Source organism: Carex rostrata, chromosome 1 (assembly GCF_964058835.1).
Source record: "Carex rostrata chromosome 1, lpCarRost1.2, whole genome shotgun sequence".
NCBI lineage: Eukaryota > Viridiplantae > Streptophyta > Magnoliopsida > Poales > Cyperaceae > Carex > Carex rostrata.
In genome coordinates this window covers 12,224,825-12,296,913 of record NC_135918.1, presented here as the reverse complement: position 1 = coordinate 12,296,913, position 72,089 = coordinate 12,224,825, and the positions used below count along the sequence as shown (strand labels likewise).

General features: G+C 33.2%; 5 protein-coding genes across 5 annotated transcripts; 3 read left to right on the top strand and 2 right to left on the bottom strand.

The window, feature by feature from the left end:
* Nucleotides 1-21,561: 21,561 nt before the first annotated feature.
* On the bottom strand, nt 21,562-22,596 carry LOC144566451 (ethylene-responsive transcription factor ERF071-like). The gene is made up of 2 exons (XM_078316474.1): nt 22,393-22,596; nt 21,562-22,154 (listed from the first exon to the last, which is right to left on the bottom strand). The coding sequence occupies exons 1-2, from the start codon at nt 22,505-22,507 to the stop codon at nt 21,661-21,663; spliced, it is 609 nt and encodes a 202-aa protein (XP_078172600.1). The 5' UTR covers nt 22,508-22,596; the 3' UTR covers nt 21,562-21,660.
* An 18,053-nt stretch (nt 22,597-40,649) lies between these two features.
* On the top strand, nt 40,650-42,286 carry LOC144558986 (chloroplast envelope quinone oxidoreductase homolog). The gene is made up of 4 exons (XM_078307875.1): nt 40,650-40,813; nt 40,904-41,042; nt 41,145-41,236; nt 41,469-42,286. Exons 1-4 carry the CDS (start codon nt 40,748-40,750, stop codon nt 42,153-42,155), a joined length of 984 nt encoding a protein of 327 aa, XP_078164001.1. The 5' UTR covers nt 40,650-40,747; the 3' UTR covers nt 42,156-42,286.
* An 8,233-nt stretch (nt 42,287-50,519) lies between these two features.
* On the top strand, nt 50,520-53,059 carry LOC144559812 (riboflavin biosynthesis protein PYRD, chloroplastic-like). Its single transcript, XM_078308977.1, has 3 exons — nt 50,520-50,609; nt 50,710-50,798; nt 52,444-53,059. Exons 1-3 carry the CDS (start codon nt 50,520-50,522, stop codon nt 53,057-53,059), a joined length of 795 nt encoding a protein of 264 aa, XP_078165103.1.
* A 7,168-nt stretch (nt 53,060-60,227) lies between these two features.
* Nucleotides 60,228-62,754, top strand: LOC144559727 (riboflavin biosynthesis protein PYRD, chloroplastic-like). Its single transcript, XM_078308871.1, has 3 exons — nt 60,228-60,317; nt 60,418-60,506; nt 62,139-62,754. Exons 1-3 carry the CDS (start codon nt 60,228-60,230, stop codon nt 62,752-62,754), a joined length of 795 nt encoding a protein of 264 aa, XP_078164997.1.
* Nucleotides 62,755-66,942: 4,188 nt separating this feature from the next.
* LOC144558975 (peroxidase 2-like) lies at nt 66,943-68,189 on the bottom strand. The gene is made up of 2 exons (XM_078307865.1): nt 67,968-68,189; nt 66,943-67,784 (listed from the first exon to the last, which is right to left on the bottom strand). The coding sequence occupies exons 1-2, from the start codon at nt 68,187-68,189 to the stop codon at nt 67,023-67,025; spliced, it is 984 nt and encodes a 327-aa protein (XP_078163991.1). The 3' UTR covers nt 66,943-67,022.
* Nucleotides 68,190-72,089: the final 3,900 nt, after the last annotated feature.

Sequence of the window (72,089 nt, the reverse complement as noted above, 5' to 3'; positions counted from 1 at the left end):
CCTTGCACTGATAATAACACACAATTGGATTATTTGCATGATGATATTCGCCAAGTAAATGAAGGTTCGATTAATGGTATTATATCAGAGGATTGTTTGTGTGACATACCACCATTAGAGACTAATTATCAGATAGCAGGGTTTTCTTCCTACGAAGAGGGGACATTTTACAACAATGCCCCTATGATGATGCTACAAAAGATAGAAGATGAAGCTTGTAACATGGCTATGGTGCCTAGTATAACGCCAAAAATTTCCTTCTCTTCTTCTGCTTCTTCTTTGACCGTGATGGAGGATCGGTTTTTGGGGTTCAGAGAATATGCAGAGAACAAAATGGTTATCAAGACGCTGCGTCGGAATCTCGGTAAGAACAAGAAGAAAACTAACATGGTGAAAGGTCAATGGACACTTGAAGAAGATAGGTATTACATTTAGAGGTTATCATTATATATATTCCTCTCATTTTTATTCTGTTACCTCCTTGCACTCATAAATTTTGGTAGTTGATCAATTATTCAAATTCTCTCCCGTACGGGCAAAAAGTTCCGCTATCACCATTAAAAGGAATGAGTTTGTTAATTATTAATTAAAATTTTGTTGTTTGATATTTCAAATATAGACTTTATACTTAATTTGGTTGTTTCATCTGTTGTTTTCGCTAATAAATATTGAAACATGGAGATGGGGTGGTAGCACAGTTGACTAAAAGCAAAATTCCTAGAACTGTGGTTACCGAAAGGTCCCGAGTTCAAGCCCCTCTCACAATTTCTCACCTGTGCAAAGCTTTACAAAAATATATATTGAAACATGTTGATTATTATGATGCAGCGGTGCTAATTAATGTGCATGGATCTCAATTCTTTTCATTTAATTAGTGTGTGTGTGTGTGTGTTTTTATTTTGTAGACGATTGATAAAATTAGTAGAGAAGCATGGTATAAGGAAATGGTCTCACATTGCTCAAATGCTTCCGGGAAGAATAGGCAAACAATGCAGAGAAAGGTGGCACAACCATCTTAGACCTAATATTAAGGTACAACATTTTTTCTCTCTTTTTTGATCTTTTTTGACCTCCTTGCAAAAAAATTATCAAAAAGAAAATACAAAGCTAGCAATGTTTGCCCTATTTAAGAAGCGCACTAAGTTTCAATTTTTTTTAAGAAAATCACCCTTGAAATATTGAACAATTAATTGTCTCAACCAATAATCACTTAACTAATTATTTTAGACTATTATTGAAGTATTAAACAGTTTAGTTAGTAATTTGTAGTTGTTTTTCTCTAATATATATATATATATTTTTTACCAAAAAGGGGGTTTTAACTCTAAACCCCCAACCCTTGTAACCAAATGCAGTTAATATATAGAAGCATGACGTACGTTCCTATTATTTCCTCAAAAAAAAAAAAGAATCAACTAATTTCCAGAGGCTTGAATTAATTAACAAAGGTATTTCAAAATGCAGAAGGACAACTGGAACGAAGAGGAAGATAAAGTGTTGATCGAGGCACACAAGGAGGTCGGCAACAAATGGGCAGAGATCGCGAAGCGGCTTCCTGGAAGAACCGAGAACTCGCTCAAGAACCATTGGAACACCACCAAACGCCGCCAGTTCGCCCGCCGTCGCACCCGCACCACGAAAAACTCTCAAGGAGCAACAAACAACACAATTCTCCAAGACTACATAAAGAGTCTTGGCATCACAAACAATAATAACATGCCACCTCCAACACCCACCATGCCTATTTCTATAATGCCTCCGGGAAATGGTGATACGTTGAAGTCGGCCAAAATAGAGAAGGTGGAGATGGAAGTAGAGGTTGATATGCTTCCGAGCGGCGATTTGTTTGCTGATATGTATAGCTTGTTGTTTGATGGAAATGACGAGTTGGCGCCTGAGAAATGTGTCAGCAGCTTTGATATTACTGGAAATGTTGTGTTTGATAAGATAGATGAGGTTATGATGGAAATGGTGTGGGATGTCGATGAGTTAGTCTATGATGATACCGGGCTAGTGGTGATGCCGGATAACAATGAGGTCGTTGTGAAAAAAGAAATGGATCTCATGGAGATGATTTTTGAAAACAGCAGCACAAGCAATTGCATTGAATAAATGGATTGACAACAGCAAAGGAAAAAGGAAAATAAAAATAAAAAAGCCAAGCTACTGAATAATTAGTAATAACACACTTTAGATCTAATTAAAGCTACTTTTAGATATATAACCACACGTCCTTAATTCTTAATTTTGTAATTTGAAGTGAAATAATTTGAAATAGTTCGTATTTGACAAGTGTATTTTTTTTTTATTTTATCGTGTTGAATAAATTGGTTTAAAGTTACTTTTAATTTTTTTTTTTTGACAAAAGTGGAAGAACCACTAGTGGAAAAACAGGAATCAGGATCGGCTTATCTGGATCGGGTGTACTAACCAACCGATACTAATACCTACCTGAATCGGTTCTATCACTAAAACCGATACTAAAAGCTAATGAAAGCACAGCACATGCACTATCAGCATCGGTTCTAATCTTAAAACCGATGCAGATAGTATCAGCATCGGTTCTAAGTTTAGAACCGATTCTGATTGTAAAGTATCAGCATCGGTTCTAAGCTTAGAACTGATGCTGATAGTATCAGCATCGGTTTTAAGCTTAGAACCGATGCTGATAGTTCATATTTAGCTTTATCCCGAAGTCTGATTCTTCACAGAATCATTTTTCTTTCTTCTTCCTCCATTGCTTGGCACAGCAGCTATCTTACTGGGCATTGATCAGCTATCTCACTCTTCGTTCTCAGGTTCATTAATTGATTAATCATCTCTTTTCTCAAGTTTGATGTTAGATCTAGCACAATTTAGGTTCTAATTCGGCCCATTTTATAAACCCTAATCTATCTTTTAGGTTTTAATACATTTTTATATTTTAAGCTTTTCTTTATATGTGAAGATGAGCAAATTCATGATATATATGAATTTTTGATATAACTATATTTGCACATGCATGCTATATTTGAGCTTTTGATACCCATATATACCCTAGCATGCATCATATATATGTTATATAGTATTTGGCTAATATGCTATGGGTTGCATAGAGGCCTCCCGTGCTACGGCTCAATATTTGAGTTTTCAAAATACTAACGGTCGATCCGAACCATTCATATTGTTCTCCATATTAATATGTGTTTGGAGACCAAATTTTATATTTTTTGGAAATTGTTTACTATTTTTTTATGGTCCAGATTTGTCTGAAAAACAACGATTTTGAATAAATCTTAAAAAATAGTTAAAAATTTCCAAAAAATGTAAAATTTGGTCTCCAAACACATATTAATACGGAGAACAAGATAAACGGTTCGGATCGACCGTTAGTATTTTGAAAACTCAAATATTGAGCCGTAGCACGGGAGGCCTCTATGCAACCCATATATAGCATCGTAGCCAAGTCCATGTTATATATATATACATCTCTTATTTAGGTTCCGATGGTTTAATTTTGTAGTTTGGCTATTATTGAGAGATTTGGTGCAGCGATCTTCATCTCACTCGGTACGGCATCTAAAAAAGTTGTAAGTACAACATAAAACTCATGTTTAATTAGTTTTGTGCATAAATGTGTATTTCGATAGCTAGACTAAATAGATTTGTAGTAAGTATGTAGCTAGAGTATTGTCTTGAGAGCCAAAACCGCATGATTAATGCCTTTAAGTCATGATACCCGTTCAAAATTAATCCATTAGGGATTAATTTTGAATAGTCCCCGTTTTGGGACTGCTCTTTGAATACTTTGTCTCAATTAGGATGTGACCACTTGTTAGTCGTGTTTTAGTATTTAAGAAAATTTCGGCAGCATTTCTCCTTATTAGTTCCCCGAATACTCGAGGAACTAAGGGGAAATGCTGCCGAAATTTTCTTAAAGACTAAAACACGACTAACAAGTGGTCACTACTGAGACGAAGTATTCAAAGAGTGGGATAGGATGGTAACCAGGCCCCATGTAAGCCTTACTGTGAATATAATTTAGTACCCCAAGCTTGTTCTAAATTAATTGTGTTCTACTATAATTGCAGATGGACCGTAGTTGGATGTAGGAAGCATCACGTCTATCGGATGAATATACGACAGGTGTCGAGGAATTTATCAGAGTTGCTATGGAAGATATGGCGAATAAGGGGAGTACAATGATGTCGTGTCCTTGTCGTGATTGTAACAATGGTCAAAAATTTTCCAACTCGAACCAAGTGCGGAGCCATTTAATCCGTCGTGGATTCAAGCAAGGATATAAGTGTTGGATATGGCATGGTGAGAGTTTTCCAACCGACATAGGTACTGGTACTGAGCATCAGGAATACCATACCGTTGGGGATGAGGGGGACTTACGGGGATTGGAAACCGACGTAGGTACTCGTACTGAGCAACAGGAGTATCATACCGAAGAAAATGATGATATAGTGGTAGATAAATGTGATAATTTTGATCAAATGTTACGTGATATAGAAGAGGATTTTGATAATGATAAGCAGTATTGTTTGTTTGAGAATTTGTACGAAGATTCTAATAAGGAATTGTATCCTGGTTGTTCTAAATTTTCAAAATTGAAAGGTGTATTAAAATTGTATAACCTTAAAGCATCTAACGGTTGGAGTGATAGAAGTTTTACTGAGCTATTACAAACTTTAAAAGAAATGCTTCCGGAAGGAAACGAGATACCACCCAATATTTACGAAGCGAAGAAAATATTGTGCCCAGTTGATTTGGGAGTTCAAAGAATACACGCGTGCCCAAATGATTGTATATTATATCGAAATGAGTATGAAGACCTTCACGAGTGTCCAAAATGTGGTGCATCACGTTACAAACCAAAGCAGATTGCCAGTGATAAAAGTGATGATTGTAAACCGAATAAAGGACCTCCTGCAAAAGCATTGTGGTACCTCCCCGTAAAACCGAGATTCAAACGTTTGTTCTCAAATGCTAAAGATGCAAAATTACTGCGTTGGCATGCCGAAAACCGGAAGAAAGACGGAAAATTACGGCACCCCGCTGATTCTCCCCAGTGGAGGAATATTGACAGAGAGTTTTCTGAATTCGGACGTGACCCTAGAAATCTAAAGCTTGGGCTGAGTGCAGATGGAATAAATCCGCACAGTAGCATGAGCAGCAAGCATAGCAGTTGGCCGGTTCTATTGTGCATTTATAATCTTCCGCCTTGGTTATGTATGAAGCGCAAATACATCATGTTGACCTTGCTCATATCAGGACCCAAACAGCCCGGGAACGACATAGATGTGTATCTAGCGCCATTGATTGAGGATTTAAAAGAATTATGGCAACCCGGAGTGCAAATGTATGATGCATACAGCAAGGAGAAATTCACTTTACGGGCCATGCTTTTCTGCACCATTAATGATTTTCCGGCTTATGGAAATTTGTCGGGTTATAGTGTCAAAGGAGAGAAAGCGTGCCCTGTTTGCCTGGATGATACAGTCGATGTGTGGCTACCCAACTCCTCTAAAAATGTGTACATGGGTCATCGTAGATTTCTTCCTGCCAACCACGCACACCGAAAGAGAAAAAAAGAATTCAATGGAAAGACCGAGAATACCAGAGCAAATTACCCGTTGACCGGTAAGCAAGTTTATTCGCGAGTAAAAGATTTGAAAGTTCAATTGGGTAAATTTAAAAAGAAGGCGGTGAGAAAGAAAGGGGCTCCGAAAATATGTTGGAAGAAGAGGTCAATATTCTGGGATTTACCATACTGGGAGCACTTAGAGGTTCGACACTGTCTCGATGTGATGCATGTGGTTAAAAACGTGTGTGATAGCATAGTTGGAACATTATTGAATATTCCGGGTAAAACTAAGGACGGTATCAATGCTCGGAAAGACATGCAATTCTTGAACATAAGGCCAGATCTACAACCAGCAGAGAAGCAAAGAGAAAAAGGAAAAACTTGTACATATCTAAAACCCGCAATGCATACGCTATCGAAAACAGAGAAAAAAAGCTTACTGGAATGCCTTCATGGTGTCAAAGTTCCATCTGGATATTCTTCGAATTTTAAAAACCTAGTTTCACTGGATGATTTAAAATTGACAGGAATGAAGTCTCACGACTGTCATGTTTTAATGACACAGCTTCTTCCTGTTGCAATTCGGGGCATATTGCCAAAGTGTGTTAGGCAGACCATTACGAAGCTTTGCTTTTTCTTTAACGCCATCTGTTGCAAAGTAAATGATCCTGATACGCTAGATGCTCTGCAGAAGGAGGTTGTTGTCACTCTTTGTCATCTTGAAATGTATTTTCCGCCGTCTTTTTTTGACATCATGGTTCATTTAATCGTTCACCTAATTAGAGAAATTAAGATGTGTGGACCTGTTTTCTTGCGGTACATGTATCCGTTCGAGAGATACATGGGATTGTTAAAGGGATATGTCAGGAACCGATATCGGCCTGAGGGCAGCATCGTAAGAGCTTACACTGCCGAAGAGGTTATTGAGTTTTGTACTAATTATATGGATGATGTCAAAGCCATCGGCATCCCTAAATCTCAGCACGAGGGTAGGCTTCACGGGGTAGGAACAATCGGTGCGAAATTATTCGTGCCTGATAGTACAACAATGTCACTAGCACATTTTCATGTTTTGCAACACCTCACTGACGTTCATCCTTTTTGGGACGAGCATATGACTCTTTTGCGGCAACAGAATCCTAAGAAATCTAATAAGTGGTTAATCGGCGAACACAATAAAACTTTTGAAAGATGGTTTACACGTAGAGTCATGCAAGCTCTGGAGGGAGAAAACATTAAAGAAATTGTCAAATTGTTGGCTCTTGGTCCAGTTCATGTCGTGAGGACCTTCCAAGGATATGACATCAACGGGTACACATTTTACACAAGAAATCAAGATGCAAAGAGTACCGTACAAAACAGTGGAGTGACGTTAGTAGCTGTTTCGAGTGATTTGTCAGATCCTAAAGGTGCCGGACCATCGCATGCATCGATGTCATATTACGGGTTTATTGAAAAAATTTGGGAGCTCGATTACATAAGATTTAATATCCCGTTATTTATGTGTAAATGGGTCGATAACCGTAGGGGGGTTAAAGTCGACGAAGATGGTTTTATTCTGGTGGATTTCAGTAAAGCTGGATATAAGGATGATCCATTTATACTTGCAAGACAAGCCACGCAAGTGTTCTACGTAACTGATCCCGCCGATCGTTCAAGACATGTTGTCCTCTCTGGTAAAAGACGTATAATCGGGATTGATAATGTGGAAGACGAAGAAGCGTACGATCATTTTGATGAGATACCACCGTTTTCTACTGGCATGTCATCTCTACCGGGCGCTGAGGATAATGAAACAGGTCACATGCGCATCGATCATGATGAAGGAGAATGGGTTGAAGAAGTTTCCATTGGCAAGCCATAATATTGGTATGTCATACATTTAATATTGGTATATCAAAAAATATAAAAATGTGAGTTAATAATCTTTAATATTGCTGACAAAAAAGGTACGGGTTTTTTTTTTCAGAATGCATTGAAACACCCGACGATGAGAAGCATGCAAGTTATTCTTCAACACTTCTTGTAGCTTATTTTTTTTCATGTTATATGTAATTTATTGGCTTACTTTTAAATTTTAAAGGTTATTATTTTAGTAGCTTATGTAGTAGCTTATTTAGTAGCTTATTTTATTTTATAAGTAATTTTTAAAATAGCTTATGTACTAAAGTAATTTATAAACTAATAATTATACTAAATAATTTTTCAAAATAATTTTCAAGTTTATTTATAAAATATAAAATAACACATAAAGATCCCTTTTTTATTTTTTAAAATAACATACACATACAAAATATAAAACCTCCACACATTTATCAAAAATATAAACATGTTTTTTTTTATATTTAAAATGACATACACATTCAAAAATATAAAATAACACATAAAAATCCTTTTTTTAAAATTTTAAAATACAAAAATATAAAATAACACATAAACATCTTTTTTTTTAATATTTTAAAATAACATACATATTCAAAAATAAAAAGCACAATTTTAAATAAATAGCACTATCAGCATCGGTTCCTAACTTAAGAACCGATGCTGATAGTAATCCGCATAATTTTAAATATATAATTTTAAATATATAGTACTAGCAGCATCGGTTCCTATCTAAGAACCGATGCTGATAGGCTTAGCCTCTATATTCAAAATTATAAAATAACACATAAAAATCCTTTTTTTAAAATTTAAAATACAAAAATATAAAATAACACATAAACATCATTTTTTTTATATTTAAAATGACATACACATTCAAAAATAAAAAATAAAACATAAAAATCCTTTTTTTAAAATTTTGAAATACAAAAATATAAAATAAAACATAAACATCCTTTTTTTATATTTAAAATGACATACTCATTCAAAAATAAAAAATAACCCTTAAAAATCCTTTTTTTAAAATTTTGAAATACAAAAATATAAAATAACATACACATTAATTTAAATAAAAAAGCACTATCAGCATCGGTTCCTAGCTTAAGAACCGATGCTGATAGTAATCCGCATTATTTTAAATATATATCACTATCAGCATCGGTTCTTAAGCTAGGAACCGAAGCAGATTTGTATTAGCATCGGTTCTTAAGCTAGAAACTGATGCAGATAGTTCTGTACAAACCCCCCCTTCCTTAGCGAAATTCAAATTATTTTCTTAAGCCTCCACCGCGACCTCTTTCTTTCCTACTAAAACCCTTCCGCCGTGACCGTTGCATTCCTCCTCCTCCTCCTCCGTAACCCCTCCTCCTCCTCCTCCGTGATCTTTGGTCTCCTTCTCCTCCGTTGGCTCCGTAACCCCGCCGTGACCTCTGCTCTCCTTCTCCTCTGTTGGCTCCATCTCGTTGGCTTTGTCGGCTCGTTGGCTCCGCCGCCCTCTCCCTCTCAAACCCCTCCCTCTCAAACCCCTCCCTCTCACCTCGAGTAAGATCTCTAAATTCATATTATGGAGTTATTAGAAATTGAATTTGAAGAAATGTGAGAAACGGGGACCAATTCGGGTATTGTTATGGAACTTAATTTTTTTAGAAACCAAATCGAATTAGAAACCAAATCTAATTGAATTTGAGGAAATGTGAGAAACGGGTACCAATTCGGGTATTGTTATGGAACTTAATTTGGGTATTGTTACATAATTGTTTAGAAACCAAATCGAATTAGATATGGAACTTAATTTTTTTAGAAACCAAACCAAACCGAATTAGAAACCAAACCGAATTAGATATGGAACTTAATTTGTGTAAATAATTGGTTTAGATTAATTTGGGTAATTAATTGGTTTAGACACCAAACCAAAGTAATTGTTAGATTAATTTGGGTAAATAATTGGTTTACATATTTGGGTAATTAATTTGGGTAAATAATTGTTGCAAATTTAATTGTTGTGATACTTGTATATGCTTAGATCCCTTTAGATACTTGTATATGCTTAAATAATTGTGAATGTGTGTATCATTATAGATGGTAGTGAGAAATTGTTAGACAAGAAGCATAAAGGTGATAGTTAGTGGATAAAAACCTAAAGGTAATTGGTTTGGTTTTATTTGTTGATTTAATTTGAATTGGTTTGAAGTTGGTTTGGATTTATTTGAACTTGGAACGATAAAGTTACAAGTTAAGGATGGTTTTCTTTGTGAGGATTAGGGACTTGTTTGTAATTTTTGGGGATTTATGGTGAAACTGTTGAAATTGTTAGAAACTATTGAAATCTTTGTGAGGATTAGAAATTGTTAGAAATTGCAAATATAGAATGATACTTGTTATATTGTTAACCTATTTGCAAATTCAGATATGGAAAGCAATAGTCAGACAGCCTCGGCTAAGAAACGAGGAAGAGGGCCTAATGAAATCAAGGAGAAGTTTAACGAGAAAGGGAAAGAGCTGGAACTTGACAAGTTTCACAGGCCGGTTGTTACTACGGATACAACGTCTTTTCCAACGGAATTCGGTATATTGGTGAGAATGAATATTCCTATAAGTTTCGTATTGTGGAAAGATGTTCCAGAAGAGAACAAGCTGAAAATATGGGAAACACTGAAGGTAAATAACGTAGTACTAAGTTCACAAGCTTTCATTTGATATTAACTAACTCTAAATTTTGATTTCTATTTGTTTGGCAGTTGAGATGAGGTATAAAAGAGGACGAAAAAAATGAGGAACTATTATTATCAGAAGATGGCTACTTATCACCGGAGGTGGCGAACCGAGATGACTAAAGTGTGGCGCGCGGGTGAGACTCCCGATTTTGCCAAGCAAAATATGGAAGAAAAAGACTGGGAGGTATTTGTCAAGTATCGAGAGACGGAGGAGTTTGAGGTATGTTTATTTCTGCGGATCACCTACCTTATCTCTAAGTAAGAATTCAAATTCTCTTATAATTAAGGCCTACAATGATTGTCTTGACATATTAATTGTAGACTGCTAGCAAGATTGGAAAGGAGAATCAGGCCAAAACGAGTATCCGCATTTCTTAGGATCTAGAGGTTACATGAGCGAGGGTTTTCGGAGTAGGCTTACAGTGCTATGCAGACGATTGCAGACGAGAAAACATCTAGTGATCCGTCTTCCCAAGGCTCAACAAGTGCATTGAAACTAGAAGAGGTCCTTGATATGTCGATTGAGCATAGGCACGTCACCTGGAGACTAGGAAGACAAAAGCTCGATAAGGAGACCAAGGAACGCTTTTATCCAGAAACATACGTACCGGTCATCGAGAAGATTGTAAGAATTTTAGATATTGTCATTCATTGAAACCTCTACTTTAATTTATTAGTTTATTGTAAGAATTTTAGATATTGTCATTCATTGAAACCTCTACGTTAATTTATTAGTTTATAACATGTTGTCATTCCAGGAAGAACAAGAGGCGGCTCTGAAAAAAGGCTTGTTGGCCGTCGAACGATACGACGATGTTCTCGGAAAATCTCTGCCAAATCCGGAACATCCTGGGAGGGTGAGAGGAGTGGGAGGTTTGGTTCCTATCAGGAAAACATACGAGAAGAGCTCAATAAGGAGGAGACGCGCTCCCTCGAGTTCCGAAGCAAAAATGAGGGAAGAACTGAGGGAAGAAATGGAGGACAAAGTAAGAGAAATAGAGGTGAGACTAGAAGCAAAAATGAGGGAAGAAATGAAGTCTCAACTTGCACTTTTGGTTCAGCAGTCAATGGGCCAACAAGTTCAGACGTTTACCCCAACAGTCCTTCAGAGCAGCAGCCAGTCAGTCAAACCAATTGCAGATCTTTCCGGGTATACTGAGGTAATGCAAATTCAAATTCAATAATATTCAAATTTCACCATTTATTTTCCATTACATGTTGTACTGTTCATACGTTTTAGTTTATTCGAGTAAATACATATATCTGAACAGGAGGCAGAAATAAGCTGCAAACTCCAGGCAGCTGTCAATAGGAACACTGTTACAGTAGCCGTGGGCACAATTCATGTTCCAGTTGCACCCGGTGGAACAATTCACGGCAGACCGATGCCGCTCGACCATGCAAGAGTGATGGTGGATGGTATTTTCGATGCGGACTTCATAAATCACCCATTACCTGTACCAAATGGCGAGCAGGAAACCCTAAAGGATGCCCTCGGCAGTTTCACTGCATGGTCGATGTCCATGATAGCGATAGGTTCAGCTGAGGTATATTATTATTACAAGTTCTTATACTTCCGAATTAGTATCTATGTGATAGAGTTATAGATGATTTTGGATTTTACTTCAATTTATTATGAAATTTTGCAGGAACCACGCAAAGAAATGATTATTCCTGGAGGTCCGAAAGCAACGAGTCACTGCAAGGCATTTGCTGGTATCAATTTTGACAAGCTGGGACGGACATTCGAGAATATTCGTGATCGGTTTTTGGAGCTAGATGGCAGCCCAATCGAAATCGATTCCCCAGCTGATCTTTTATGTTCAGATGACTCCATATGCGTCTATGCAGATGATTATGCGGCCTTGCTTACTCCACGGGAGTGGCTCACTGTACCAGTTGTTCAGATCTGGATGCTGTGAGTTAATATTTGTAATAATTGCAGAATTTTAGTACTTGTAATTCAAATTTCACAAAATTGAGATCACCTTTGTGTCTTTATTTTGTAGGTATTGGTACAAATACCTCAAGGAGGAATATCCCGATGAGCAGGTTGGTTTCATGGACCCCAGTCAAACGAATGCCACCCTGTTGAATGATGACCGAGGACGTGTTCTTCAATACATAGGGAAAGCACTCCGAGAAAATCAGGACAAGAGATTAATCTTCATACCATACCATCAGATGTTAGTGTTACATATATATATTCTAATTTTATTATATTTCTTTCAATTCATATAAATTGAATAATATGACATGCTCAGGCTTCTAAATAGCTAGCTATAGCGGCGCTATAGCTACGCTATAGCTTTTCCGGACCATAAACGCTAAGCTATAAGATAAAATTGCGCTAACTCAGCTACGACCGCTATAGCTATAATAGCTGACCGCTATTACCGCTATATGAGACCCGCTATAGCTACCGCTATGCTACAAGGTTTTTTTTTTGGAATTTATATGGACTTCTGTACTTCTATTTTTATTTCTAATGCTACATGGTCTTCTACGATAAGTATACTAAACCAAACTATATGCTTCTATTTTTATTTGTGATTTATTCTATCATTCTATATTGAGAAATATTCAAATACTAATTCTTCATTTTGATTACTCTTTTTATAGTATTCATTTGTAAAATTATTATCGTTCGTTTCAATTGAAAGCTGGTTTTGATTATTATTATAATTATAAAATGTTTAAATATGTATATTGACTTCATTTACCTTATAAAATTAATTGCTCTTTGTCTATTATAATATGTAATACCATGAAGTATAAACTATTAAATAATGTTACTTTTTAGATTTTTTTTCCTTCTTATTTGTGTAATTGATAAAAAGTATAGACTTAGATTAGTTGTCATTTAATTGTTACATCAATTCTCTAATATTGATTATGTTGATAATTAGTAGAAATATAGAATATAAAGTTTGAAAAGGAAAATCGCTATGTGTGATAGCTTTCGCTATAGCTACGCTATTCGCAATAGCTTTTTTTTTGGTCTCCCCGCTATGCCGCTATAATCGCTATTTAGAACCTTGAACATGCTACAAACCTAACATGCAGAAATCATTGGATATTGGTCGTGCTTATGCCAAGAGAACGTGCATTGTACGTGTACGATTCCGATAAGAAAGGTAAAAGAATGCTGATGATCAGTGCTGCTATCGAGGAGTAAGTGTCTTTCCTAAATTTTACGTTTTTTTAGAATACTAATTGTTTTATTATAATATTATCATTTCAAAAATGTCTCGTAAGTACTGATTGTTCAATGTTTTCATATTTCAACAGCGTCTTCATAAAGGAAATGGGTGCTTCTTTAACGGTTCGTAACGATTGCAAGGTAAAAATTCCTATTGCGATATAATTATAATGAATATACATATAAGTCATTTGTATGCTCGTAATACAAACCTTTTTTTTTTTAAACTTGTTATGTAGTGCGCACAACAACCAGCCGGCTGGGAATGTGCATATTATACCATGTTGCTCATGCAAGACATAATAAACCACTGTCTCGATGTTTTTCCGCAATTGAAGGTATATATGCATTTATAAATTTTTCAAAAATAAGAATTGTTGCTTCAAATATAATAAAATACACAATTTAATTGTATATATATGCTCTTCACAAATTCTAAAAATGCAGGATATTCCCGCTAAATATACGTTACAACGCTTGGCCGACTTTCGCCAAATGTGGGCCAAAGCCTTGCTGAAAGAAATTATGACGAGAGGAAGTTAGGAACATGAATTTTTTGTAATAAGTTAGGATGTGTATGATATATAATTAATTTATGATGTGTTTTATTGATAATTAATTTAGGATGTGTTTTATTGAAAATTAATTTAGAATGTGTTTTATTGATAATTTAGGATTTGTGATAATTTGAAATTTCGGTCAGCTAAATAAATATGGAAGCTGGCCATTTAATAAAAAATATTTTTTAAAAATTCATTCGAGTATCAGCATCGGTTCTTACTTAAGAACCGATGCTGATAGTTATTTTCTGAATTAAAATACAAATCAGTATCGGTTTTTGAGTCAGAACCGATGCTGATACTCTATTTTCTGAATTTAAAAAATATAATTTGAAATATACATCTGTATCGGTTGTACAGTACAACCGATTCTGATAGTTTTTCCTGAATTTTAAAAAATCTAATTTACAAAATAGAACTGCATCGGTTGTTAATTAGAACCGATGCAGATTAGTACCTATCTGCATCGGTTGTAACAACCGATACAGATTTGTTTGGTATCTGTGTCGCCCTCATCAGGATCGGTTGTGAACCGATACTGATATCTGTATATAACCGATACTGATTCTATTTTTTCCAATGGTGAACCCACCAGTTTCATTACGAAACAATAATTGTTCGGTTACAGAATCCGGCAAGAAGATGCCTCAAACATGTAATATCAACAACTAGTCAACATACTAACATAACAGCAGTTAAAGGAAAAAACCATAGTTTTTACAACACATTATTGCTAACAATACTATCATCTAGTACATCATTAGTAGAAAAGCTATAGTCAAATGTGGCAGAATCAGAAGGAGAGACAGATGATTGAGAGAGTAGCCCAGTAGCCCTATCAATCTCATCATAGACCTCCCGATCAGCTAAGTAGTCCTCGAGATCAGACCCTTCTAATCAAGTTACTTTTAATTTTTAATCCTTGTTTATGTATTGAATTTTGGTGATTAGGATTTATGAAGCAACAGATCTAGACATTAGCTCAGCCAGTGTTTTAAAATGCGGTTTTGTTCATGCATGCGGAAGGCCACTGCATACCGCATATGCGGATTTTCATGCGGATTTATATATGCGTATTTTAAAATATAAATTCACGTATATCTCCATTCTTATATTATGCACGTAGTTGTCCTGATCCGCCAACGGTTGAGATTGAAAGATGAATTTTCGAATTGAATATCAACCCTCCAATCACTTAATATGTCTTCTTTTGATTATATACATCTATTTTATGTGTAGAAATTTACATTTAATTAAAAACATGCTTGCCACACAGATTGTTACATGGTTTATCACATTAAAATAGAATAAATCCTTAGCAATTCGTTTCCTTATTTCTTCTTACAACTATCTTATATTATTCCAATTAAATTACTTCCTTATTGGGGGAGCATACCATCCTTGCTTCCTTAAATCCGCCATAAATTATATTATGTGAGAGAGATAACATGTTCAGAGAAATTAAGTATTCTTTGTTCAAATATTTAGTTTATTTAGATAAAAATTGGAATCGAGTCTCTCAATTGAAGATATTTAATTTGATTCGCTAATTGAGTTTCGAAGATATAAACAAACTTTCACACGAAGCGCTATTATAAATGTAAATTATAAATTATGCATGAAGATGTGAATATAGTAATAATGAGGAAGTTAATAATTGAAATTTTTCATAATTTATATCATATGAACTGAAAAATATGGAAAGTGTGAGGGGTTAATATGCAAAAAATCTCAGTTAACAACTTCACATTCTCTTTATGTTGTATTAAATTGTAATGTATTATGTATATACAATATTTATCATCATGATCCTATTATTTAATGCAAAGTGAATACAGTTGTGAAATTTAATCACCAAAAATATCATGTGGAGAATTCGAAAGATGTTTAAAGGAGAAATAAAATAAATTATATATAAAATTTAAAAAGGTTACTGAATCAGAATCAGGGGGAATGACAGTGAACCTTTTATGGGTGGTTTGGTAGAGATTTTGTTTGATCTTTTTTTCTTTTGAGAAAAAAAATGTCTAGAAATTAAGTCATAGACTCATATGGTCATCACCAGAGAGATGCAGAAATAGCAAACAATTATTTATTAATACATAAGAATCGTATAGTAATTAATTTAATTTTACTTATCTCCATTCTTATATTATGTACGTAGTTGTCCTGATCCGTCAATAGCTGAGATTGAAAGATTAATTTTTGAATTGAATATTAACCGTCTAATCACATAATCTACATTCTTTTGATTGAATACATCTATTTTATAGTTTCGATAATGAAAATTGAAACAATCATATATTTTTCAGATTTTGTTTAGGACCATTATATCTTTGTGAATAGATGAATAGCATATTTTGTGCTAATATGAATAATTATATCTTTTCGATCTGCAGAGAAAATGAAGAATATCTAGAACTTTCGTTTAGAGAAATGATATGTAGAGAAATTTTCATTGTTAAAATAATTTCCATCAAGAATATATGTAGAGAAAATCTTTATTTGAATTATTTAATCATATTTTTTTTTAATTTTGTTCAGATCATTTCTCCTCTAAATCGTTTAATGACTTATCTTGCTTGTGGAGAAAATTAGATATTAAATTGCAATGATACTTCAAGATTTGTTTTTTCATGTTATATTTGATTTTTTTAAATTTTTTGTTGTTTTTATCGTTATTTATTATTTGTGTCTTTTATTTTCATTTAAATTTTTAAATTTTTTTTTATGAATGTCAAATAAAAAGGTCTCTTCATATTCTATTTCATTTTATAATATGTCCCGTTGCAACGCACGGGCACAATACTAGTATATATATATTCATATTCATATATTTGAATTTATTTTCACATAATAACATAACTAACAATAATTTTTTGATTTTTTTTAATATAAATTTTAATTAAAATACAATCAAATTATCAAAACCGCATGAAAAAACTGCATGGCCGCATATTTCAGTCCGCATGGCCGCATATTCGGACCCCATGGCCGCATTTTCGAACCGCATATGCGGCCGCATGGACATTCTGAACACGGCTGCTGACCGCATACGCATATGCGGCCCATGCGGCCGCATTTTAAAACACTGAGCTCAGCAAAGGAATTAATTAAAGCCATATGTAGGTTTCGGTCTTGGGCCGGGTATTATTCTATAACGGGTTTGATTTGCGGGTTGAATTTTCTGCACTCGGCCACTAAACACGACCATATCGTCTGCATTAATTCAACTCAGATGTTGGGTTTCAAATCTCAGTCGTTCGATCAGAATCCGAATTAATTCGGCTTACGACTGTTATGCATGGTCTTCTTTAATATCTGTACGTGTCCATATATATGGATCGGATGGTCCAAATTCGTTGTGTTTACTCAAAATTATTTACTCCAGACCATATGAATTCACCTTAATATTTTTTTTTCTCTTCTTTCTTTCTTTCTTTCTTTCTTTTTCCTTTTTATTTTTTTATCGTACTTTTCAGCCCACTAAAATTCCGCAAATTGCTCGAAGTTTCTTTTCTCGGTCGAGGCAGCCAGAGGTACACAATTTTCAGTCTACTCTCTTTTCGGAGGAATCACAAAAGTCCAGCAAAAAATTTACTCTTCTTAAAATTTTAGAGAGCCCTTTAAACTTTTAAACATTGTACCACTGCCAGTATGGATGCAACCACATATATGATATTCAAGCAAAAAAAAAAAAATGTTTGCAATTGTGGTGGGGCCCACAGAAGCATTGTTGCCCGTTCAGGCCACCAACAAGATGTGTGATTTCTCTATGCAGCTTATATACCCTACTATATCTCAAATCATGTCAAATTAAGGGTCAATGTTCTTTCTTTTTCGTTTAAACCCCTCCAACTCCAAGAGCTGAAATGTACGTGCAGACTGATCCGTATTTATGTAGTATGCCTCTACTAATTTTTGGTCGTTGGTTTCAAGGTAATGTGCTAACAAAGGCTATATCAAGGATGATCATGTACATTTTCTCGTCAGAAAAAAAAAAAGGTATGCTATTTTCTATTAAATTTTGTGATATTTCAAACCCAAATTGCAATCTCAATATGTTGCATGTTAATTGTGTCCCTGGGACCAAGAATTGAGTATTGGAGCGACTATATGCAAAATTGAACTTCAATGGAAGATGATTAAGTGTGTTCCATATCTGATCCAGTGTTGTAAATAACGATATGCAGTTATCGAACGGACAGAGTACTGTCAAACGATTAATCGGGAATAATCCGGAATAATTGGCCATAATCAGAAATGATCGGCCGATTAATCGGGAAAATTCATGACGGTTTGCCTACCGCCAACGGCTAATCGGCCTAAACTGATGATTTTTACAACACTGAACTGATCAAATCTATTCTCTTTCTTAGGTTAGTCTATCGGATGAAGGAGATATGTACCAGTAAGTAACTGATACTTTTTTCAAGTTGTTCTCTTATGCTGATAATTTCGTAATAAATTCAAATCATCTTAATTTTTTTTTTCCTCCACTTCAGAAAATCTGACAAAATAATTACGAAATATTTTTTCGTAAAGTATATGATACATATACATTTCATTACGGAACTAATTAAAGAACCTGATTTAGCATGTATATAAAAAAATGGCATCCAGATTTTATGTTTCACTGTTGAATTTGAAACATAATTAGTGTCTTATGATTAATGTGGGGAATATTATTTGTTCAGGATGTGAATCATGGATTTCGATAAGTGCCAATCAACAACTTAAATCGCACGGCACACTAAAATACATTAAAATTCAAACTTATATCTAACTACATTATTTATTTTATTTAATTTTTCCAGATTTTATATCTAACTACAAATTATTCTGTCTGTTTTAAATTTATAGTATATTTGTCGAGACAAATTAAGTCAGACGAAATCTGATTTTTGGATGATTTTTTACAGTCCAAAATGCTAAAGCTCCACTTCCTAGAGGACTTAGTTTGGTTTTAAAATAAAAAAAAAAATCAATTGAGACCAATCGTGATTCATATAATCGAATTTTGCTATAGGTTTTGACAAAAAAAATGTTAATGTAGTTAGTTTAATGGGGCTATATGTTTTCAATTAAATTAAATTTTTAGTACAACCTTTGAATATATTTTTGTTAATAAATTATATTTATTGAGAAATGTTAGATTGAGATCTTTATAATTAAAAAGGTTTTTTTTTTGCTATAATCATATTAATATATTTTTGTAGCTGGCTATTTTTAGTAATGAAAATTTGATCAGAGTGAAGAGGTTAACGGATCTCTGCGGTTTTGGAATTCCAAAACAACAGTTCTAAAAAAAAAAACCGCAAAAAAATTTCAATGACCCATTGCACATAAATTAAGTGCTACAGAAGCACTTGAATAGTATACAATGTCAATAATACAAGTCTTTTTTGTGATCCATTCCGGATATGTTCTTAATATGTTAATATGGAGTATGGCTAATATAACATCAGTGTCATTTCAGACTATATAACATCAACTCCAAAACCTATCAAATTAAGTTCAAATGGTGAATCCAAACCGTTCAAACCGATCTACTTCATTAGTTGTGCATTTACATGTAAAATTTATAAGTTTTTGAGTTTATTTGGTCTCAAGTCAAGTGGTCAAATGTGTGAGTTTTTAAGTTATTTTTAATACATTTTTTTTTTTTTGCCGCTTGATTTGATACTAAAATAAATTGAAAATATAAAAAGTTTGCATGTAAACGCATCACTCATAAAGTAAATTGGTTTGAACGGTTTGGATTCACCATTTGAACTCAATTTGATATGTTTTGGAGTTGGTGTTATATAGACTGAAATAACACTGATGTTATATTAGCCATACTCTTTAATAGAGCAAAACTAGGGTGTGATGTGCTCACCAAGAGGGGTTGGTGAACACACTTCCAAAAGACTATCGGATCAACTTCGAACTATGAACCCAAACCGTTGAAATCCAAGTACTTTGTGAGTGATGCATGTACATGCAAAAATTTTAAAGTTTCGAATTCATTTAGTACATAGTCAAGCGGTCAAAATAATAAACATTTTTTAAGTTATTTTTTTTAATTGTTTTATGTGTTAATTTTTCATTATTTTTTTGATCGTTTGACCATGTACTAAATGAATTCGAAACTTTAAAAATTTTGCATGTACATGCATCACTCACAAAGTACTTGAATTTCAACATTTTGAATTTGTAGTTTGAAATCGATCCAATAATCTTTTAAAGATGTGCTTACCAACCCCTCTTAGTGAGCACATCACATCCTAATTTTGCTCCTCGTTAATATGTTATCCCACAACAGTAGAATAAACAGACAGGATCCAAGAGTATATATGTCTCCAATAAAGTTTGTACTTGTTTGTTGTAGAGATTAGAGAACGGAGAGAAGAGAGAGTAGCAGAAGCCTTTGTGAAAGCTAAAACTCACTTGATGCTGCTGAATAGTATAATATACCCATGTGAAAAGACTTTAAATTTTAAAGAGGTTAACGGAATAGTATAAACTCACTTTATGTAGGTACTTTTTTTTTTTTTTTTTATCACAGCCCTTAGGCACTTTGTGTAGGTACTAGGTAGCACTCTGAATTTAGTACAACCCACGTGAAACACTTTAAAGTTTGAAGAGGTTAACGGATCGGGTAATGAAAATATGCTTCGTTTATATCCGAATAGATACGGATATCCGCTCCGTTTGTACATGGTAAACCGAATCCGAATTCGTATCCGGCTAAACTAACCTTGTCAAGTAATATAAGCGTTATATGAAAATAATCAAAATCAAGGTAACTTGTTAGTACTTGTACCAGGATGAATTAATAATACCAATATTAGAAACTGTGTTATCAAAGTTAAGGATTCGGTGTCTTGCTTTATTTTCATTTATTTTATTAAATAAATTTTGATATTGCTTGATTATCGTTTTCGTTTGGTGACATCTTCTTTTATTTAAATTATATTGTTCATGAACAAAAACCCTTCTTATGAATTGTTTAGCCGTTGATGTTAAGCTTAATATGGACAAACTTACCCTTAATTTTTTGAAATGATAAAATTTACCCTTAATTAAATAAAATAAAATTAACTTGTTCATCGTACATAGGCACATAGTTCCTCAACAATAAGTGCGGATCCAGATAAATTACTACACATTTACAATTACACCCCCATTTATATTATTTAGTTAATCACATCTAGGGATAATTAATAAGCAAGCATGAGTGAGTTAGAGTATGCTCATACTTAGTTCATTAAATAAATGAGTGAGTTTATCAATATATTATAAAGTTTCTCAGTTCTCATAAAGTTTATCCTGAAAAACTAAAATAACATCAATATATTACAAAGTTTCTCACAAAAATAAAATAGAAATCCTAAAAGCCGAGAGAATTTTGGTAAGATTGAGCGTTTTAGGTTTTGCTGGTTTGGTTTGGTCTGCCGACTTTAGCGTATGACACAAGAATTTAATGAGACAGAAATTTAGTTTATTGATTTATTTGAAATTGGATGTGACAAATTTTTAATAAGAGCAAGTTAGAGTATGCTCATGCTTGACTCATTAAATAAATGAGCAAATTTAAACGAGTTGATAATGAGCGAGTTGTTAATGAATTTTTAATGAGCGAGTTATGAACAATTTACTCATCCCTAACCAAATCCTTTGCCCTTTGCGAACAATTTTCCACAAACACCCTCCGACTTTTTATTTACTTGCAAATAAACCAAGGAACTAGTGAGTTCCAAATTTTTCAGGGCTCCCGGACGAAGAGGAGCTATACACTAAACTCAAATCGTCTGATCCGACGTGGCTCTTACCCCAACCGTCGATTTCAAGAAACTCCTCCAATCTCGAGATCTCTGCATCGAAGTTCCAATCCGACTCCACTGAGCTATCCGTGCTATCCATCGGAGCAAGATCCAATAACCCGTTTGGCGACGAGGGTTGGCGGATCTCTGTCGGAGGCGTGTCAGGGAAGTTGAGCTTGGCCTTGTCGCCCCGGATCCGGCGCGCAGCCGCATCGTAGGCTAGCGCCGCCTCCTCAGCAGTGACGAAGGTTCCAAGCCAGACGCGCATGCCTTTGCGCGGGTCCCGGATCTCCGCCGCCCACTTGCCCCACGGGCGCCGCCTGATCCCTCGGTAATTACTCTTTCGCCCTCGAGTTCGTTTAGCAACGGCCGGGTTTGGTTGTAGGTGTTGCGGGGGTTGTTTCGTCTTTTTGTCAGCTGCTAAGAAATTTGCAAATAATTAAATTTACGAGCTGCTGTTGTGGTAAACTGGTAGGTCTTTTGGTTTAAAGTTTACTCTTTTTTTAGTATTTAAACAAAAATAATTTTTGTGTGTTAAATATGAATAATTTCTAAGCATGTCTTTTTTGTTTGTTTCACAAACTAGAAAAATATTGTTGAAACTATTCCACTGATAAAAGATTGAAACATGAATTAGATAATACAAAATACAAACCTAAAGGATGGTGGTGTCCGTCGGAGACGAGTTGGGTTGGCCGGAGATAGCGCGAGGAGAGATCTCGGCCGTTGGTTAAGGCGAGGAAGTCGGATATCAAAGCACCACCACACATCTCCCTTTTGCTTCTCTTCTTCTTCTTTGCAAAGCTTGAATTTGTTTTGGAAAGTGAATGCACAAGAAAATGTTGTGTGTAGTTGTAGGCTTATAGCATACAGCACTTGTATGTTCCCCTTTTTATAGCAATTTTGGAGCTTAGTAGAATTTACAAATTTTATTTTATTTCCTTTTTGAGGTACGGTCCGTTCCGAGTAACGACAAAAATTCAAGGTTTAAAAGCTTTTTATCAACAACTTATCTCTTCAAGATTTTTTTTTTTTAAAAAAAATAAACCCAACTTGTCTGATCTGTTTATTTATCAAAAAAATATATTATCTGTTCTATTTCAGAGGAGAAGCTGACCCATTGTAAAAAATAATAATGCAAATTGTCTTATTGATATCAGACAATGAACAGGTTTCTAATCTTTCCTAATATATAGATTGTCAGAATCATTTGGTGATAATGTAAAAAACAATTATAATATTCTCTAAATGAATGATCAACTGGATGCTATCACTTATCTGAGATTTTTCAATTTAGAAAGTATTTGGCTGAGATCTTTCATCAGTTTAAAGGGGAAAAAAAATGGCTCTTCATTTTTGTTTGTAATTTAGACCATCTATTAAGGGTAAATTTCGCTGGAGGTCACTAAACTTTGTTATTTGTCACGAATTGGTCACTCAAGTTTGATTTGTTCCTTTTAAGTCACTAAACTTTGTTATTTGTCCCAATTAAGTCCCTCTATAATTTTCCATCCAAAAATTTAACGGAATATTCCTATTCCGTCCAAAAAATTAACGGAATATACTCATTCCCTCCAAAATATTAACGGAATTAGCATATTCCATCCAAAATACTAACGGAATTAGCATATTCCGTTAAAATTTTGGATGGAAAAAATAGAGGGACTTGATTGGGACAAATAACAGAGTTGAGTGACTCAAAAGGGACAAATCAAATTTGAGTGACCAATTCGTGACAAATAACAAAGTTTAGTGACCTACAGCGAAATTTACCCATCTATTAATTAGCAAAAAAGTATTTTATTAGCTACTTATTTTTGTCTCTCATGTATGTTGGTTTACATAGAAAATTCAGGTTGATTAATATGATCTTTTTTTATGATTGAGAAAAAAAAATGTATATGATCACTATATTTGTTTATTACTGATCGAACAGACTATATTTAATATATTACTTATAGGTTGGTTGAATTAGAAACATCAAGTTGAACTTATAAAAATTTGGCATGATTTGGTATAATATACAAAATGTCATAACTGACAACATTGAAGATAATATACTTGAATATATTCAATCATTTGTCACATCAATCATTTGCCCATATTCATTTTCTCTTCATTTTTGGTAACAAGAAACAACAACGGACCATCAAGTCATATGTGACAACGACACATGATGACCCACGTGTCAAAAATCTGTCGGCTATTGAGTGATCAGTTTGCAGAAATGATTTTATATATCATATAAATAACTTTGAGTTTGTTTATATTTTACTATGCATATATACCGCATATGTATCCGTATTATGAAAGTATATTTTTATTTTTAAAATTCAAACAGTTAATCAGAAAATATTCAACATGATCTCAGAAAATGCTAAATATGATCTCCATATAAAACTAAAATTTATTATAAATTTTATTCTATGATTTATTTGTTTTTTAACTCTCTCAAATTAACGCAACGTTATCGATTCTACGAGCTTAAAATTTTAATTGATTTTTATCTATATTTAGAAGTTACCTATGAACTTTTAATTCCTTTTTCAATATTATTTAATTGATATAATAACTGTTACAAGAATATCCAATAATATCTCTGATACTAAATACATTACAGTCGAATATATATGTATTTCTTTTCTTTTTTATTAATGGACCCGGAACATTTTTTTTAAATAAAAGGTAGAAGTCTAGCCTACTTAATTTCTTCAAACTCCTATTTATATTATAGAGGATTTTTCTATTTTGTGGAATTCAAACTCATAATCTTTCACATGAGAATCATATATTTTTGTTACTAGACTATAGACTGGTTCTAACCCTATAACATTTTAATATCTTTTAAATGTTTTTCTTAAGAGTTGAAAGATAGACGGAACAATGATGATGATGATGATGATGATGATAATATTATCAGGTACATCAAATCTAGAGATAGAACTTCAAGAAATCAAAATAAAACAATTGTTCTATCTCAACATAAAAATAATAGACTAAATTCCGCGCTTTCACTACAACGAGACATAACAATATAAAATAATTGCATTAGTATTTGCTGAATTAATTATGACTTATTTTAAATAACAATTATATTGTTTTTTTTTTTTTGCAAGTATATATAATAAAAATGATCCAGTGATCAGTCAAGAAAAAATGTTCTCCTAATAACAATACATTTTGCATCATAAAAAATCATCTTTTGGCCGTCAATTTTTTTTATGGGACATTAAATAAAAATTAGAAGACTAAATTTTTATCTTTCTATTAAAAAAAAATTCATTTTGCATCATAAACCATAACATCCATAATAAAGAAACGGAAAAGAATTTGTTGTGTTGTGGTACGGCCAATGAAAAATTGCTTCCGACAAATTGCAATTTGCAAATGGTACAATGCTGCTTTTTATCCAGCCGCTTTCTTTCCCTGAGAAAGGCCAAAATTAGTTCCATTTCCTAGTCTCAATGTCTAAATCACCTCACTTGTCACCTTACTAGAAGACCGATCAAACATCTGATAATTTTAGGCTTTTAGTGATGTATTTGTTTTTTGTACATCTCAGACCGTATGATAGAGATAGATGCTTGTGAGTTTATATTTTACTGTCAGGATATATAAAAAGATTCTGTCTTTTATTTACGTATTATATAATTTATACATGGATTAGTCTTTTGAGGTTTGATGTGATCTAGGCTTTATCACTAATCAGGCGGTGGGATGTCGGCTATAGGAAACGATGCTGCCACGTGGCAGGTCTTAAGTCAATGGACGGTTTGAGCTTTGTCTGTTGTCTCTGATTATAATCTTTTTTTATCTGTAATTAACTAATCAAGGATTAATTAAGGATCCTGCCATTCTTTTGTTTTGCGTTCCTCTTGGTCTTAGGTCAACACTGGAGATTGAATTAGAGACTTGGAGTGTACTTCGGGTTATTAAATTAATAATGCATGGTACAGAGTTTAGTTGAGATGCTCTGCATTCTGTCGAACTGGAGGTGTCCATTGCACTTGATAACTTTTGGTTTTTTTTCTTCTCCTCTTAAGGTCTTTGATCTGAATTTAAATTTTATTAAAAAAAAATTAGAAGAAAAAAAATGAAGATCTAGATCTTTCAAATTTCAATATTTATAAATAAGTTTCATTCAGATGTTACACCTGCGAAACTTGCACGTGCATAATATTGTCCTTTTGCCATTAATCAATTTGTGATATAAATTTAAGTCTTACACGTCTCTAGTCTTTTCACTGGACTTGGATGCTTGTTGACGGTATTTGACTAGAAATAGCATACTTTCAGTGAATAATCAAAAGTTACTGTAGGCTTAAATTTTCAATTTTATCCTTAAAGTTTTAAATATTCTATTTGGTCTTTATAGTTTTCATTATATCAAATTTGTCCTATATTAAATATTCATTAGAAAAATATATTCATCCATTCTAATATCGTTTAGTATTGCTAAGATTGAATGGACGACTTCGATACTACAAATTAATGATAGCGATCTTATCATCATGACTTATTTGATAAAAACTGATGAAATTCTTAAACAAAATGTTATTTCTAAACTTTTAAGAATCAAAATGAAAAATAGTACCATAAAAGGACCATTGGTATTTGGTAGTCTGAATTTAGGCTATTGACCAACGAGCATCTAATTCTAACCTCTCGCTGTCTGATTTTGAACGAAATATTTTGACAGCTTGGTTTCTTAGATATTTTTGGGGAATCCGTATGCTCTGCATTAACTCGAAAGAGAATCTTTTGAGTTAATGAATTCGAATTATCTCATTTTAAACGGAGTCAATCTGTTTCTGAATATAATATAAGATATATTTCAATAATAGTGCGGATTTAGTTTGTACGAATCTTAAAACAGATTGAACAGTTGTGATTTATTAACTCAAAGTTTCCCTTTTGAGTTAATGCAGAGGATACGGATTCATTTTTGGGAAGTTCCAAGTCTTCAAAATTCAAATTAACAACAGTTTGGATGTATAGTAATTCGTCGGTAAAAATGAATTTCTTGGTAGCAATCGTGTATTCGTGTTAGGTTAGATATCACACCAACTTTCTTTGTACGGATAATTGACTATATTACTAGGCTATCTCAATTTTCACCTACATAGCTATTCTTTTTCAAGGAAAAATGCCATAATACTACTTTATGGGATTGAGACTTTTGATCTCAGCTAATAGCAAATTGTGTCCAAATTGTACATGAGTTATAAACGAACCTCATTTTTTTCTCTTATTCTAAATGAAGATGAAAATGAAAATAGTATGGATGGAGGAGTAAAAATTACCTTGTTCGACATCAATGGGCATTACATTATGATGGATCTCATGTGCTAGGCATAATGTCACCTCAACTAAAAGTGTCTAGATTTTTTTTTTTTTTTTTTGCAAAAATCATACATATAGATCAAATATTACACATAATTAAATTATTCTAAATAACATTTACAGAATGGATATCATCAAATTTAAATCATATTAATGTTCCTAATAATATCACCTATAAACTAATGAAAGACCATAAACATAAGTCATGTAAAAGTTCATAAATTTATACTAGTATCGTACCCGTGCGTTGCAACGGAAACATATTATAAAATGAAGAAGATCAAAATTTTGATTTACAATTTGAATTTCAAACTTTGATGTAAATAAAGAGATTTCATAAAAAAAAAGACAAAAAGCTTGTACAAATATATACATCCTATAGGCAAACACCAAAAGAACAACAAATATTTAGTGAAAGTAAATTCATATTAATAAATTAATTGCTCCATGTGACACTAATTATAGTTAATGTTACTAAAATTTCTTCTCAATATATCTTCCCCATATAATTAACAACTAAAATTAAGAATGAACCCAAACATAATAATAAAAAATAATATTTTATCTTATAAAAAATGAAGAAGTAAAATTATAAAAAGATTCAATGTAGTTTAAATTGAGTAATGTATTAAATTTGGAGATATCAAATAATTTGATAAGATATCAAATACTGATAAAATATTTTAAAAAAGTGTCAGCATTTGATATTCTTAAAAATAAATTGATCATCTATCATAATTGGAGATGAGAAATAAGAAAATGAATAAATTGATTTTTCTCTCCAATTTTGTTATCTATTCAATTATAATTGTATAATATCGTGTAGTAGTATGTGTGGCGAGTATGTTTCTAACTAAATTTAGACTTCTACACGTAAAAAAGATGCATTCAATCAAAAGAAGACAGATTATTTAATTGGAGGGCTAATATTAAATTTGAAATTTCATCTTTCAATAATAGAAGTTGACGGATCAAGACATCTACGTGCATAATATAAGAATGGAGATGTGCAAAACTTAATTAGATATGTCGAATATTACACATAACAATCTTCTAAAATGTTTTACAGTACGTTGTATGTGTCTATTTATGTAGTTAATCAATTTATGCCACATTTATATTCCTAATATCAGAAAAAAACTAACTAATCTATATATGTTCTACATGAAGAAATATTTTATAAGAGAAATTGGGGTTGCACTAAAGGCTGTAGCCTGTAGGTGATCATAATTAATTTAATACTATTAGAAGAGAAATACAAAGAAAGCTTTGGAAAAATATAATTCTAAATTAACACGTTTACTTTTATAAGGGGTTACAAAATAAACATTACAACATATACATGATAATGGAAGGAACATAGACCGTTTTCACCCCTACCAGAGTACAATATGATGAAAACTTGGGGTCTTTTTTGTGAACTTTTATGATTTCCTCTTGTAGAGAGATTAATTTGAAAATTATTGTATATCTGGGCTATTGCTGCCTCGGTCATGTGTTTTGTCATATGGAGAGAGATCTAGAAGAATCTTTAAGGAAGAAACAAATTAAGACGGTGCCACTCACACTAACAGAAATAGCTGCAGAATGGAGGAGCTGGTTTTCGCATTTTAGGCGGTGACAAAATCGGAAGGAAGATAGGAGGGCTTAGCAATAATCATAGGATTAAAGCTTTGTTAGTTATTTTACCTGTACTTTTAGGATACTGTTTATTTTTGTTCTTTTGTTTTGTTTCTTTGTTTAAATGCATTTGTAATGCACTGCCTAAGGAAGGCTTGTTTCTTTGTTTTAATTTATTTCTTTACAATTTCGAACTTTTGTAAAATTGATACATTTTGTGTCCTTTTAATGGAATCTAAAAGCAAGACCTTCACATTTTTCTCTTCAAAAAGATATTTTGAGTGATTTGCACAATTTCTAGGGACCTTTCGGGCTCAGGGAAAAAAAAATTGCGAAGAAAAAAAAAAGAAGAATGTAAAATGAGCAAAACTATCGGACTAAATTCAAACTACAAATCCAAACCGTTGAAATCCAAGTACTTCATGAGTGATACATGTACATGCAAAATTTTTAAAATTTTGAATTCATTTAGTACATGATGAAGCGGTCAAAACAATAAATATTTTATAAGTTATTTTTTTTTAATTATTTTATGTATTAATTTCTCATGATTTTTTTGACCGCTTAACCATATAAGAAATGAATTCGAAACTTTAAATTTTTTGTATGTACATGCATCACTCATGAAGTACTTGAATTTTAATGGTTTGGATTTATAATTTGAATTCAATCCGATAGTCTTTTGGATATGTGCTCACCAACCTCTTTTGATGAGAACATCACATCCTAATTTTGATCATGTAAAATTTATAGCAATTAAAAGAAAAGGTGGTTGATCTGTTAGTAATCAGTTTGCCAACCATTTATATCACACACTCTGCATTGGTACGACCAGGGCTAACTACTGTTGGTATAGTTCACAGTAGTGTATTCATGTCAGGCAGGAGCAGGGCGGGCTGGGCATACCCGGGTACGGGCACGGGTAGAGGTCGGACACGGGTATCACGGGTAGACGGATATCTCGGGCCGGGCATCCCGGGTATTTTTTTCAAAAACCGTGCCCTGCCCGTCCTATACCCGTGCCCGTTGTACCCTTGAGGGGCAGGGCAGTCCGGTTCGGTTTTTTTTTCTTTCTTTTTTAACAGTGTTGTATAAATATTATTACGTGTTTATAATTCAACTTTTTAAATCTGAATAGTTCAATATCAAATAATATATATATATATACACACATAAAATTATCAAGTCATATCTTTATAATTCCTAAATAAATAAAATTTGTAACTTATATATAAAAATTATTCTTGCGAAAATTTGTATGTTTATTCGGCTAAGTACAAATGTATTTATTTATTTCTTTACATTAGTCATTTGATTTTATTTTCAAATTCTCATTCTAATTATATAGTTTCATAATTTATTTATATCTCGAAATTTTTAGTTTACATTTTAAATTGATAATATATTTTCTATACGTTCATTTTAAATTGATAATATATTTTATAAATAAAAATATACATATACAAACATATACATATACATGTACAAACATATACATATACATATACATATACATATACATATACATATACATATACATATACATATACATATACATATACATATACATATACATATACATATACATATACATATACATATACATATACATATACATATACATATACATATACATATACATATACATATACATATCCATATACATATCCATAGAGTTAGGCTGAGGTGCTATGGATAGCATAGTGGCCTCCCGTGCTACGGCTCAATATTCGAGTTTTCAAAATCCAAACGGTCGATCCGAACCGTTCATCTTATTCTCCATATTAATATCTGTTTGGAGACCAAATTTTATAATTTTGTGAATTTTTTTACTATTTATTAAGCCACTTTGAAAATCGCTAATCCAACGGTTTTACTGTTTTGTGCAGCCACCGTTGGATCAACAATTTTGTAAAATACTTAATAAATAGTAAAAAAATTCAGAAAAATGTAAAATTTGGTCTCCAAGCAGATATTAATATGGAGAATAAGATGAATGGTTCGGATTGACCGTTTGGATTTTGAAAACTCGAATATTGAGCCGTAGCATAGAGGCCTCTATGCTATCCATAGCACCCCAGCCTAACTCCATATACATATACATATACATATACATATACATATACATATACATATACATATACATATACATATACATATACATATATGTTCATTTGTTTACATATTGAACATATTTATTAAAAAAAAAATTATATATGGAGAATTGGAGTGAAATTTGGTTTAAATTTTGAATTTAAAAAAAAAAAAAAAGGTATCACAGGCACGGGCACTAAGGGCATGGGTATCACGGGTAGACGGGTATCTCGGGTCGGGTATGGTCGGGTTTTTTACTGAAAAGCCGTGCCCTGCCCGTCCTATACCCGTACCCGCCATACTCGTTTACCCGCCTATACCCGAGCTAGGGCAGGGGTACCCCCGGGCAGTGGGCACGGGTACCCCCGGGCAGTGGGCACGGGTACCCCCGGGCAGTGGGCACGGGCGGACCGGGCATGGGCTGCCCTTCTCGGGCAAGATTAATACACTAGTTCACAGTACCTTTTGGTATTTTGGATAAGAAAGAAGGTACAAGATTAATACATCCTGGTACAAGTTATCTTAGTTTTGAATAATTTCATAAATCTTTATATCACACACTCTACTTTGGTACGAAGATAAAGTAATAAAATTCTTAGACCCTTTTGCTCTTATTACAATAGTTTACCTTCTTAGTATACATTATTTGTTTAGAAAATGATTGGAATACATACACTATTCGTTTAGTATACCTTCTTGGTATACATCATCCAATTTATGGAGGCCAATATGTAAGCCCGGTACAATTATGGGCTGTATATGAGCTTTACATATGGAAAGGATGCCTTTTTTTTTTTTTTAAAGTTTATAGTTAATAATAGAAGCCGGCTCTCGGCCTCTCGCCATGATTGTACAATCATGTCAATCAACCAATGAAAAATTTGAATGTTGACGACCAAATTTGGATACTAATTAAATCTCGGTTTAAAAAAAAAAATACAATCAGACACCACGTAAGGGCCCATTTGAAGTAACTTATACAACTTAATAAAGGAATCTTTGGGCTAAAGTGTTTTAGTCCAGGTTATTTTTGGTGAATTTGCAATATGAACAGACTATAAATTGGATTATGATTAAAATGTGGGTTCTAGAAAAAAATGGGAGATGATTATATAACTCAGTAAATTAAAAATGCCGAACATATAGAATAATATATATTGGACTCGACGAATAATACAATGCAAATTAAAACTACACAAGTCATATAAGAAAACGAGCTCATACCTCACCTTCCTAGGTGCTCATAAACCTAGAGTTCATTCAAATCGGTAAATGGGAAGTACAACAAACATATTAATAGTTAGATTTTAGGACGCTGATAACAATCCCCGCAGCCTCCACCCCGCATTTATCTCCGCAGATACTGTCAAAAACACCATAGGGGGGGGGGGGGGGGCGCTAAATCATTAATGAGTGTTTAAAAAAACTGCGGGTATTTAACTTGAAGCATCAAAGTATTTACCTTGAATTTGTCAGGTATTAAACCCTCTGCAATGATCTCTATTTATGAAAGAATAAATCAATCCATTAATTGTCCCGCACAAAATTTTCTTTTTTTTTGAATCGTCCCCGCACAACTGGGGACCATTAAACATGGGGGGACCGCTCAATCATTAATGAGCGTTTAAAAAACTGCGGGTATTTAACTTGAATTTGTCAGGTATTAAACCCTATGCAATGATCTCTATTTATGAAATAATAAATCAATCCATTAATTGTCTCCGCACAAAATTTCTTTTTTTTTTTGAATCATCCCTGCACAACTGGAGACCATTAAATAAACAATCCCCTCACCTAATGATAAATACTCTGAGACATAATGATAAATACTTTATGTTACATAGGTAAATACTTTACATTATATGGATAAATATTTTATTTTACATGGATAAATACTTCTCAGGCATACTTGCAACTTTCAGTAAAACATCAATGATAAATACTCTCAGACATAATGATAAATGCTCTATGCTACAAGGGTAAATACTTCTCAGAAATAATGATAAATACTTTTTTAAACATCAATTAACAGATAAGCATTTATTAACGGAGATTGTTATTAGATAACAGTATAATTAATGCGGAGATTGTTTTTAAAAGAATAATTAATGCGGGAATTGTTATTAGAGGAAGGCATAATTAATGCGAGGATTGGTATTAAATGACAGTCTAATTTAATACGGGGATAAAATAAAACTTTTAACGAAATTAGTGGGGGGATATATAGCAGTTAAGGAATAGAGAGAGTGCGGGGAAAATGGGGGGATGGGAGTGGGGAGTTTCATATAATTATTCTAGATTTTATTGGGGCCGAAAAATTGAAAATGACTATCAATTACTTTATCAACAAAGAAAATAACGAATCATTTCAACTTGTTTTTGAAAAAAAATATTATGAATATAATAAGAGTTTTAAAATCAAAATTATTGTTGTGGGAACAAAAACAAACGCACTCCCATTAAATTTCTATTACTAAAAAAACAAACTTTAATAATATTTTTAAAAATTGTCCGATCGATAATGCGTCTGATATCTTCTGAAATAAACAAGGAATCATAATTTAAATGTAAATTTTCTGAATGTTTATGTTTATCATTAATATTTATTTCAATCAATTTTCTCCATTATCTTATATCTTTTTTTAATCATTTTAATTAGTATAATAAAACTGAAATTGTCTCTTGAATAAAACCGACATAAACCTTGATTATTATTTTACCAGTACTTATATAACTAGTAACACCAACGAAATGAAAATATTTTCAGTCATAAACAAAAATTAGCTTCTGATTCTTTTTCTAAAGAGGGTAATATCATTAGAAAATGTAAATTATATAACTAGAAGCAATTTTGGTTCTTCGAACATAAAAGACAACAAATGCAAGATGAAATATAACCAGTAAAAGATAAAAAAAAAAAATCTAGTAAAAAATGAAATAAAACTAAAAGAAAATGAAATATAACTAGAAAAAAAATAAAAATGAAATACTAATTTAAATAATTAAATAAAAAATAAAAATAAAAATTTACCAAAACATCGCCTTTTTTTGTCTCTAAAATTGCCTCATTTCTTCCTCATCCTCTTCTTCTTTTTCTTTTTTGTTGGATTTGAGTGAGTTGTGAGTAGGGATGCACAAAAAGTTCGTAGTTCGTGATTCAATTTGAGTTTGATTTGAAAAAAGTTTGCAATTAATTCGATTCGAAATTAGTTCGTTCTGAAACAAATCAAACCAGTTCGGTTTGAATCTTATTCAAATCAAACTCAAACTGGATATAATTCATTCTAAATTGATTCACAAATTATTTAGATTTGAATCTCAAATAATACAACTAATGGATTCAACTATCAATCTTTAATAATACAGGAACCAAACTTATATCAAAGTTCAAAATTGTTAATATAATGGTAACTTATAATAGGAAAATGTTTCAGCAGTGTAACATATTAACAATGGAATAAATTCCATTTGACTAAGTCCATGCCGTGATTTTAATCAATCCAACAGAGTAAAAGGGAAGCTGGCTCATACTCCATCAGTGTGAATTCGTGAAACATAAAAGGAAATCTTGTGAATTTTGTTTCGCGAGAAGAAAACTAATGCATAAACTACCGGTATAACTAGGGTTGTCAAAAAAATTGTAGTTCATAATTCGATTGACTTTGATTAAAAAAAATTGTATTTCGCAATTAATTCGATTCGAAATTAGTTTGTTCTAAAACAAATTAAATTAGTTCGGTTCGAATCTTATTCAAACTCTAACTCAAACTGAGATAAGTTCAATTCGCTTTGATTCGTTTGCAGCCCTAGTTGTGAGTGGGAGAAGAGAGAAATATTACTTATATAGCTTATTTCAAAGGAAAAAAAAAAATTCTCGGCCGTTGAGTTTCTTGGTGGCTTAGGAAATTTTAAAATTCTCCAAAAATTATGGACAATTATATTATTTTTTATTTAATGTTGGATATTAAAAAACAATTGGATAAAAAAAGGAGAAGAGTCAAAACAAAGTATCGGACAGCATGAGGCCACAAAAATAGTAATGCGTGGAGTTGTGTAGAACCAGATAACTTGCAGTGCTACGACCCGCCACTTTATATTGATCTAGTTAAAGTGTGTTTACTAATCCTCATTTAGATATTTACAGATACATGACGAGCTAAGGTACGTCATTTAATTGCTCGGCTTGCAAAACATTGGTTGTGGTTAGGGCTGTAAACGAGCTGGCTCGGGCCGAGCTGGGCCTTAGCTCAGCTCGTTTATTTTGGCCTGAGCCTGGACCAAGCGAGCTGGACCTAGGTCACCCGAGCCAAAATATTTGGCTCAGCTTGTGACAAGCCAGCCCGAGCTAGCTCGCGAGCTGACGAGCTGGCTCGTTGGGCTTTATTGGACTGTTATTATACAAATTCAAAAATAAAAAAATAAGAAATCCTATTCAAAAAATTTTAAAAATTGTCCAGCAGGCACATCTTCAAGCAACTAAAGCCATATCCTTTCTTCTCAAACCGAAAATACATCAATTTTGCATAATTGCGCCTTTAAAAATGAGACTGGACTTAAAATTATACGGGACTAAACCCTAAATTAACTGTAGCTTAACGAGCCGAGCTGGCCCGGTCCGAGCTGACCCCTGGCTCAGCTCATTTATTTTGGCCCGAGCCTGAGCCGAGCTGGGTCGTTAACAGCTCGGTCCACTACCGAGCGAGCTGTTAGCGAGCGAGCTAGAGGTGAGCCACGAGCGAGCCATGAGCCGCGAGCTTTTTTGACAGCCCTAGTTGTGGTAGATTGCACCGAATTTTTTATTAATATCCAAATTTAATTTTAAATTTCAAAAACTAACCGCATCAGCAGTGTAATTTGAAATATACCCTTTCCGGAAATTTTTTTTTCGGAAACAGAGGTTATTTCCGGAAAAAAAATTTCCGGAACCATGCTATTTCCGGGCAAAATTTTTACGGAAGGAGCCTTTTTCCGTGAAAATTTTTTACGAAAAATACCTGTTTCCGGGAATTTTTTTTACAGAAACATGGCCTCACTACAAATGCAATGGTCCCGCTGGTCCTCCCCATCCCCATCACAACCCATCAGCTCTCCGTTTTTTAAGGTAATTTTTTTTATTTTTTTTATTTAATTTATTTAATTTATTTAATTTATTTAATTTATTTAATTTATTTAATTTATTTAATTTATTTAATTTATTTAATTTATTTAATTTATTTAATTTATTTAATTTATTTAATTTATTTAATTTTGAATGGTTTAAAATAATGTCCAAATAATTTAGGAAATACCAAATGGTATAGAATAATTTAGAAAATACCAAAATGGTTTAGAATAATTTAGAAAATACCGAAATAGTCTAGAATTGTTTAGAAATTACCGAAATGGTGTAGAATAATTTAGAAATTACCGAAATAGTGTAGAATAATTTAGAAAAATACCGAAAAAGTGTAGAATAACTTAGAAAAATACCCAAATAGTGTAGAATAACTTAGAAAATACCAAAATAGTATAGAATAATTTAGAAAATACCGAAATAGTCTAGAATTGTTTAGAAATTACCGAAATGGTGTAGAATAATTTAAAAAATACCAACATAGTCTATAATAATTTAGAAAATACCAAATGGTGTAGAAAATTACCTTAGTAATATAGAAAATTGTTCGATTAATTTAAATTTTTTTAGGAATCTCTTTTCCTTTCGGGTCCCTTTCGGAGCTCTGATTGTCTGATCGATCGGATCTGCGATTCAGGTTTTTACATTTGTATTTTTTTATTTTAATTTAAAATGTAATTAATGAGTTCATTTTAATGGTTTAGAATATTGTCTGATTAATTTAGAAAATGCCAAAATGATGTACAATAATTTAGAAAAATACCAAAATAGTGTAGAATAATTTGAAAAAATTTAAGGTGATTTACAATATTGTTCGAATTTTGTAGTATGGCAGACCCAGTACTTAAGCATAGATTTAGCCCCCTGTTGTGGATAGTTCACGGTAATCACAGGATATCTGAGGCGTCTAAGGAGGTAAACATTTACTTTTTTTTTTTCATAACTCTGTAAGTAATCAAATAAATATTGTAATTAATTTTTTTCTTATTGTAGAGTACAGAAATTTTATCCGTGAGACATTATCGGCACAAATGCGAGTATAATGAGAGGTACGCACCGTTTTTAATTCGAATGGGCTTATATCAGCTCGCGACATTGCCCGATATCGCCCTCGATGCGGCCCTCATTCATGGACTTGTCGAGCGGTGGCGTCCAGAGACGCACACTTTTCATCTTCCATTCGGAGAGATGACAGGTATTAACTAATTTAAATAATTTTTTTTTTATTCGTTACTGACAAGTCAAATATATTACAGTTTCTCTAGAGGATGTGAGTTGTCTCTGGGGTTTGCCTATTACGGGGGAGTCGATAACGGGATTTACAGACTCGGCGAGTTTTCAAGGCCGACTGTATGAGTTGCTGGGGGTGAAAGATGATGAAGTGAAGGGGTTCATGAAGAAGAGGGGAACTAATACGTACGACATGCTTATCGCCAAAAAAGCTGTCCGTGAGCGCTTCAAAACATTACCAACAGATGCGAACGACGAACAATTGAAATGGTTAGTATTTTTTTATTTACAACCTTATTCGTATTTGATATTTTTAATAATGTACTCACATTTTAAAATTGACGGTTAGGTATGTCCGTGGATTTCTCCTCGACATGCTAGGGAATACCATGTTTGCTGACAGTAGCGGGGACGGAATACCGCTGTGGTATCTCGGCATGATTGAAAATTAGGGAATACCATAATTTGTTGTACTTGGGGGTTACCTTATCATATTTCATCATGACGATATCTCGAATATGATTTATAGAAGAGCACACGTCCCTTCTAATGGTCTTATCAATCGCAAGGGCAACCATCTCTGCTGTAAGCTGACAATGATCAGTACGTGTTGCCGATACTGTGCACGTATGGGGAAGTGCTTGTTTGGTAATAATCCAAGATTCTGAAAGACCGTTCTGCTTTGCGGACACCTTAAATTTACAAAAAGCATCTCTGCACCCCACCTCGTAACGTTTAGGTTCGCTCCTAATAACCCTGCACTCACAATTATTTTCAAGATGAAACTCATTGATTGCTATCTTTAGAGCCGTTTTTGACTCATAAAATACACCTTTAGCCAATGGATTATCTGTCATTTTTTTTTAGCTGCCGAAAAAATCGACATCCGCAGGCCGAAAACCGGATATGTCATTGAAACTGTCAACCGGATGTTTCATATTTTCCCGACCAGTAATCGGGTACTGTGATTGACGGGACTGTGGTTGTGACTGATTGGGCTGTCCGATATCATCATCGGAACCCGACGACTCACCGGAGAGCATCTCATCTCCACTCGCCAAACTATCAGAATCAATTGCATCCACAGGTACGTGCGAATAATCACGTACATGTCTGCGGACCGCACTGGAACTGGGTCGGGACCTCATTGGTATATCCACAGAGTGCCGACCGGTACTAGGTCGGGATCTAACTGGTATTGGGTCTTGATCCACATGATTCTGACTGCTACTGGGTCGGGATATAACTGGTTGATCCACAGAGTTGCTACCGGTACTGGGTCCGGGTCTCATTCTTACATCCACAGAGTACCGACCGGTGCTAGGTCGGGATCTAACTGGTATTGGGTCGGGTTCCACAGGATTCTAACTGGTACTGGGTCGGGATCGAGGTTCAGGAATCTGACTAGTACAGTTCGGTTCCAATTCTACATATAACTCCATAATCTTGAACCTTTGTGAAAAAGACGACACAATTCCTAAAATCATTTCGAATGATTGTTGGTCCATTACCGGTACTAATTGATTGTCACGTTGTCCATCGGTGGACATATTAAACCTGGCTTGAATTTCCAGATTTGCTTGACTAGCATTGTACCCAACAAATTTATAAATCTCATTCTGAAGATAATCAAAATTGTGGTTCACGGTTAGCGGTAATGAGTATTTAGCTCGGGTACTGTAATAGACCCCGTCATCATTATATTGGATTTCCCCTCCAGTATAAATTTTCGCACAAATAGTTGTCATTTTTAATTTCGATTGGTCTGGCAATTTCAAAAATAACAACATATAATTAATTAAAAATTGTGTTGCCATTAGTAAAAATATTCTAGACAATTTTCAATAATTATTCTACACTATTTTGGAATTTCATAAATTAATAGGGCAACATTCTAAACTATATTGGAATTTTTTAAATTATTATAAACCATTTTGGAAGGTTGTAAACAATTCTAAATTTTCTGGACAATATTATGAAAAAAAAAAAATGGAATGAAGTAATTAATTATAAATTAAATTAAAAATAACATAAAGAAAATAAAATTACCTCAATCGAAAACCGGTCGATCTGACTGTCAGAGCTCCGTAAGGAATCCGAAAAGCAAAAAGTTCCTAAAACAATTCTAAATCATTTCAGAATTAATCAAAATTATTTCAGAATTAATAAAATTATTTTAGAATTAAAAAAACTTTTAAATTTATTCAGCACCATTTTTTATTTTTTTCAATTAATATGACAATATTCAGAATTTAAATAATTTCAAATTAAATAGTTACATATTTAAATAATTACAAATTAAATACTTCTAAATTTAAATTACAAATAAATGAAATTTAAATTATAAATAAATGAAATTGAAATTATAAATTAATGAAATTAAAAATGAATGGAATTAAAATTATAAATTACTTAAATTTAAAATATAAATAAATTAAATTATAAATAATAAATTAATTAAATTTAAATTATAAATAATAAATTAATTAAATTTAAACTTACTGTGAGAGAGAGAGCGGATGGTATGAAAGCGAACCGTAAACACACTGCGAATTTATAACGAAATTTAATGCATTTCCGGAAAAAAAAATTCCGGAAATTCGGCCTCTTTCCGTAAAATTTTTTTCCGGAAACAAATCTTTTCCGAATAAAATATTTCCGGATTTCACCTGTTTCCGGAAATTTTTTTTCCGTAAATGGGGCCTGTTTCAGTTAAAATTTTTCCCGGAAAGGGTATTTTTCGAATTGCAATGCTAAGGCGGTTAGTTTTTGAAATTTAAAATTAAATTTGGATATTAATAAAAAATTCGGTAGATTGCATGTGGTCTCACTTTTTATTGGAAAAGTTAGTCTTGGATACAAATCAACTCTTTTTATTAGAAAAAAAAAGCTAGACTTGAAGGGGAACAGAAAATTTTAGAGTGTGATTCTACTTTTTTTTTTTTTCTTCTCATATGTTCACCCATTTGATTCTTTTGATCAAAAGAAAAATAAAATGAAAAAAAAGGTCGACAAGTATTACATGCTCATCATTATGTATTTATGTGATGACTCTTTCTGAGAACCGTATATGAAAATTTCATTTCATATGGCTCAAGCTGAAAGATCAAAATTCTGATTTCAATGGATATTTTATAGGTTAAATTTTTTTAACCACTTGATTGATTTGAATAAACATATGAAGTAAAAAAATCCATAATTTGAGTATGATGGACATTAGAGGTATGATGGCATCATACCGTACATTATAGGTTAAATTTTAATGTCATGCACGCGGATCGGACGGTAGAGGAACGCTTCAGATTAAAATTTGAGTATGATGGACATTTTATGCTTTTATTAAAGGGTAAAATGGGTATTTTATAAATTTAGAATGAGTTTTAATATAAAAGATAATAAAATGGGTAAATTTGTGAGTTTTTGAAGTTTAGAGGGGAAAATATATAATTTTAAAGTTTAGAGGGGGAAATACGTAATTTTGAAATTTTTGAGAGGTATATGTGAAATTCCCCCTTTCTTTTCATTCTTGTTTCTGATCGTCTATAAATGCTCTTCAACCTACGCTTTTCCAGAACCACCCTTTCCGGTGCTTCCTAATCACGGTCTTACCATGCCCGGGAAATTAATGAACGCCTTCTGCTATGAAGGTTACAAAGGTGGCGCCGCTGCACTCAAGGTAATGTTCTAACTTTTACCTGTTGTTACAGTGTTTTGTTCTTAATTTTATGCTACATGCACTGATGCACACAAGTTTGTTTGATTGCAGAAAGTGAAGATAGCAGTACCTACACCGAAGAAAGGGGAGATTTTAGTTAAAGTGGAAGCCGTAAGTATAAATCCTTCCGACTGGAAAATCCAAAATGGCATAATGCGCCCTTTATACCCAAAATTTCCCTGTGTGCCAGGTAAGTACATCTTAGTTCTTCTTTCAAACAGCACCTGCTGAAGTGATATGCTTCAAATGAGCTAATTTTGGTTCATTATTAATATATATATTATTGGAACAGTGTCTGATGTTGCGGGAGAAGTAGTCAATATTGGTGCTGGAGTGAATGATTTTCAGCCGGGAGATAAAATTGTCACTACACTTAATTTTATGGTAAGTGTTTACAACAGTTGGGTTGATCAGTTTATAGTGGTTGTGTGGATAACTTTTAATTTATGATGGCCTTAAACAAACACAAATGAGCCTAATGAATAACAAAATGATTTAGCGGTTTGTAACAGTACCTTTCTACAAAGGTATTATTAATTAAGTTCCAGAAAAAAATATTATAATTATGAACATAGCGCACAAATCACAATACCAAGCAAACTATTTGTGCAAACAGATTGGAAGAGGTCTAGCAGAGTACACAGTGGCCCCGACAAATCTAACGGCTAAGCGACCCCATGAAGTGTCCGCAATTGAGGCTTGCAGTCTACCAATCGCCGCTGGAAGTGCATTTAAAACACTTGAATCGGTCGGTGCCAAATTTGATGGGACCGGGAAACCATTTAATGTGCTTATAACCGCCGCCTCAGGTGGGGTTGGTCACTTTGCAGTCCAGCTTGCAAAGCTGGCTGGCCTACATGTGACTGCCACGTGTGGTGCCCGCAACATTGATTTTGTTAAGAGCTTGGGTGCTGATGAAGTGCTGGATTACAGAACACCTGAAGGAGAAAACTTGAAAAGCCCAAGCGGTAAGAGGTATGATGCAGTTGTAAAATGCAGTGAGGGGATCGCATGGTCGGTTTTTGAGAAGAACTTGAGCGAAACAGGAAAAGTCATTGATCTATCACCTGGTTTCTCGAGCTTTGTCACCGTAGCTTTGAAAAAAATAACCTTTTCAAAGAAGCAACTGGTGCCCTTTTTTTTAAAAATTGGCTCAAAGGATTTGGAATTTTTGGTTGGTTTGGTTAAAGATGGAAAACTGAAGCCAGTAATTGATTCAAAACACCCATTCGACAAGGCAGCAGAGGCGTGGGCCAAGAGTATGGAGGGACACGCAACTGGCAAGATTGTTATTGAGATCTGACAAAAAAAAAAAAAAAAGGTTTTTCACCTTGTTTGGGTTTCAGATTATGTATGTATTAGCAGTTGAGGTTGTGGTAACTAACTGCCTACTATTATTCAAATTAAGGTTTGTACTTGACCTGTAAATTAAATGTAATAAAGAATGTTCTTATTGCTTGTTTAGACTCTGCACTTATTAATGTTATTAGTCAAACTCTAAAATTGTTGTTTTTAAATCAGAGGTTAGTTTGGTTTTGCAAGGGTTAGACTGTGTATGTTTTATACATGAAGATTGCTTGTTGGTAATATCCGTTTTTATGATTTTCAGCTTTAGACTGATTCCCATCGGCTTTAGTAGTTTTCCAATTTTTGATGGATTCTTACAATAACTCAACAATTAAGCAACAAAATGAAAATGAAAAAAGAGAAAGAAAGCAAATAAATTAGAAGAATGATATTGAGCATACCCAACTGAAATGATACTAGAACCAAAGAGGTACCAATTAAGAACTACAAGCTTCTGATGACTAGTTAGTATCATCTGTTACGAAATTTACAGCTGCAAACTGATACACATAATTCCTTTCCCACGAGAACAGTCAGACAGGCACTTTCTCACCAAAAGCAGCAGCATAAGCTTCGCCGAGGCCAGGCACATCATTCTCATATGGTACGACATAGATCTCACGGAAGTGCCTTTCGGGAACCAAACAAGCATTGAAAAAACTGCACCTTTTCTTCAGTCCCTTGCTTTGAAGTGTACTTAGTACAGTATAACTCGGGATCAATACATTTTGTAAGCTACACCCGAGAAACCGTGGTTGCGAAGCAATACTCCTAGCCTCAAACCCAAGTTTACCCATAACAAAGTTCATACTCAACTTCACTTTCTCCTCTTAAAAGTTGAGTACTGAAGGGTACTTCCTAAAGGCAGCACCTCTTCCTGTGTTCTTGAAGAAGTCTGCTTTTGCTTTTAATTTTACATTTGCTAAAATGACTGATAGCTTTTAACCCCCATGGAAACATCCAGATCCCCTCGGAATCCCCAGCTCCTCGATTAGATCGAGTATCTGCCTTCAAGAAACCAGATTACAGATCCAGCAGCTTCTTCCACCTAACAATGAAACCATATCTACATTTGACAATCCATAGCGACAAGATCTTGAATTTATTTACATAAATTCAAATAATTCTCTCTCTCTCTTTCTTCTTCTTCTTTTTTTTTTTGAATTTTTTTTAGATAGATAGAAAATCACTACTTTTGAATGGTCTATATTCACCATAGTAGGAATTATCGGTATCGGGATCGGGATCGGTCCCGGCCGATACCGATACGGGATCGGTCTATCGGCCGATACGGATCGGAGTATTGGACTTTTTTGCCAGAAACTTGTTTTATACTAAAAAATAGAAAAAAATTGATAAAAAAATAATTCGTCAATAATTTATGTTTAGATAAATTATTACAATCAAATAATCTATTAATACAATATAATACAAGCATTAAAACTATAAACACACTCTTTCACTGCCAGAAACTATGTCGTGCTGGCTGGATCACTTCGTCGTCGTCTGTATTATGATAAAAATGGGGATATTGTTGTCCGGAACCAAAAAAAGAAGACATTGTAGACCAAAATGAAGGATTGTTATCATCTTTATATCCATATGCATATCTCGTACATATTCAGTAATTCAGCATGTGCATAGTTTATACTCTATTTAATCAATGAATGTGACGAGTTTTCAGCATGTGCATAGTTTATACTCTATTTAGACAATCACGGGTTCAAGTTTTCAGACGAATAATGACCAGAATCGGACCAAAATAGCAGAAATTGGACGAAAAACAAAAAATCCGTCAGTATCAGCTCAGTATCGGATCGGTGTCGGCCAATACGTATCGGTATTGGCCGATAATTCCTACTATGATATTCACATCAAGTGATTTTCTGCCTATCTAAAGAAATAAAAAAAAAATTGTAAAAAAAATTAAGATTTAATCTGCAAGTATATTTTTATATGGAAATCATGTTGAACGGCTCAAATTGATTATTTAGACATGCAAAATATAAATTCATAGTATGGACCAAAATGCGCTACGCATAGTACCAAAGCCTCACTCATTAATTATGGATACATTGCATTATTTGAGCCTAAAATCTGATAATAAGTGACAGAGATGAGAATACAACCCAAAAGTAAATTAGAAATAATAACTCATCATCCTCATAAAAAGTGTGCTATCAATTATTATGTAATTAATGTTTTAGCATATAATTACCTGCTCTCATAAATGCTTATTCTCACATAATTCACCTTCTCTGTCTATGACTTGTCAGGTACTGTCTTGGTGGATCTGGGTACAAAAATTCAGAGAAGTATGGCACTGCCATCACGCCAGAAAATGGAAGTAGATCACCTGCCCCCCGGGTGCAAAAAAATCCTGCTCTCTCAGTCACTGCACCTAGGACTGGTCACTCTTAAAGGGGGCCGGTCACTATTAATTATTTTAACTTGGGATCCACTAATAGTGATTCTGGGAGCAGGAATTTCCTACCTCAGGATTCGATCTCCCAGAAAATCCAAGAAAAAACCCAAAGACCACAATCCATTTGAACCAATGATCTTCACTATGTTAATTTATGTTAATGACTTCTATGAAATAGGAAAGTAACCATTTAAAGTGGGGATGGATATTTCAACATTCTGCATAAAATCTGTCAGATCAACACAGAGAGAACTGAAAGCATTATTCTACTCCAGGTAGGAGATTTTTATTTTGATTGCACAAGCATTATTCTGCATAAAATCTGATGATTTTGAATTTTTTTTTTTTTTTGTTTCTTCACTTGGTGTCACAGGTAGGAGATCGGTATCTACTCCAGCAGCAGGAAGCACTTGTGCAATCATGTTTTGTACAATTGTACTTGAACAGTTCTCTTGCCAATTGGTTTCCTTCTACATTGGATGGCATCAACAACAACGAAAAAAAAAAATCAAAAGAGGTAACAACATTTCTACCAGTAAATAATGTACCACTACTAAAATGTTGAGGCTATGGTACTATGCATAGCACAGATTGGTCTATACTACGGATCAATATTTTGTGAAAGTTTAAATAGTCTATTTGAAATAGTTCAACATGATTTCCATACGAAAATGTACTTGTAAATCAAGTTTTACATTTTTTAGATTTTTTTTATTATTTCTTTGGATAGGTAAAAACTCACTTTATCTAAAAATTCTAGACCATAAAAAAGTAGTGATTTTCCACTTCTCATAAAAAATAGTAAATAAATTCTAAAAAATGTAAAATTAGTTTACAAGTACATTTTGATATGGAAATGACGTTGAACGGTTTAAATTGACTATTTGGACTTTGAAAACAAAATATAGATATGTAGTAATCTAATATATGGGATATCTCACTGGTTTGCATTTTTCTTTAAATAACCATTTTTAATGAGGGCAACTTATGAAAATTGTTCAATCAGAATCCAAGATAAAACACCATCTTTTTAATACTAAATTATTTAGAATTATAATAATAACTATAAAGGTGGAAAAAAATAGTGTTGAACTAAATATACTTTGCTTGTAAGCAAAATTTGATCTCGAGAAATGAAACCGGACAGTACTTTTGTTAGATCATAAGCATCACCAATTAAACAAAAAAAAAAGCTTAGCTTTGTGGCAAACAAAACCTTTACCAGGAAAAAGTTAAATATAGAATCACATTCATTAAACTTGAAAAATGAATGTAGCATACAACATAAAATAATAGAGAAAAATATATCACATGCCTTGGCACATGTTAGGATCATGCATCAGGGCACATAGATTTTGTCCATTTTATTCCAGAAAATTTGCCCATTCTTGAAATAAATAGCAATTCAAATTACACAAATATAAATCAAATTTCATATACCTATTCTAATTTTATTTTATTGCTATTTTATATTGTCTATACCCAATCTATTTTACCAACAATTACTGAAATTAAATTCCACCCCATCAAACTTGATTCATGACTGGAAATTATTTTAATTGAACAAATATAAATTAAAATAAGAATAAACAAAACTAAAAAAAAAAGAGCACAACATATTGAGAAAAAAAAATATCCTTAAATTTGAATGTGCATGTGATATGTTCTGTGATGCTGTGCATCACCACAACTAACAAATTGTCCCAAAACTATAAATTATTATTTTTTATGAGGATCAGAACCACAATGATTTAATACAAAAATGCAGTTTCACAGGTATCCAAGTGCCAATCATAGACCTCTATATAAAGACCAAAGCATCAATGCCGACCCTGGCCCAGGGCAGCCAGGGCAATGGCCCTGGGCAACAAATTCTCAAAGGGCCCCGAAAATTAAAAAAAAAAATTATATGTATTGACAGCCGATGCAAAACATAAGGGAAACCAAATTGAGAAGGAAAACCAAATTTTATATGTATTACCATTTACGGACAGCCGCAAAAATATTTCTTCGCTATTAGGAGGATATCAATCTGATATAGTGATATCCGTGAATTGATTCAATCATTCCTTTTTTTTCATTTTACCGTTTATTCAAAGTTACTTTATTTTGAAACTTCCAATTCTTCAACAATCAATACTATTGCGCACTAAATTATATATAGAAGCATGTATGTCAAGAAATTAATTGAGGTTATGCCAAGAAACAATCAACAGTGACATCCAACGTGACTCCAAAAAACTAGAAAATTGACAGTGAGTGCGGCAACAAGCGCGGCACAGACAGCGAACACGGCAGCTAGCGCGACAATGAGCACGGTAGCGGCACGGCCTCTGTATTGGACTGCTCTGTCTCATTGATTAGGTTTTATCGTTTTATTACTTTGTTTTATCTTTTAATTTAAAATAATATTTTCTAGAAAATGTGCATCAAGTAGCGAAAAAAAAATAGAAAAAGAGAGAAGAAAAAATAAAACCTCAAAAAGGTTATATTCAAAAATTTTGGAAAAAAAAATAAACTACAAAATGAGTCTTTGAAAAACCAAGTTGAAAGTGAGGTGCACGAAAAAACAAGAAATATATCTGAAAACCAAATTATATTCAGGACCGGGCCCTGAAATTTTTCTTTCGCCCCGAGCCCCGAAATATTCAGGACTGGCCCTGCAAAGCATAGCCATACAAAGAGTTGCTCATACAAAGAAATTAACCTAGCAACTTATATTGGAAAAAAAAAAAGCGAAGTGGTTGAGAGAAAAAATCAAAGCACAGAGAGATTTTAAAGCTACAATGCATGAAGGAGAAAGAAGGCATATTCAAGAGAAACATTCTTACTGCTGAGGCTGATTCTGTCACCTCTGCTATTTTATTTTGTCTTGTATTTATTGTCCAAATCAAATTAATTCTTAGTTTATATTTAGCTATAATTGTTAGTATGATTACATTATTTCTTTTTCTACATGTTCTAGAGGACTTAATTCATTTTTGGGGTAATTTCTGGGTCACAATTCCTAATATTATGAAATATACTTTTGCATAAAACACTGAGGTGATATCTAATGGACGAGTCAAAAATAAGATATTGGAGGAAATTGAATCCAAATTTGCTCAATTTCACATGGATTAAACTTCCTCCAATTCTCACTTTTGAATCCCATAAAACACCGATAAGTACGTATATATATCTGCACGACAACACAACTACAATAAATTTTAAATGGCTTTTGAATGAGTAAGTTAACGTGAGATATTGGAGAAAACCAAACCAACAACAACAACTCAAGAAAACAGATAAATGTATTGATTTGATTTCCTGCAATTCTCACATTCCATACCTCATAAACCCATAATATAATTTCATATTTTCTTTCTTGTAAGATTAAAACTGAATATGAATTGTTGGAGAAAACTGAACTCATTTAATTCACCAATTATTTGAAGTAAAAAGTTCAATTCCTTCCAACTCTCATTTTCAGAGGTATCAATTGATTCATGCTGAAACTAGAATTGTGGTGTAATTTATAGAAACGATCGAAATGTGAGAAAAAAGAAAAGAAAAAAAAAGGCAAAGGCATGTATGGTGTGATATTTCTTTTTCTGATTCCATGTCATGGATATGGCATGAGGGTTTACCAAGTGTACAGGTGATGTATTTTTTTTCAGAGATAGTCTTCTATGCTCTCCTGTTATTTACTTGTGTTGTAACGGGATTATGTTTTCTTTTTCTTTTTCTTTTTATTATTATTATTTTATTTTTTGCAAATCACAAAGGAATCTTGTGTGTGTATGAGAGAGAGAGAGAGAGAGAGAGAGAGTGAGTGAGAAACTTTTCTATGATCGTCCTCACTGTGTGTATATTACCAAGTGAACCAAATAAAAAAGGAGGCTAAAAGAGCTTCCTTAGATAATTACAGCTCCAAATAAAAAAATATAATAAAAAAACACCATTTACTGTGCCAATCTGGGCACATTAATGACATTTAAATAGGTACTTAACCAGGGCAGACCTGGTACGGAAATAAATCTGCTGTGATTCTTCGGGGATCGTAGGATCCTGTTATTCCAAAATCCATCCATTTATCTGTTTAGAGATTCGTGCATAAAAAGTAAGTGTTGTTAAGATTTGTGCATTCCAAAAAATGGAAGGTTAGAATTGGAATAACAGGGTCCTGCGATCCCCGAAGAATCACAGCAGATTTATTTCCACCTGGTACTGACATGAAAAAAGATTAACCCTAGGGAATCTGTTTCAGCACCTAGTAAATGAAGCTGATGTGGCAATTGAAGGCTTGAAAAGGCAAGCTCGGAAAAACCTCTGACATGAATTAGATATGCCATATCTGAAATAATCATAGCCCTTTGGGGTTTCAGAATCGCTGATTCCTGTAAAAACATAAACAATAAAATAAATAAGAATACATAACTGGTTAAGAAATATTAATTTTGGAATTGAAAAAGAATACTTGTTGAGCATGGTAAAGGAGTCAAGACTCGAGAGAGATTTACTTGAAGTTCAGGCATTGCTCTATCATAATACAAGTGTTACAAACCTTAGCCCCGTGCAAAGAGCAAGTATATCTATATAATTCAATAAAATGGGCAAATTATGGCTAAGAACTTCCAAAATTATAGAAAAGATCATTGCAATTTCATTTATTAGATTAGTCTATTTTCATGTCACAATTGCATATGCCTCCTGAAGAATTTAATTCCTTGAAACCATGGGCATAACTTTTTTGAAGCATCTCATTTTTAATGGCAAGATTTGTCATTGTTGTATAGGGAAGGGTAAATTCAAGTTATTATCTTGGTTCCATCAGACAGTAATCTTGTTTTTTGTTTGCACATTTAGTAATGTGTTGTACAAAACATCTCGCATTTTGGGTTGCACATGAACTGTTCGATGAAATGCGTCTTAGAATATAGCATTGCTAGGAACTCACCATGTAACTCAAAAGGTAAGGTCCATAGATGTAATGCAATAAGAAAGAGAAAATGAGACGAGACCATTGGAAGGATGGCGCTTGGAGTGAGGCCTCAAGCGCCAGCCTACAGGGCAATGCACGAGTCTACCCCCCACCCCCCACTGAACAGTTCTGTGTTGACCGTTTTCTCTTGGGGAAATTTCACGTGTACCCCCAAAAACATCAAAATTAAGTATTTTCTCCTCTAAATTTCAAATAATCACAATTTACCCATTGTATTAATTTTTGGTGTATCCTTACACAGTTCTTTAATTTTCTATATACCCCTTAACACTTAAATATATTTAATTTGTCTCTAAACTCTTAAAACTCTTTTTTTTTATCCATTAATAATAATTATGAAGTTAACCATAGTTAAATCTCTAATTAAAATGATAATTCACAAAAATATACTTTCTAAAATAGTTGATCTGACTATTATTTTCCCGAGCTTTTCGTTTTCCTCTTTGCTTTTTTTCTCCCGACTGTCCACTCTCTTTTTCTTCCTACGCCGATCATTGCAAGTTTATTTTGCGGTTAAGTATTTCTATTGCCTTTTTTTGTTCTCACTAATATTGGGATTTCCTTATCACCGCACGATTTTTCTGCTGATACGTGGCTGATTGGAATTTTCCAATCTTTTATTTTTTGTTCCAATTTCTTCTCAGTTACATTAAAACAAAGAATAAAGATTTTTCTCCCCTAATCTCAACCCCCGAGTTTTCCCCCGTGAGTTATAACTAACTCTAACGGTTTCCATTCTCAACTCTAATAATTTGTTATTTTTAGTAAATTCCCATGAATCTCAAATCAAAGAAAGGAAAAAAAAATGGAGATTTTTGTACAGCTTAAAACTTCATTCTTCTCCTCTACTACTCGCCTCTCTCTCTCTCTCCTTCTACGCTACTCCTCGCCTGCGAGCGTGACAGCTTGCGATGGTGGCAGAGATCCACTCGCCTGGCTCATCCACTGTTGCCTTGCTCTCCACTAACCCACGCCGCCGTCTTGAACTGATTCTAGACCGAGTCTTATGATTTAGAATAATTCTTCTAGTTTCAAACTAATTCTTGCATTGGATCTTGATTCTTCGATTTTTCTGCTTTTGTGAGTTATTTCTTGGAAAAGAAGAAAGAGCATTCAATAGAAAATGAACATGGTGCACATACACCTTTGAACCATGGGACCCCTCAATTGAAAATGATTGACCACTTAGCGTGGGCTTCACTTATTTATCTAAATGAAAAAAAGAGGAATCTCTTATTCAGACTTATTTTTCTCTCCATTTCATGTAATCGACACCTCCATTTTATTTTATTTTTGTTATATTTTTCTTTTTAATTGTTTTCGTTTTCCCTTTTGATATATTTCTTTATAATTTTTTATTATTTCTTTTTTAAGTGTTAACCAGTGGTCTTGATACTATTTTTTAAGTAATTATATTTTTTTTACAATTTTATTTCGACTTTTATAGTAAAAAAAAGTTCTTAGCAAAAAAGTCCGAGTTTCCGATCCAATTCTTGTGTTTATTCCTGTATTTTTAATATTTTTGCACGATGTCATTGAATAATTGAAATATAATGTAAACCAGCATTGATGGGTACAAATACTTGCTAGCATCCATATAAATACTTGCTGATGATTTTAATATAGCTGGCCTTTTGGTCTTTCTTTAAAAAAAATGTGTTAACAAGATACTAATTAAGAGGAAAGATAGGCAATTGTGATCTCAAATGAATTGTCATGACATAGAAAAAACAGAAGTGATGTCAATTTTATAATTTTGAAACTGTATTAACGAAAATTCAAAAAAAAATATTTCTCTTTCTTCATACTTTCAAATAGTAGCTATTCCAACATTTACAAAAATAAAAAATAATAGCTATTATAACTATTCTAAATATCAAAAATATTATTTCATTGCTATTCCAAATAACTTCTATTTTAAAATAACCATCTATTGTAACTATTTTCGTTTCATCCAACATATCTAAGGGCCTAAGAGTTCCGAACGGATACAATGATTCGTGGCCATGAATTATTGCTTTTTTCAATATTTTGTCGTTAGTGTGTGAACCGAATGCATTGAACAAAGAATATTTTATGTAAAAAGAAAATCAATGGAAAGAGTTGGCTTCTATGATATTTTTTACCCATTTCATAAATAATAATATACATAATTAATGTTAAGTATTAAGGTCCATAGATCCTTAATATTACATCTGCAAAATCTACTGAAAGCTTTATAATATGGGTGGGAGTAGTTTTGTCCAAATAATTTTGGACAAAGTCTCATCTAAAGTCTTACATAAACTGCTCGATCTATATCACAATTTGTATAAATATTTAGATCACAATTTGTATAAATATTTAGATTCAATGAGTCATTTAAATTTATTAAGTTTTAAATATATTTATACAAATCTCAATGCAAATCGGACGTATAAGCTTGATTTTGGACGATGAGGCTTTGTCCAAAGCCCCAATCCCTATTAACATATAGGTAATTATGATATTAACACTATTAATTAGTCTTTTATGAACACAATATTATCAAAATATTTTATAATATATAACAATTTTATCTTTCATTAATTATTTTCTTTAATTTAAAGCTATTTTTTTTTTGAAATATTTTTATGGCAATCACACTTTAAAAAATGATTATGTGTTTCTGAGACCACTTCCAACATTTATACTATTGTACAAATCACAAAACTATTAAATGAATCTTGTAAATCTTACCCAAAATTATGTCATGAAAAGATGACCAATTTTTCCAATTTGCTGAGTAAATCAAATTTTTGGCTATTAAATGTATTGTTCAACTTGAAATGTGGAACTCCCTGATTTGTTATACAGGTATAGCCTCTCCGCGAATGGACAGGTGGCAGACCAAATTGGAGAAGGGGCATCTGAATCAGGTGGCTATTATTCAAATTTACTACAAGAATACGATGGGGTTATTCTCTCTAGCAATCTTGTAGAAACTTTAGGGTTTCCCAAATCAAAAGAAATTGGTGCCAATCAACCCGTCTACATAGTTATAGCACAGGACGGGAACCCTCCATTGATGTTAAAATCATTAAGCGAAGATATTGCAGCAAATGTAGTTGTCTTAGCAAATAAATCTGTACCAATCGAAGCAAACTTTGAAGTAGAGATGGCGGTAATGGAGGACTTGAGCTTGAATTCTGTTCTTGATTATTGTTTAAATAGGGGTTTATCTGGGGTTCTTGTGGATTTTAGAGAGGATGATAGTGGTATTAGGAGCCTTTTGAGGAACTTTTATGAGAGCAATTTGTTAAATAAGGTAATTACGGAGGTGTTACCGATTTGGAGCTCGGGTGAAGCACATTTAGGTTTAGAAGTTGAGTCAAAAAATCTGAGATTGAAAGATTTGAAAAATCTGAGATTGAAGGATTTGGAGTCTAGAGTCATTAATGGAAGTGTTGTGATGGAAGGATACTTTTGTTAGGTATTGAGCAATTTGGAAAATATTTCACCTTTATTTTGGTTTTATTTTATTAGTATGATACTTCATGACTATTATTGATCCCTAAATTGTAATGTGTTTTCAAAGTTGTAAAACTCGTACTCAATATACTTAAAAGAATGGAAATTCGACCCATTGTCTAAGGAAAAATAATATTAATGCTACAAACACAAAAAGTCTTTATACTTGGTACATTTAATTGGATTACAAAGAAATCAAGAATATCTGCCTATTAAACAAACTTAACAGCTTCTCTATGAATCAAGTATGTCGCACACTTAAGTTAGTTCAACAATCCAAAATATATAGTTTCAAGGAATTGTGTTATCCTTATCCCAGTTAAAGAGTTCTCTCTTGCTTTATTTTTTGTTTTCATTTATTAAAACAGTATGGCACTGTTTATATATTTTTCTTATTTAAATTATACTGTTGAATTTACAAAAGAAAAAAAAAACTTACACACACACTCACACACACACACACATACAAAAATGGCAAAATTGAGTTAAACGTCTATTCAACTTCTCTTTAGACTGCCAATTGAGACAAGATTCATGATTCAGATTTATTGTTTGAACTTTTTGATTTCTAATATTTAAAAAAGTTCATGAAAATTTGTGGCCGTAGAAATTCTTCTCTTTCATTTTTTAGGAAATTAAGTACTGCCCTAAACAACAAACAAAGTGCAATCTTATGATATGATGCACATCTACGGAGTGTCGAAGTATGAAGACCTATCTTGGAGACTCATATTAAGAGATGAACCAAAATTGTTTATAGTCATCTAATCTACATTAATTTCTTGTCTTATCCGTAGTTGAAAAGAATCACAAGCTCTTTTTTCCATAAATTTCAGAATATTTTCAATTTGTTAGTGTTACTAGTAATTCAACTAACAATATTTATAAAATGGCAACCGAGATTTATCCTTCAACATATATTGTTTGTATTAATGGGAAAAAAATTTATTTTGTTATGCTAAAATTGTTAAAAAAAAAGTGATAAGATAATGGAGGAAATTGATTTAATATAAATCACTGCTACTCTAAATAGCATGCTATTTTTTTTTTTGCTTCTAAGCACCTATTCATTCAAACAAAATTTCAGTCGTTCATTCAGTAAATCTTAGTCACTATAACAAACATTACCTGGCTGTCTGTACATACTGATAACTGAGATTCAATTGATTGGGTAGTGTCTACATGGCGTACACGAGAAAAATGTCATATGTTCGTAATGATGAGGGTCACATTTGTTATAACATTTTTTTTTGGCAAATTGGAAGCTAAAAATATTGAGCCGGTTATGCTTGATTATTACCAGATGCACCTGGTTCGGTTGCCCCCGGATATGTGATTTCAGCCAACTCTTGTTTAGCCACCAGTTGAACAATATAGTCTTTGTAAACATTGTTGAATTTGATAGAGCGTATCATATATTAGTGGAATCACATTTCTCTTCTCACCCGAGAAGCGCCTTCTATTTCTTTCCTTCCAAATTGCCCAGCATCTATGTGCCCAGGCCGTAATCCCATATTCTCTTCTCCTCTTTTGAATGATTTAGAGTTGTTAGTTAAATTGGATTGTGCGTGGAACAACTCAGTTAATCTTGTTAATATGTTTGCATCTGATTTTAATGGTGTTTTTATTGAAATTTCAACAATTATGCTCTGCAGTAGATTTGTTATTAAAGTGACATTGTGATTGGGGTGAGTGTTTGACAGAATGGCTTAAGAACAAATTGTTCTGTTGCAAATACGATACTAATTAAGGTTATTTTCTTAAGTAATTTCATTGTATATGTCTAAATTTTTAATTTATTGAGCTATATAATCATCTCCCATTTTTCCTAGAACCCACATTTTAAATCATAATCCAACTTGTATAGTCTTCATCTTGCAAATTCCTCACCAAAAATAACCTTGTCTAAAACCTTTTTGCCAAAAGATTCCTTAATAATAAGTTTTAGTACACTTCAAAATGGACCCTTATGAGGGTTGTAAACTTGTAATTGTTATATTCTTTAAAAACATAGATTTCGCCTCAAAGGGATCCCAGTGTGCTCCAAAAGCATTGATTTCTGTTGCAAATCCAAAAGATTTGTCAATCTAACAATTGCTAGAGCTAGCTTCCATAATTAACCGAAAACTAAAAGGCCTCCTTTCCATATACAAAGCCCATATATTGCCCGCAATTGAAAATTCAAACCCAATTGAATTATAGAGGCCCGCTATAGATTCGTGTAAGACTAAAAAAATGGTTCCGATTGCATTTTCTTGTCTCCTTCAATTTTTTTCCACTTCATCTGTGGCACCTAGTGTATCTAACTATTTAGTTTTAATATGAAAACAAGATAGATGGGGATGTTTGCCATTCTTGTCACTTGTTGCCTCTCCTAGACGATCGGAAAGAGGAACTTGCCCGCAATATCCTCGTGCAGAGGCGCCTACCTGGATGAAAGACTGTCCTGGGCCCGTAGTGTTCTTTTGGTGGATCTCGTCGAATAGATGCAACTGCCGGGCAATGACTTTTTTCTCCTAAAAAATAGTAAATAAATTCTAAAAAATGTAAAATTAGTTTACAAGTACATTTTGATATGGAAATGACGTTGAACGGTTTAAATTGACTATTTGGACTTTGAAAACAAAATATAGATATGTAGTAATCTAATATATGGGATATCTCACTGGTTTGCATTTTTCTTTAAATAACCATTTTTATTGAGGGCAACTTATGAAAATTGTTCAATCAGAATCCAAGATAAAACACCATCTTTTCAATACTAAATTATTTAGAATTATAATAATAACTATAAAGGTGGAAAAAAATAGTGTTGAACTAAATATACTTTGCTTGTAAGCAAAATTTGATCTCGAGAAATGAAACCGGACAGTACTTTTGTTCAAGGTTCTAAATAGCGATTATAGCGGCATGTATGGTGTGATATTTCTTTTTCTGATTCCATGTCATGGATATGGCATGAGGGTTTACCAAGTGTACAGGTGATGTATTTTTTTTCAGAGATAGTCTTCTATGCTCTCCTGTTATTTACTTGTGTTGTAACGGGATTATGTTTTCTTTTTCTTTTTCTTTTTATTATTATTATTTTATTTTTTGCAAATCACAAAGGAATCTTGTGTGTGTATGAGAGAGAGAGAGAGAGTGAGTGAGAAACTTTTCTATGATCGTCCTCACTGTGTGTATATTACCAAGTGAACCAAATAAAAAAGGAGGCTAAAAGAGCTTCCTTAGATAATTACAGCTCCAAATAAAAAAATATAATAAAAAAACACCATTTACTGTGCCAATCTGGGCACATTAATGACATTTAAATAGGTACTTAACCAGGGCAGACCTGGTACGGAAATAAATCTGCTGTGATTCTTCGGGGATCGTAGGATCCTGTTATTCCAAATCCATCCATTTATCTGTTTAGAGATTCGTGCATAAAAAGTAAGTGTTGTTAAGATTTGTGCATTCCAAAAAATGGAAGGTTAGAATTGGAATAACAGGGTCCTGCGATCCCCGAAGAATCACAGCAGATTTATTTCCACCTGGTACTGACATGAAAAAAGATTAACCCTAGGGAATCTGTTTCAGCACCTAGTAAATGAAGCTGATGTGGCAATTGAAGGCTTGAAAAGGCAAGCTCGGAAAAACCTCTGACATGAATTAGATATGCCATATCTGAAATAATCATAGCCCTTTGGGGTTTCAGAATCGCTGATTCCTGTAAAAACATAAACAATAAAATAAATAAGAATACATAACTGGTTAAGAAATATTAATTTTGGAATTGAAAAAGAATACTTGTTGAGCATGGTAAAGGAGTCAAGACTCGAGAGAGATTTACTTGAAGTTCAGGCATTGTTCTATCATAATACAAGTGTTACAAACCTTAGCCCCGTGCAAAGAGCAAGTATATCTATATAATTCAATAAATTAAATGGGCAAATTATGGCTAAGAACTTCCAAAATTATAGAAAAGATCATTGCAATTTCATTTATTAGATTAGTCTATTTTCATGTCACAATTGCATATGCCTCTTGAAGAATTTAATTCCTTGAACATAACTTTTTTGAAGCATCTCATTTTTAATGGAAGCTCCTAACAGAAAATTTTATTTTAGAGGCAAGATTTGTCATTGTTGTATAGGGAAGGGTAAATTCAAGTTATAAAAGTATCTTGGTTCCATCAGACAGTAATCTTGTTTTTTGTTTGCACATTTAGTAATGTGTTGCACAAAACATCTCGCACTTTGGGTTGCACATGAACTGTTCGATGAAATGCTTCTTAGAATATAGCATTGCTAGGAACTCACCATGTAACTCAAAAGGTAAGGTTCATAGATGTAATGCAATAAGAAGGAGAACAAGAGACGAGACCATTGGAAGGATGGCGCTTCGAGTGAGGCCTCAAGCGCCAGCCTACAGGGCAATGCACGAGTCTACCCCCCACCCCCCACTGAACAGTTCTGTGTTGACCGTTTTCTCTTGGGGCCTGTTCGGCAAGACATGGAATAAGAGAAGAAAAGAAGATTATAGAATTAGGAATTGACAACTGTTCTACTCTATTCCACAAGTGTTCGGTGCACCATTAATAGGAATAGTTCCATTTTTTTTCATTAAAATATTATAATTGTAAGAAATGACCATTATAACCTTTTGTTGAGTTTTAACCACAGCACTATATCGTGTTGTACTTCTATTTAGCTTGGGGTAAATGATTATAATTTTAAAACACAATGGAACAAATAAAAATGAAAGTGCATGGTGTAATTCTACAATAAATAGCAGCAAAAAATAGATGAATTGACACATGTAAAACAAATAACGTAATTTATTTACATGGAACAATGCATTAGAATATCTTAATTTATTTATCACAAGCAAAGAGTTTAATTGACAGATACTAAATTTTTAGTGTAGACTGATCTAGCACACAGAATGCTCCCCGAGCTATGCACACAGTGATGAATTTAAAAGGAAATTAGAGATGAAAGGTGAAAAGATATAAAGAGCAGCGAAATAAGTGAAAATTACCCTCTGGCACAATGTTCTGAAAACCAAATTAAAACCCTGAATACCATATCTCGGAAGCTCTAGTAAGCTTTAAATAAGATTTTAAGCCAATGCCGATTCATGAAGATAAAATACCAAGAAGCTTTTCAGTCTGATACCCAATAACCTCCTTGGATTTGCGATTTAAGTAGACCAAACTGTCAATGGAGATTTTAACAAACACATCCATAAAATGCAAAAGGGGAAGCTAAGATAGAAGAAGAAGACGTAGTAAGAGAGATCTCATTTGAAAGGTAAATTCGCATCTATCGAGCTTATAGTTTTCATTTATCAAATCTCCTGGCAGATTGTCGAAAAATTTGATCGGAGTAAAATGGAGAAAGTATTTGTTCCTCCTCTGGAACTGTGCAGGAAGAAGAAGTGGAGAGATGAGTGAATGAATATTAAATTAAAAAATGTGGGAGAAGGGGTTGCCACATCAGCGAAATAAGGGTAAAATGAGTCATTTTCAATCGCTATTCCGCTCTAATTCTTAATTCCAGCTCCCCCCTGGAATTGAAAAAGGTGGAAAAGTATCAATTCTCAATTCCCTATTCTAGCTCATTCCAGTTATGTTCGGCTGGAATAAAACCTTAATTCCGTTCAATTCCTCTATTCTAATGCTGCCGAACAGGCCCTTGGGGAAATTTCACGTGTACCCCTCAAAAACATCAAAATTAAGTATTTTCTCCTCTAAATTTCAAATAATCACAATTTACCCTAGTGGTTTGCTAAACCCGTTAGGGGTTGAACCCGTTTTGCCCGGCCCGTACCCGTTACCCGTGGTACCCGTACCCGTTGCCTGGGTACAAACGGGTAGACGGGTAATAAACGGACCGGACAACATAATTTTGAAAAAAACCTGTTGTACCCGTACCCGTCAACCCGCCAACCCGTACCCGCCTACCCGTACCCGTCTACCCGCATACCCGTACCCGTACCTGACCCGTTACAAAATTTGAATTTCAAAATTTTTTTGGCGGCACCCCTATAGAATTCAGATCCAGTGCAATACCTGACTGAGTAGAATGAGATCTGAGTCATCAATTTTAATTTGGCATGAATCTCAAAATGGACCCCTATATCTAAACGGACTCCGGGATATGTCCTTTAACTTGGCACGAATCTCAAAGCATAAAAATTCAGAAAAAAACATAAAAGAAAAAAAAAAAAAAAAACCCGCCCGTACCCGGGATACCCGTACCCGTCAACCCGCAACGGGTACGGGTAATAAACGGGTAGGGTAGAGGTTTTGGGAAAACTACCTGTCTACCCGTTGCGGGTTGTACCCGTACCCGTCCTACCCGTCTACCCGCCCTACCCGTTACCCCTAACGGGTTACCCGGAACGGGTCACGGGTAACCCGTTAGCAAACCACTAATTTACCCATTGTATTAATTTTTGGTGCATCCTTACACAGTTCTTTAATTTTCTATGTACCCCTTAACACTTAAATATATCTAATTTGTCTCTAAACTCTTAAAACTCTTTTTTTTTATCCATTAATAATGATTATGAAGTTAACCATAGTTAAATCTCTAATTAAAATGATAATTCACAAAAATATACTTTCTAAAATAGTTGATCTGACTATTATTTTCCCGCGCTTTTCGTTTTCCTCTTTGCTTTTTTTTTCTCTCGACTGTCCACTCTCTTTTCTTCCTACGCCGATCATTGCAAGTTTATTTTGCGGTTAAGTATTTTTATTGCCTTTTTTTGTTCTCACTAATATTGGGATTTCCTTATCACCCATGATTTTTCTGCTGATACGTGGCTGATTGGAATTTTCCAATCTTTTATTTTTTGTTCCAATTTCTTCTCAGTTACATTAAAACAAAGAATAAAGATTTTTCTCCCCCAATCTCAACCCCCGAGTTTTCCCCCGTGAGTTCTAACTAACTCTAACGGTTTCCATTCTCAACTCTAATAATTTGTTATTTTTAATAAATTCCCATGAATCTCAAATCAAAGAAAGGAAAAAAAAATGGAGATTTTTGTACAGCTTAAAACTTCATTCTTCTCCTCTACTACTCGCCTCTCTCTCTCTCTCCTTCTACGCTACTCCTCGCCTGCGAGCGTGACAGCTTGCGATGGTGGCAGAGATCCACTCGCCTCGCTCATCCACTGTTGCCTTGCTCTCCACTAACCCACGCCGCCGTCTTGAACTGATTCTAGACCGAGTCTTATGATTTAGAATAATTCTTCTAGTTTCAAACTAATTCTTGCATTGGATCTTGATTCTTCGATTTTTCTGCTTTTGTGAGTTATTTCTTGGAAAAGAAGAAAGAGCATTCAATAGAAAATGAACATGGTGCACATACACCTTTGAACCATGGGACCCCTCAATTGAAAATGATTGACCACTTAGCGTGGGCTTCACTTATTTATCTAAATGAAAAAAAGAGGAATCTCTTATTCAGACTTATTTTTCTCTCCATTTCATGTAATCGACACCTCCATTTTATTTTATTTTTGTTATATTTTTCTTTTTAATTGTTTTCGTTTTCCCTTTTGATATATTTCTTTATTATTTTTTATTATTTATTTTTTAAGTGTTAACAAGTGGTCTTGATACTATTTTTTAAGTAATTATATTTTTTGTACAATTTTATTTCGACTTTTATAGTAAAAAAAAGTTCTTAGCAAAAAAGTCCGAGTTTCCGATCCAATTCTTGTGTTTATTCTTGTATTTTTAATATTTTTGCACGATGTCATTGAATAATTGAAATATAATGTAAACCAGCACTGATGGGTACAAATACTTGCTAGCATCCATATAAATACTTGCTGATGATTTTAATATAGATGGCCTTTTGGTCTTTCTTTAAAAAAAATGTGTTAACAAGATACTAATTAAGAGGAAAGATAGGCAAGTGTGATCTCAAATGAATTGTCACGACATAGAAAAAACAGAAGTGATGTCAATTTTATAATTTTGAAACTGTATTAACGAAAATTCAAAAAAAAAATTTCTCTTTCTTCATACTTTCAAATAGTAGTTATTCCAACATTTACAAAAATAAAAAATAATAGCTATTATAACTATTCTAAATATCAAAAATATTATTTCATTGTTATTCCAAATAACTTCTATTTTAAAATAACCATCTATTGTAACTATTTTCGTTTCATCCAACATATCTAAGGGCCTAAGAGTTCCGAACGGATACAATGATTCGTGGCCATGAATTATTGCTTTTTTCAATATTTTGTCGTTAGTGTGTGAACCGAATGCATTGAACAAAGAATATTTTATGTAAAAAGAAAATCAATGGAAAGAGTTGGCTTCTATAGGATATTTTTTACCCATTTCATAAATAATAATATACATAATTAATGTTAAGTATTAAGGTCCATAGATCCTTAATATTACATCTGCAAAATCTGCTGAAAGCTTTATAATATGGGTGGGAGTTTTGTCAAAATAATTTTGGACAAAGTCTCATCTAAAGTCTTACATAAACTGCTCGATCTATATCACAATTTGTATAAATATTTAGATTCAATGAGTCATTTAAATTTATTAAGTTTTAAATATATTTATACAAATCTCAATGCAAATTGGACGTATAAGCTTGAATTTGGACGATGAGGCTTTGTCCAAAGCCCTTTGGACAAAACCCAATCCCTATTAACATATAGGTAATTATGATATTAACACTATTAATTAGTCTTTTATGAACACAATATTATCAAAATATTTTATAATATATAACAATTTTATCTTTCATTAATTATTTTCTTTAATTTAAAGCTTTTTTTTTTTTGAAATATTTTTATGGCAATCACACTTTAAAAAATGATTATGTGTTTCTGAGACCACTTCCAACATTTATACTATTGTACAAATCACAAAACTATTAAATGAATCTTGTAAATCTTACCCAAAATTATGTCATGAAAAGATGACCAATTTTTCCAATTTGCTGAGTAAATCAAATTTTTGGCTATTAAATGTATTGTTCAACTTGAAATGTGGAAGTCCCTGATTTGTTATACAGGTATAGCCTCTCTGCCAATGGACAGGTGGCAGACCAAATTGGAGAAGGGGCATCTGAATCAGGTGGCTATTATTCAAAGTTACTACAAGAATACGATGGGGTTATTCTCTCTAGCAATCTTGTAGAAACTTTAGGGTTTCCCAAATCAAAAGAAATTGGTGCCAATCAACCCGCCTACATAGTTATAGCACAGGACGGGAACCCTCCATTGATGTTAAAATCTTTAAGCGAAGATATTGCAGCAAATGTAGTTGTCTTAGCAAATAAATCTGTACCAATCGAAGCAAACTTTGAAGTAGAGATGGTGGTAATGGAGGACTTGAGCTTGAATTCTGTTCTTGATTATTGTTTAAATAGGGGTTTATCTGGGGTTCTTGTGGATTTTAGAGAGGATGATAGTGGTATTAGGAGCCTTTTGAGGAACTTTTATGAGAGCAATTTGTTAAATAAGGTAATTACGGAGGTGTTACCGATTTGGAGCTCGGGTGAAGCACATTTAGGTTTAGAAGTTGAGTCAAAAAATCTGAGATTGAAAGATTTGAAAAATCTGAGATTGAAGGATTTGGAGTCTAGAGTCATTAATGGAAGTGTTGTGATGGAAGGATACTTTTGTTAGGTATTGAGCAATTTGGAAAATATTTCACCTTTATTTTGGTTTTATTTTATTAGTATGATACTTCATGACTATTATTGATCCCTAAATTGTAATGTGTTTTCAAAGTTGTAAAACTCGTACTCAATATACTTAAAAGAATGGAAATTCGACCCATTGTCTAAGGAAAAATAATATTAATGCTACAAACACAAAAAGTCTTTATACTTGGTACATTTAATTGGATTACAAAGAAATCAAGAATATCTGCCTATTAAACAAACTTAACAGCTTCTCTATGAATCAAGTATGTCGCACACTTAAGTTAGTTCAACAATCCAAAATAGTTTCAAGGAATTGTGTTATCCTTATCCCAGTTAAAGAGTTCTCTCTTGCTTTATTTTTTGTTTTCATTTATTAAAACAGTATGGCACTGTTTATATATTTTTCTTATTTAAATTATACCGTTGAATTTACAAAAAAAAAAAAAGCACACACACACACACAAAAATGGAAAAATTGAGTTAAATGTCTATTCAACTTCTCTTTAGACTGCCAATTGAGAGAAGATTCATGATTCAGATTTATTGTTTGAACTTTTTGATTTCTAATATTTAAAAAAGTTCATGAAAATTTGTGGCCGTAGAAATCCTTCTCTTTCATTTTTTTGGGAAATTAAGTACTGCCCTAAACAACAAACAAAGTGCAATCTTATGATATGATGCACATCTACGGAGTGTCGAAGTATGAAGACCTATCTTGGAGACTCATATTAAGAGATGAACCAAAATTGTTTATAGTCATCTAATCTACATTAATTTCTTGTCTTATCCGTAGTTGAAAAGAATCACAAGCTCTTTTTTCCATAAATTTCAGAATATTTTCAATTTGTTAGTGTTACTAGTAATTCAACTAACAATATTTATAAAATGGCAACCGAGATTTATCCTTCAACATATATTGTTTGTATTAATGGGAAAAAAAATTTATTTTGTTATGCTAAAATTGTTAAAAAAAAAAGTGATAAGATAATGGAGGAAATTGATTTAATATAAATCACTGCTACTCTAAATAGCATGCTATTTTTTTTTTTGCTTCTAAGCACCTATTCATTCAAACAAAATTTCAGTCGTTCATTCAGTAAATCTTAGTCACTATAACAAACATTACCTGGCTGTCTGTACATACTGATAACTGAGATTCAATTGATTGGGTAGTGTCTACATGGCGTACACGAGAAAAATGTCATATGTTCGTAATGATGAGGGTCACATTTGTTATAACATTTTTTTTGGCAAATTGGAAGCTAAAAATATTGAGCCGGTTATGCTTGATTATTACCAGATGCACCTGGTTCGGTTGCCCCCGGATATGTGATTTCAGCCAACTCTTGTTTAGCCACCAGTTGAAAAATATAGTCTTTGTAAACATTGTTGAATTTGATAGAGCGTATCATATATTAGTGGAATCACATTTCTCTTCTCACCCGAGAAGCGCCTTCTATTTCTTTCCTTCCAAATTGCCCAGCATCTATGTGCCCAGGCCGTAATCCCATATTCTCTTCTCCTCTTTTGAATGATTTAGAGTTGTTAGTTAAATTGGATTGTGCGTGGAACAACTCAGTTAATCTTGTTAATATGTTTGCATCTGATTTTAATGGTGTTTTTATTGAAATTTCAACAATTATGCTCTGCAGTAGATTTGTTATTAAAGTGACATTGTGATTGGGGTGAGTGTTTGACAGAATGGCTTAAGAACAAATTGTTCTGTTGCAAATACGATACTAATTAAGGTTATTTTTTTAAGTAATTTCATTGTATATGTCTAAATTTTTAATTTATTGAGCTATATAATCATCTCCCATTTTTCCTAGAACCCACATTTTAAATCATAATCCAACTTGTATAGTCTTCATCTTGCAAATTCGTCACCAAAAATAGCCTTGTCTAAAACCTTTTTGCCAAAAGATTCCTTAATAATAAGTTTTAGTACACTTCAAAATGGACACTTATGAGGGTTGTAAACTTGTAATTGTTATATTCTTTAAAAACATAGATTTCGCCTCAAAGGGATCCCAGTGTGCTCCAAAAGCATTGATTTCTGTTGCAAATCCAAAAGATTTGTCAATCTAACAATTGCTAGAGCTAGCTTCCATAATTAACCGAAAACTAAAAGGCCTCCTTTCCATATACAAAGCCCATATATTGCCCGCAATTTAAAATTCAAACCCAATTGAATTATAGAGGCCCGCTATAGATTCGTGTTAGACTAAAAAAATGGTTCAGATTTCATTTTCTTGTCTCCTTCAATTTTTTTCCACTTCATCTGTGGCACCTAGTGTATCTAACTATTTAGTTTTAATATGAAAACAAGATAGATGGAGATGTTTGCCATTCTTGTCACTTGTTGCCTCTCCTAGACGATCGGAAAGAGGAACTTGCCCGCAATATCCTCGTGCAGAGGCGCCTACCTGGATGAAAGACTGTCCTGGGCCCGTAGTGTTCTTTTGGTGGAGCTCGTCGAATAGATGCAACTGCCGGGCCATCACACTCATCAGGCGGACGTTAGCTGGGTTTCACAGGCCCCGGAGGAATTCCGCGAGGTGTGCCTCCATCTTAATTTCGTATATTAAAACTAAATGTGAGAGTATTATTATTGAAAACAATAGATTAAAATGACTCATTAATTATAGATAATTAATGTTGTAAGCAATTAAGGGTATATAAGAAATTAACCCATACAGAAATCCAGTGAAATTAAAATAGTCATTAAATTTTTTTACGAATGTCCAATTGAGTATCAAATTAAAGGTTGTCAAGTCTAGTTTTCTATAGAGCCAGCCTGATATTCTCAAAATCAGAGTTCAGATGTGAAGTCTAGCTTGCTTAATAATGTAATGTGTATCCAGTTCGACAATTTGAAAATAATTTATATGAGTATATTTAAAAAAAATCCTTTTATTACCATGTGTTTTGGTGTCCAAACCAAATAAACTATCTGGAAAACACCGAAAGTTTTATTAATATTAAAAAAAGTTTCAAATTTAACAATTTGCATATGTTTTCGGATTATTTTCGATTTTGTCAAATCTGAAAAATAATTCTTCGGATCCAGACTTACTTTCTGAAGAATAATTCTCCACATCCAGAAGTTCACTTTCTAGAGAATTATTCTCCGGATTCGAGTTTTTTTAATTAAACATAAATGTTATGATTTTTTTATTGAAATATTAGAAATATTTTATATTTTTCTTTGAAAATAGATGAAATACTATATAACTTGATTTAGTAGAAAAATTGCGACAAATAACTCGGATCAACATTTTTCAAGACATAATTTTTACAGCTGTAAGAAAAATTAAAATATTTCTTTATCTGTCATTGGAAAAAAAAATATATTTTGGATCTGAGTTATTGTTCCCGGTTCAAAAGTCACTTCTTAGTAAATAAAGAAAATATTGTGGTCATTCTAGTACATTTAAATTCTAATATATTGTGTTCATTTTGAAAAACAAAATTGATGAGAAATCTTTTCATCTGACAAAATTCAGAGAAAATTATTACTTTTTTTGAAAAATATAAGGATCACAATATTTTTTGTATTTACCTAGAAGTGACTTCTGAACCGGTATCAATAACTAATTAAGCTTCATAATATTTTTATTTTTTTCGATAACACACAAAGAAATATTTTAATTTTTCTTACAGCCGAAAAGAAAATGCTGATCCAAATGATTTGTTGTAGTCTTTCTAATAAATCAAATTATATATTATTCCATCCATTTTCAAAGAATATATGAAAAAAATTCTAATATATCAATACAAAAAATAAATAAATCATAACATTTTCTATTTAATAAAAAAACAAATTCGTAGAATAATTTTCCGGAAAGAAGACGTTCTTCAAATTGGGCGGACTTCGTATTTTTCCGAATTTGGATTTGGTGCAGAATGTGAAATTATATATATATTTTTTAATATTAATAAAAGTTTCGGCGGAAAACACATGATTGAGATTTAGATATTGTTCTGACCTGTCAAGTAATTATTATGTTTATAATTAGATAAATAATTTGGAATGGCTGAGAGTACAATTAAACCTAAAAGAATGGGTGTCTCATTAAGGGGCACAACTTCATTAAGGCTTCAGGGTAACTAAATTTTAAGTGTTTGTTGGTAATGTCACACTGTAACAATACAATAGAAATGAATGGAATAACCGGTACATAATAAAAGCAAAAATAGAAAGAAATAAAAGCAATGCATTTTAAACCAGATAACTACATAACATTCTCAGTTGACGAAACGACATGTCGGCCCCCTGACTTCGCCCGGTGGCCCCGTGAGCACCTCAATGTTTCCCATTTTCACCATTGCGTTTATGAAATCTTGCTTAAACGTCTCAGGCTCCTTAGTGTAGGTATCTACCTGTTTTCTGGTTTCAGTGCTGGTAAGCAAGCTCCAGTCGGAGAAGAAAAGCGCAGTTAGCGATTCAACATTTTTGTAGTACTGTACATCTAGTTTATCCTGCGTCACAAAGTCCTGTGGAACGACACCATCATTGATTGCATTGTTGGGATCGGGACAAAGTTTTATCAAAGAGGCGCCAAAGGTTTGGTTCATGGTGCTGTCAATGGTGGGGTAGAGGCGGCTGGTAAAGGAGGAGCAATGCGATCTTCCGATTGAGTGGGCCCCAGAAAGAGCGACCATGTCGGAAGTGCTGAGCCCCTTCGTTGCAAAGCTGGCCTCAAGTTGTGTGAGATTGAAAAAGGATGGGGGAAGATTTTGCAATGCCTCGGCACTGTTGGAAACCCTACCGTCGAGCCTACCTGTCGGGATTTTGTAGGAGATATTACCTAGGATGTAAGAGGCATCACGGGCAGCCAATGCTATGATATCAGCACATGAAACGACTCCTTTACACTCCTTTTCTACCTCAGCCTTGGCAGCGTCGATCACTTCAAAGCCTCGGAGGCTCGGGAAGTTTGGAATGGCAAGCTTTTCTGGTTGAGGGTTTGCTTGAGTTGGGTCCAGGAGGACTGAAGCATCACAACCCTAGCGAGTGAAGAAGAATATGTTGTTATGTGACTTATGTCGTCATTCGCGTAATTAATACATTAATTCATGCAGTAATTCTTTAATTTCAATTAAATAATGTTCTTAAAAGTTAAAACAATGATCGATGCATCTTCCCTGACAAAACAGTACTGGAAATAAATATAGAAGCAATAATATTACCCTGACAAAACAGTCATGAAAGTACATGCGGATGAGACCAGCGCCTAAACCGGGATTTTTTTTAACATAAGTTCCGACAGTGCTCTTCACAATTGACTCCGCCCTTTTACATTTGCTCTTGTAATACCCGACCTTAAGAGATGCTTCCGATGCTGGAAGCAGGAGGTGAAATGCTGTAGCAAATATAAGGCATGTGATCAAAATGGAAATCTTGCTTTCCATTTTAATTAGTTTCAGCTATATATCAAAGAATTTATGACAAAGTATATATTGACTGGATGGTTGAAAGAGAGTTAAGGAGAGCTGATGAGGAAGAATTGAGGAGATATGTTGAGTATTTATAGACAAGGTGTTGTGGAAAGATGCATGATTTTAATAGTTCTACGTTCTAACTACTTGAGTATATATGAGCATATATAATTATATATATTACTTTAATAGTTCTAGGTTCTAACCACTTGTCTTACTTCCTGGTTCTTTCGAAACAATATGATTCAATTATCAGCATCTTCCAGGTTCTAAGATATATATGACTCGAACAAACAATACTGAGTCTGAAAAACTATCGACCGTTTGATCGGATTTGACAGCTGATCATAAGTAAAATTGCTCACCGACTCTGACTAGCCGACAGACTAAAATCGACCTTAATTGCAATTAAGGGAAAATTGGTTATTTGCCACTTCAAAACCTTAAAATTTGAAAAATGCCACCCAAAATTAGAAATCATTCTAATGTTACTCTAAACTTAGTTAATTTTTAATTTTGCCACTCCAAATAATTAATGACTAAAATATCCTCCCCATCTCTTTTCCCTCTATCTTTCTTTGAATTTTGTTTGATTGTTGATGAAATTTGTTGCTTCGGTGTCAGATTGTGTCTCTTTTGTTGGATAAGGGAGCTGAGGTGAACTCAAGGAATTACTGTGGTCAGGTGTGTTTTGTCTAACCTTGAATCCTCTATGATTTTGCTAATTTTGATACTTCTTCATTTGAAATTTTAGCACAAATTGCAGTTCAAAATTGATCTGAGTGAACTGATCCTTTATTTCTCTTAACTTATCAACTAGTAAAGATTGATCCTTCATTTGAAATTTTAGCACAAATTGAGTGGAATGACAGCTCTTCACTTTGCAGCACATGAAGGCCACCGACTTTGTACCGAGTGTTACCTTGGAAGACGGCTCTTTGCGTACTGATTCTGGAGATGCCGATCGAAACAACCCCAACAGAGAACAGAGCAACCCCAGCTCCTCCCTTGTGAGGGTATTTTAGTCATTAATTATTTTGAGTGGCAAAATTAAAAATTAACTAAGTTTAGAGTAGCATTAGGATGATTTCTAATCAGGATTGCATTTTTCAAATTTTAAAGTTTTGGAGTAGGGCTGCTAACGAGCCGAGTTAGCTCGAGTTATGGATAACTCGAATTCAACTCGCAAGATAGTGAGTCGAGTTGACTCGAGTTGAGAATACTGAGCCGAGCTGGCTCGTGACTCGTGAGTCAACTCGTTTAAAGTGTTGAAATGTTGAACATTTGAATTGATAATTGTTGTTATGTAATAATATGAGAAGTAAATATTGAATTAACAAACAATCCACAACGAAATGATCAAATGAAATGAGTTGGCATTTAGTTGAAAAAATGAAATAGGCTGAAAGTTACGAAGGAAATAATTAATCAAACGAGTCACAAGTTGTAACGAGCGAGTTGAGTCCAACTCGAACTCAACTCATTTAACTCACGAATTACTCAACTCGAGTCAGACTAACTCGAATTTTAAATGAACGAGTTGTTAATGAGTTCATTACCGAGCTGAGTTCGAGTAGCTCACGAGTCGCGAGCTTTTTATACAACCCTATTTTGGAGCGGAAAATAAACAATTTTCCCTACAATTAATAATTAAGAATGTATAAATTAGCATGCCAGAATGCCGCTTTTCTTACCAGGAAAATGTAGACCTGGGAGTAATTGACTGAGGCCATGACATGATATAGATAGAGTGATGTAAAATTTATTGTAAACAACTTTTCTATTATTTATTAAAATGTTGGTTGCTACCAAACTTAAAAAAAAAAACACTGTATAAATTAAAGTTGTGCTTATAAATTTCATAATTTGAGGACATGAATTACAAATGATAGAAGACATTATCACAAATCATTTTTATGATTTCTTTTCTAAGTAATAAACAAGGCTCAGAAATCTCTCACCATATGATGTCGACTAGATTTGAATCAAAAACCTCTTAAATGTAAATGTACGTACGTAACACCTTACTGCTTAAAGTGCAAGTTAGATTTGAGCCATGTTTATGAGTTTTAATATAAATTTTATATTATTTCATAACATCACATAGCAGTTAAAGTGATAGCGGAAAATTTATAAATACAACCGAGATAGTAAAAAAAAATTAAGAAGAAATATTTATTAATAAATTAGTAAACAATACAAGATATTTTGTTGGAGCCAATCAATCATTAAAAACTCTCTCTCTATATATAGAAGTTTGCAAAATATGGTAAAACAACAGCAAGATTTAATTGGATTCGATCATTACTATGCATGATATTCTTTCTTCTAATTAGCCTTTTTAAATGTATCTTGCCAAAGCTGATCATGTTTTCCTTATTTAATATCGTCATGAATAGCTGCACCATAGAGCGATTCAATGTCCTAAAAGAATCAAATGTGTATGCCAATTTTTCAGTGTTCAATAATAAAATAATTAAACTTTAAGTTAACCACAAAATCTCAACAATCAGCTTTCTTGTACATTAAGAGAAATTCATACTATTATGAATGTAAAACTAAGAGTTCATTGCAGGTTCTGGTTTTATAATGAAACTGTTAAATAATATTGATCAGCACATTTTTTTTTTTTTGAGGTTGGAATTGTTAATTGTTACAAAGTCGCCCAGTTGTATCCCAGTTATGAGATGTTCGTTTACAAATAAAGAATTATTGAAGTTGGTAGCTACTTTGGTGGCACAATATTCAAATAAATATCCTTAAAATTCTTTCATTAGCTCATGACAATTGATGAATTATTAAACCTGCAATGATGAGAGTAAAGTCATCTAGAACATGCGCTGCAAGCACTTAATTATTTTGGAAACGAACATTCTTATGCATATGCAACAAACAGAATGATTGACTTCAATTGCATTTTGGTTTTTTTTTTTTTTTCTTTCGGAATTCTCGTTCTAAGGCACGTTCGACTTCCTTGTAATGCGCAGTGGCCAGTGGATGAATGAACCGCTCATTGCAAGATTTTTGGTGAACATAACTCTGTTTCGATACGTGTAGTGGGTACAAGTTGATGAACCAAAAGGAAAATAAGAATAGTACACGGTTAATTATCTGAACAAAAATTGTCGCAGAATAACAAGAAGAACATCATGCAAAAGATGGTATATGATTTGAATTCGCATCTATCTCATATTTTGCGTGACTTTTCAGAAAATCTCAGCCTTTCAAATACGTTCTACACGAATCTCAAAGCTCAAATAATACTGGCCCCTACGGTATCCCCGAATAGGCACTGGAGACGTCGGTCACGCAAAATATGAGACATATTTTGTAGTGGGTCAAAACATATCTCCATTCTATTATTAAGCACGTTGTGTGTCCGATCTGCCAACGGCTACGATTGAAAGGTGAAACTTCGGATTTAATCTCAGCCCTTCAATTACATAATTTGTCTTCTTTTGATTAAATGCATCTGTTTTATGTATAAAAGTCTAAATTTAGTTAAAAACATATATTTTAATTTTTAAATAGTTATTAGTTTTACTAATATATTTATTTCTTATAATATGTCATGTTGCAACGCACCAGTATGATACTAGTTTTGTGTTAAGAGCGTTCTATAGAAGAGGATACGAGAGATAACCGATTTGAGCGATCGATTCATGTTTACATCACAAGAATAAATTTTGAGAAAAGATGAATCAGGAGAGGTGAATTTTATATACAATTATTTAAATTTTATAACCCTCATATCGAAATGAGAGAATATAGATAAACTCTTTGGACTCCCCAGTCTCCTTTTCCACCTTTACATACCCCTAGGGTGTTCATTGGGTCCGGTTTATTCGGTTTTGATCCGAACCGAATTAGTTC

Coding starts and splice junctions, on each gene's coding strand:
- LOC144566451 (XM_078316474.1), bottom strand. CDS start 22,507: ATGTGTGGTGGTGCTTTGATATCCGACTTCCTCGCCTTAACCAACGGC. Junction 22,155..22,392: donor CGGACACCACCATCCTTTAG/GTTTGTATTTTG, acceptor ATTTCTTAGCAG/CTGACAAAAAGACGAAACAA.
- LOC144558986 (XM_078307875.1), top strand. CDS start 40,748: ATGCCCGGGAAATTAATGAACGCCTTCTGCTATGAAGGTTACAAAGGT. Junction 41,043..41,144: donor AAAATTTCCCTGTGTGCCAG/GTAAGTACATCT, acceptor TTATTGGAACAG/TGTCTGATGTTGCGGGAGAA. Junction 41,237..41,468: donor TCACTACACTTAATTTTATG/GTAAGTGTTTAC, acceptor TTGTGCAAACAG/ATTGGAAGAGGTCTAGCAGA.
- LOC144559812 (XM_078308977.1), top strand. CDS start 50,520: ATGGTGGCAGAGATCCACTCGCCTGGCTCATCCACTGTTGCCTTGCTC. Junction 50,610..50,709: donor TTGAACTGATTCTAGACCGA/GTCTTATGATTT, acceptor TTCTTGGAAAAG/AAGAAAGAGCATTCAATAGA. Junction 50,799..52,443: donor AAAATGATTGACCACTTAGC/GTGGGCTTCACT, acceptor TTTGTTATACAG/GTATAGCCTCTCCGCGAATG.
- LOC144559727 (XM_078308871.1), top strand. CDS start 60,228: ATGGTGGCAGAGATCCACTCGCCTCGCTCATCCACTGTTGCCTTGCTC. Junction 60,318..60,417: donor TTGAACTGATTCTAGACCGA/GTCTTATGATTT, acceptor TTCTTGGAAAAG/AAGAAAGAGCATTCAATAGA. Junction 60,507..62,138: donor AAAATGATTGACCACTTAGC/GTGGGCTTCACT, acceptor TTTGTTATACAG/GTATAGCCTCTCTGCCAATG.
- LOC144558975 (XM_078307865.1), bottom strand. CDS start 68,189: ATGGAAAGCAAGATTTCCATTTTGATCACATGCCTTATATTTGCTACA. Junction 67,785..67,967: donor TTCATGACTGTTTTGTCAGG/GTAATATTATTG, acceptor TTCACTCGCTAG/GGTTGTGATGCTTCAGTCCT.